The sequence below is a fragment of the Scyliorhinus torazame genome, chromosome 18 (genome assembly GCF_047496885.1).
Source record: "Scyliorhinus torazame isolate Kashiwa2021f chromosome 18, sScyTor2.1, whole genome shotgun sequence".
NCBI lineage: Eukaryota > Metazoa > Chordata > Chondrichthyes > Carcharhiniformes > Scyliorhinidae > Scyliorhinus > Scyliorhinus torazame.
The window spans coordinates 31,422,761-31,494,849 of NC_092724.1; the positions used below are offsets into that span (position 1 = coordinate 31,422,761).

The window sequence follows — 72,089 nt, forward strand, 5'->3', positions numbered from 1 at the left end:
AAGTGCCGCTTGCATGTAATGAAACCAAAGCCCCATCCACTTCGAAGAGCACGGAAGATCTTGTACCACTGTTCGAAGAAGAGTAAATTATCCCTGCTGCCCTGGCCAATATCCCTCAATCGCCATCACAAAACAGATTATCTGGTCATTGTCACTTTGCTGTGTGTGCGACCTTGCTGTGCGCAATTTGAGTGGCGCGTCCCCTATGTTATAATAGTGACAACACACAAAAGAAAAGTACTTTAACTGGCCATAAGGAAGCTTTGGGAGGACCTGTGGTAATGAAAGAGGGGCCGGATGACAATGCTAGCTTTTCTTTGTAACTCTTCTGAATAAAACTTTTCATTTGCACTCTTAACGAGAGACGGGCGAGTCAGATTGGAGACCAAGAGTTTAATTTGTCCCTGAGTTTGTTTCTTTTAGTATAATTAGTTGATCAACCTTAAAAGACCACCAGTTTGGAGAGGGAGGAAAATAAGGGTTTTTTGTGGGGGGGCACGTTTATGTCTGCATTAAAGAGTAGGTTTTAAATTGCAAACCGGGGCTTCCTGTCCCGCGCGTGCGTTTTTGAAGACCCAGGTGGTGCTGTCTCCACCAAGAGTGCTCGTCGCTTGTGTCAGGACCAGGGATGCATCAGCTGCAGTAGCGGCGGCGCTCTTTTCCCGGCGCGGAGGAGGAGGCAGGCCTCTGGTTGGTGAGAGTGAGGCGGTCGATTGTCTGTGCACGCGTGCGGAGTGTTTGCGGGGCGGGGCGGGAGGCGGCGGCAGCGCGTGCGCGAGGCAGGCGGTGAGAGGGGGGGAAGGAAAGGCCGGCGGCCCCGGGGTGGAAGCCAAGGATCCATCTTCCTCCCCCTCATCCACCACCATCTCCTCCCCGACCCTCTCTCCTCCCCACTCCCACCTTTTTTTTTGTTTAGGTCTTTGTCCACATCCAACCGGCAATCCTGGAGATGGAAAGGAAGCGTTTCGAGTGCTCGGCACTCCCCTCCGGCTGGAAGAGGGAAGAAGTGACTCGAAAGTCAGGCCTGTCGGCGGGGAAGAGCGACGTCTATTACTATAGGTGAGTGAGGGGAGGGGAAGGCCGCGGCCTAACGGTGGCGGGGAGAGGCAGCCCCAGCCTCTCCTCGGGGATGGGATTCCTCGGCCGTGGCTGTTTACTCCGCTTCCTCCCCCCAGCACTGGCCGTTTTTTTTGTGCACATTGTTCGGGCTTACTGTACCTCTTTCTGCCCTAGGCCAGAGTTACACCCCCAGCTCCGCCACTCAGCAGGCTTTAAACTTTACATCTCCGCGTTAGGTGCATATGTATATATATATATATATTCTTTTGTCTCGCGCTCGGTACCCGTTACAGTCAGCAATCGTGCCTCTGCAAACTTCACAACCTCACCCTGTTCTTGGGCTCGGTGTCTCACTCCAAATTGCACCTCCATTTACACACATACAGAACAATATGTACATTTAAAGAAAGAGAAACGTTTGACATGGACGATTCGGAAAGTTGCTTCCTCTGTTGGGGGAAAAGTACTTCGGTGGCAGCTGTATGTTTGCACCGTGGAGGGTTTTTTCTTTCTTTCTTTCCGTGCCCACTGGCACCGCAGGTCCCAGGGTGAAATCATCTCGAGTTGAAAACCGATTCATTCATGCATCGTCACTTTCTTCCTGTGTTGTACATTTCAGTAATGGCACCAGTCAGAGTAGCACCCAACCCACGTGGCTGCCAGACTCACTCTGTGCTCGGAGTCAAAACATAATGGCAGTCGTTTCTTATAGTAAAATAAATAAAACTTTTTCAAGAGGAGTTTTTAATTCTGTTTCTTCCAGATTTTTTTGTCTGATTTTGAATTTGCTGTTTTGATGGTAGGTGGAATCTGACAGTGCTGCTTTTAAGCATATGCAAACTGCCAAAGCTTTTTTAAAGAAAGTTGTGTATTTCCTGCTGGTCACGGTATTTTGCATACTTCCCTGTTTATGATGTAGAGAGATCTTTCTCGAGTAGGACCCTGCAGATCAGAGGCAACTGAATTCTTTGTGGTGGCCACTCTTGAAGTGAGTATAGACAGTGAATACTAGTAGGCTGATGATGAAGGGGTATCGCATCTTACATGATATCCAACTAAAGTTGCTGGATAGCAACCAGGAAAGGGAATCTCCGTCCAGTTTGCCTCCTCATGCCCCCACCAGAGTTCTGAAGTTAATAACACAGGAAAGTCCTTTCAACCATTTAATGCATTGACATGTATTTTGTATCGCCTCATGCAAGAGGTGGTGCCTAAGGAACTTGCTCAAAGTAGCTCCTTTGGGACTGGTTGAATAAATATTTGAGTTCTTCATTCATTTTTGGCAGGATGGGAACCAAATTGAAGGGTGAGGGGGTATGTGTTATGAGTTATGCAATTTAGCTGAGCCAGCAGTTTTTACCTAGTCTTCATTATTTGAAAAGTAAAAGGAATTGTGGGTTGTCACTTGTTGGTAGAAATAACCTAATTACACCAATTGTAGTAAACTAACTTTTTTTAACAACTGTTGCATCTATTCTGGACAATATTCATCACTTGCAACTTGTATCTCTGCTCACTGAAAGTGACATGGCTCTGCACATTTGTCCTCTGTTTAGGCTTACAATTGTCTCTGTATCTGCACAAGAAATGTAAGGATTTACGAGACTAGCCCAGTTGAAGATGTGCGTAAAGAATTTTCATTGTATCTGAGGGGGAAAGAAACTTGATGGAAATGAACATGAAAATAAAAATGCACTGTTGATGTAAAAATAGTGATAAGTCCCAAGACAAAGTTACTGTTTTAACTGCCACTCTATGCAAATTAAGACCATAAACTAAATTATGTAGAATATATTTCAATTTATATGCACATGAAATAGGAGTTGGAGTAGGGCCAGTAAACCCCTCAAGCCTGTTCCATCATTCCATCAGATCATGATAATCTTTTACTTCAGCAACACCTTTCAGCACTATCTCATTTTTCCTTAATTTCAATTAGCATTCAAAAATCTGTTGATGTCTGTCATGGATATATAGTGTGCATCCGCAGTTTGCTGAGGTGTAGTGTTCCATAGGTTCATAACCCTTTGACTGAAGGAGATTCTCCTTATCTCAGACTAACCTCTCGTTCTGGAATTGATCTTTAGTTCTCAATTGGGGGGGGGGGACGTCTTCCCAGCGTCCGCCATGTCAAGCCACTTAAGAATTTTATATGTTTCAATTAGATCCTCATTCGTTCTTCTAAACAGTAGAGAATATAGGCCTAGTCTACTCATTCTCTCCTCAGAGGACAATCCCCTCATCCCAGGAAGCAGTTCAGTGAACCTTCATTGCATTCCCTCTAAGGTAAACAATTCTAGTCCTACTCTCCTGGTTTGATATATTTTTAGTTATGTCAGATATACCAAAACTATACCACCATTATTTTTATAGTATCTAGCCTTGTTCTTTGCTATTATGAGTACACAACTTTGTACAGTGTTTTTTAAAAATCCAATTGTTATGAATATATATTATGAAGTTTTATCTACAGTAATCAGAACCCAATTGTGCACTTGAAATTACGGCTTAATCCAAAGCAAATTTCTTTGTTTAGCATCTTGCGTGTGCTGCTAGGGGTCGGACAGCCGTGTTACAGTCGGATTTATTTAGCCCCCAACTACAAAGGGGTACATAGATAGGTTATGTGAGTGGGCAAAAAAATGGCAGATTGAATATAATGGAAAATGAGAACTTGTACCCTTTAGCAGGAAGAATGGAAAGCAGTATACTACCAAAATGGACAGTAAGAGGTCTCCCTTTTAAGACTGGAGATGAGAGATTATAATTGCTGGTTCTTCGTCTGTGGAATTATTTTCTCCAGAGCAGTGGAGGCTGGGTCATTGAAATTATTCAGAGCTGAGTTAATAGATATTTGATTGACAGGAAAGTTATGGTTTGAGGGGGGCAGACCAGAAAGTGGGGTTGAGACCACAGATCAGCTATGATCATATTAAAAGATGAAGCAGACCTGAAGAATCAACTGGCCTACTCCTGATCCTAGGTCCAATGTTCCTATGAAACTCAATAATTCAGGATATTGTTATGCTGAATTGCAACGGTTTATGCCAATTTATTCCTAAATCCAGCAGCCATACAAAAATCTGTGTAGAAAATTGCAAACTGAATTTAAGACATAGAATTGAAAAGTAGGAAGTCTTTGATCTGAAAAGGGTTGATCAAAAGTCTTTGATCTGAAAAGAATTAAGAAATCTAATGGGAGACTCACCTGCATGGAAGTGATATAAAATGGTAGGATATTTAATTTGAGACTTCTGTTCGCCATCTGTAATGAGAACTTAACAACATGTATCTTCTGTTCTCACAGTAGAGGTGCACTTTATAAAATGAACTTGACTTCGTCTGCCAAACCAATTTTGTTTTCCACCATTCACAGAAATACGTAGCTTTCAGAAACTGGGGGAAATTGAAAATACATGATTGTGCTTTCCACAGATCTTGTGCGGCAAACACAAATTGAGCAGGAATCTCAGTGCAAATGTTGAGAGTGACTGCTGAGTCGGCATATATTACAATAGCTGTACAATTTGAAGGTTTATGAAATTATACATTTTTAATTGATGTGATCTTTGTCGGTTTATTCACGTTTGCCATTAAACCATTAGTTTGTGCAATGAATAAATTATAGGTCATGGGGATCAAATAAGCACTCCTAAAATAGTACATAGTTGTCGAGCAATAATATTGCTTTTACCACAGTGTGGTACTGTTGGTTCAACTAGCACCAGCAGATTTTCAGAGAACAGGATTTACATTATTTGTACAAACATCTATGCAACCTAGGATACTGAATTGAAAATATTTTAACCAGCGATCATTTACTCTGTTGCAGAAGTCAAGGAAATACCTGCTTGTGTAATCATTTGAATGATAACTGAGCAAAACAAGTTAGCTTCAATGAGGCAACAGAGATTTAAATAAGTTTGCCATGTGTAGCACAATATGCTGATTTGCCATTTATCTGCAATCCAAACCGTTCTTGAATTGGCAATTGTTTTTGTACTTTATGAAGTTGGTAATGAAGAGGCAGTAGCCAGGATTCTTCATGCTATTTCATTGTCATAACAACTGCAAAGTCATTTGAGAAGAATTGTCTTTTCCAGTACTTGCCAAACTTTTTCCACGCTGACCTGGCAATCCCATTGGGAGCCACGGCCCACCGTTTGGGAAGCCTGGTCTTTTCTCTTCAATGCCCCTGTTTTTGTAGCACGTGGAGTATATGGCTTTTCCTTGGGTGTATTTCCCAGACAGCACACCCTTATATCCTTGAAATAGCTAAATGGAGACTTCCGGTTGCGGCTATGCCTGGGTAGGTCACACAGTCGGCAGCTCCAGCCGAGAACGGACTTTTGGGCCCCTTTAAGGAGCTCCAGCGGCACTTGGACGATGATTCCCGGTGTGGGAAGGAAGCAGTGAGGTTCCCCCAGCACTGTATGGAGTGGACCAGGAGCGGAGCGGTCAAAAAAGTGGCACTAGAGAAGAGAGGAGAACGGGTGCGAAAAAGCAAGATGGCGGCGGGCGGGGACCAGGCAGTGTGGGCTCAGTGGTCTCGGGAGCAGCAGGAGTTTTTGAGAAGCTGCTTTGTGGAATTAAGTTGGAGATCCTGGCCCCTATGAAGGCGTCGATTGACAGACTGGTGGAGACCCAGAAGATGCAGGGGACGTCGATAAAGGAGGTGCAGCAGAAGGCCTCTGATAATGAGGATGAGATCCTGGGCCTGGCTGTCAAAGTGAAAGCGCACGAGGCGCTGCATAAAAAATGGCAGGAGAAGTTAGAGGACCTGGAGAATAGGCCGAGGAAGAACCTGCGGTTTCTGGGTCTCCCTGAGGGCGTGGACGGGTCGGATGCTGGGGCGTATATGGCTATGATGCTGAGTACGCTGATGGGTGCGAGAGCCTTCCTGAGGCCCCTGGAGCTGGATGAGGTGCACAGGGTCCTGCTGAGGGCGAATGAGCTGCCGAGGGCTCTGGTGGTGAGGTTCCACCGCTTCACCGACAGGGAGTGTGTCCTGCGATGGGTGAAGAATGAGCGGAGCAGTAGGTGGGAGAATGCCGAAATTCGCATCTATCAGGACTGGAGTGCAGAGCTGGCCAAGAAGCGGGCAGGGTTCAACCGGGCCAAGACAGTTCTCCGTGGAAAGGGGGTGAAGTTCGGACTGTTACAGCCGGCGCGGCTGTGGGTCACGTGCAGTACCATCACCATTATTTTGATACGCCGGATGAGGCGTGGACCTTTATCAAAAATGAGAAGTTGGACTCAAATTAATAGTTTGTAGCATGTTATGGGGGGGGGGGGGGGGGGTGCTGGGGAGTGGGCAATGTTTTTTCTTTATGTGGGCTTGTTTGGGGGGGGGAGGGGGGGTTGTGTGGCCCTGGGCCTTCAGGGATTGGGGTGAGGCTGCAGGTGGAAGGAGCTGCGCCACGGGGGGCAGAGGTGGCCCAGACAGGGAGCGTGGGCTTTTTCCCGTGAAAAGGGGGCGGGGCCCGAGGTGGGGCGGTACTGGCTTGGTGTCCACATTGTTGTAGAGGGGGGGGACTTTGGCCACCCCACTTTAGTGGGGGGAGGGCTGGAGACTTCGAGAGGGAATCCAATAGAGGGATCGGAGACAGAGGCGGGAGCGGCCGGGGTCAGCAGGAGTCCACTGACTTACGTGAGTGCAATTGGGGGGAGCAGGGGGGGGTTAAGCAGTTGCTTGGCCGGGGGAGGGGAGGGGGGGGGGGCGGAGAGAGAACTGGGTTGCTGCTGTGCTGACTGAGGGGGGAGTTGAAGGTAAGAGGGAGAGTCGGGTTGGGGAGCCTCTGCCTGGGGGGCTGGAGAGTGCAGGAGGCGCGGGCACGTGGCTTGCCTAAAAAAAGGAGATGGCTAGTCGGGGGGGAGGGGGGCTGATCACGTGGAACGTGAGAGGCTTGAATGGGCCGGTGAAGAGGGCCCGGGTGTTTGCGCACATAAAGGGGCTAAAGGCAGACATAGCCATGTTACAGGAGACGCACCTGAAGATCGTGGATCAGACCAGGCTGAGGAAGGGATTGGTGGGGCAGGTTTTTTACTCTGGGCTGGATGCGAAAAACAGGAGGGGTCGCAATCCTGGTGAGTAAGCAGGTGGCATTTGATGCGGTGGGTATTGTGGCGGATAAAGGGGGTCGATATGTGATGGTGAGTGGCAGGCTGCAGACGGCCCGGGTGGTGCTGGTGAATGTGTATGCCCCAAACTGGGACGATGTAGGGTTTGTGAAGCGGATGTCGAGTCCGATCCCGGATCTGGAGGCAGGTAATCTGATAATGGGGGGGGGGGGGCTTCAACACGCTACTGGACCTGTCACTAGATCGGTTGAGGGCGGCAGCGGCCAAGGTCCTGAGGGGGTTTATGGATCAGATGGGGGGGAGTGGATCCGTGGAGGTTTGCCAGGCCAAGGGCGAGGGAGTTCTTCTCCCATGTGCACAAGGCCTGCTTGCGAATAGACTTTTTTGCGGTAAGCGGGGCACTGATCCCGAGAGTGGAGGGGGCAGACTATTTGGCCATTGCGATTTCGGATCACGCCCCGCACTGGGTGGAGCTGGAGTTGGGGGGAGGAGCGGGGCCAGCGCCCGTTGTGGCGAATGGATGTGGGACTGCTGGCGGATGAGGACGTTTGTGGGCGGGTTCGGGGGTGCATCCAAAGATATGTGGAGGCCAATGATAATGGGGAGGTGTCGGTGAGTGTGGTCTGGGAGGCGCTGAAGGCAGTGGTCAGGGGGGAGCTAATTTCAATCGGGGCTCACAGGGAGAAGAGGGTGAGATTGGTGGGGGAGATACTGAGGGTGGATAGGAGATACGCGGAATCCCCCGAAGAGGGGCTGCCGATGGAGCGCTCCGGTTGAGTTCTACAGGAAGTTCTCGGAGCTGTTGGGCCCGTTGTTGCTGAGAACCTTTAATGAGGCAAAGGAAAAGGGAATCCTTCCCCCGACGATGTTGCAGGCTTTGATCTTGTTTATTCTCAAGCGGGATAAGGACCCGCTGCAGTCTGGCTCTTATAGGCCGATTTCGCTCCTCAATGTGGATGCCAAGCTGTTGGCAAAAATTTTGGCCACCAGGATTGAGGATTGTGTCCCAGGAGTGATACACGAGGACCAGGCGGGGTCTGTGAAGGATAGGCAGCTGAACACGAACGTGCGGAGGTTCCTGAATGTAATTATGATGCGCTTGGTGGTGGGGCAGAAGTGGTAGCGGCAATGGACGCGGAGACGGTCTTTGACCAGGTGGAGTGTAAGTACCTGTGGGAGGTGTTACCCAGATTTGGGATCTGGGAGGAGTTCATAGGGTGGGTTAAATTGCTGTACCAGGCCCCGGTGGCGAGTGTATCGATGAACCGGCTGCGGTCAGGGTATTTTAGGTTGTACCGTGGAACGTGCCCTTTGTCCCCCTGCTCTTTGCCCTGGCGATTGAGCCGCTGGCCATGGCGTTGAGGGAGTCCAGAAACTTGGGGGGGGGGGGGGGGGGGGAGGAGCACCGTGACTCACTATATGCAGATGACCTGCTGCTGTACATTGCGGATCCGGTGGAGGGGATGGGGGAGGTCATGCAGACCCTTGGGGAGTTTGGAGACTTCTCGGGATATAAGCTCAACGTGGGGAAGAGCAATCAGTTTGTGGTGCATGCGAGGGGCGAGGAAAAGAGGTTGGAGGAGCTACCACTCAAGATGGTGGAGAGGAGTTTTCGGTATTTGGGTATCCAGATGGCTAAGAGTTGGGGGGTCTGACATAAGCTCAATCTGGCACGGCTGGTGGTCCAGATGGAGGAGGACTTCAGGAGGTGGGACATGTTGCCACTCTCCCTGGCGGGTAGGGTGCAGTCCGTTAAGATGACGGTCCTCCCCAGGTTCCTGTTCGTCTTTCAGTGCCTGCCCATTCTCATCCCCAAGGCCTTCTTTAAGCGGGTAAACAGGAGCATTATGGGATTTGTGTAGGCAAATAAGACCCAGAGGGATAATGAGGCTGTTCTTGGAGCGCAGTCGGAGGAGGGGTGGGTTGGCACTGCTGAACCTGGGCAGCGAATGTGTCTATGATTCGGAAGTGGGTAATGGAGGGAGAGGGGGCGGCGTGGAAGAGGTTAGAGGCGGCGTCCTATATAGGTACTCGCCTGGGGGCACTGGTGACGGCACCATTGCCGCTTCTGCCGACGTGGAATACCACGAGCCCGGTGGTGGCGGTGACATTGAGGATTTGGGGGCAGTGGGGACGGCATAGGGGGGAGGTAGAGGCCTCTGTCTGGGCTCCGATACGGGACAACCATAGGTTCATTCCAGGAAGGAAAGCTGGCACCGGGCGGGAATTAAAAAGATGGGGGATTTATTCATCAATGGGACTTTTGCCAGTCTGAGGGCGCTGGAGGAGAAATTTGGGTTGCCACCGGGAAATGCCTTTAGGTATATGCAGGTTTGGGCGTTCGTGAGAAAGCAGGTAGGAGAATTCCCGCTGCTGCCTGCCCGAAGGATACAGGACAGGGTGGTTTCGGGCATGTGGGTCGGGGAGGGTAAGATATCGGAGATATACCAGGAGCTGCAGGAGGCGGAGGAAGCCTTGGTGGAGGACCTGAAGGGCAAGTGGGAGGAGGAGCTGGATGAGGGCCTGTGGGCTGACGCCCTGGGCAGTGTCAATTCCTCCTCATCTTGCGCTAGGCTCAGCCTGATCCAGTTTAAAGTGGTGCACAGGGCACATATGACAGGGGTGAGGATGAGTACGTTTTTTGCCGTGGAGGACAGGTGTGAGGTGTTCGGGGAGCCCAGCAAACCACGCCCATATGTTTTGGACATGCCCGGCGCTTACGGAATTTTGGAAGGGCTTCGCAAAGACTATGTCCAAGGTCTTGGATACTCGGGTAAAACCGAGCTGGAGGATAGCGATATTTGGGGTATCAGACGATCCGGGAGTGTAGGAGTCGAAAGAGGCCGGAGTTCTGGCCTTTGCCTCCTTGGTAACCCAGAGAAGGCTCTTCTTAATGTGGAGGGACGCAAAGCCCCCAAGCGTAGAGGCTTGGGTCAATGACATGGCAGGGTTTCTTAGGTTGGAGAAAATAAAGTTTGCCTTGCGAGAGTCCTTGCAGGGGTTCTCCGGGCGGTGGCAACTGTTCCTTGACTTTCTCGCGGAACGTTAGGTGGAGGTCAGCAGCAACCCGGGCGGGGGCTGATTTCTTCTTGTAAGGGGCGCATGCCCCATTTTGCTTTGAGATGGGTGTTAAATTGTTAATCGTTTAGAGGGTTAAGTTGTTTTTTGTTGGCATATTGCCCTGTTTTCTTTGTATTTTCCTTTTTGGAGTGTTTTGTAAAAATTACTGAAAAACCTTGAATAAAAACATTTATTTAAAAAAAAAAAAGAAATAGCTAAAAGTAATAATGATTCAACTACTTCTGTATGTTAGATTTTCAGAATTAAATCTGGAGGATTTTGAACATAAGTTTCATTTTCCTGAATCTGGCATTCAAAATCTTTTATAATGACTTGGATGAAAGGACCGTCTATATTGCAGCAAATTCGCTGATGATACAAAATATGTAAGAAAATAAATTATGCGGAGGAAACAGTCTGAGTTATGTGGAGAGGTTAAGTGAGTGGACAAAGGTCTGGCAAATGGAGTATAATTTGAGATCCACTTAAGCAGGAAGAATTGAAAAGTGGAATATTTAAATGGGGAGACTACAGAATTCTGTTGTACAGAGAAGGATAGGGGCACCTTTGTACATGAATCACAAAGTTAGCATGTCAATACAACAACTAAATTAGGAAGGCAAATTGAATGCTAGGGGGATTGAGTATAAAAATAGGGAAGTTATGCTACAGCTGTACAGGGCATTAGTGAGACCACACCTGGAGTTGTTTTGGGCGTCTTGAGGAGGAATATAATTGTGTTGGAAGCGGTTAAGAGAAGGTTCACGTGGCTCATTCCTGGGATGAAGAGATTATCTAATGAGGAAAGGTTGTGCCGGTTGGGTTTATATCCATTAGAGGAATGCAATGCATTCTTGAAACACACACGATTCTTAGGGGGCTTGACAGCATAGATGCAGGGTGGATGTTTCCTCTTGGGGAATCTAGAGCGAGGTTTAAAATAAGTTTATTTATATTTTAAAAAACAGTTTAAAAATAAGGGAACTCACATTTAAGGTGGTGAGAGTTTTTTCTCTGAAGGTTGTTAGTCTTGGAATTCTCTTTCCCAGTAAATAGAGGCTGGGCCATTGAATATATTCATGGCTGATTTACGGATTTTTGATTGACAAGGGAGTTGATGATTAAAGTTAAAGCCAGCATCAGATCAACCATTATCTTATTAATGGCAGAGCTGCCATTATGGAGAATTATAATGGGCTGAATGGATATATCAGTGTATCAAGATGAGTAGAATAGTTGAAAGGTTTGATGGTATTAGAGCAGGTTAATATGTCATTAGATGAGGTCTGAGTAAGATAGAATCATAGAATATACAGTGCAGAAGAGTAGAAGTTTAAAAATAAACTTAAATCAGGATTGGTATGCATATATGTGAACAGTAGTGAATCACTAGCTTTCGGAGCGCAGCCCCTTCATCGGGTGTGTAGAACATAGAACAATACAGCGCAGTACAGGCCCTTCGGCCCACGATGTTGCACCGAAACAAAAGCCATCTAACCTACACTATGCCATTGTCATCCATATGTTTATCCAATAAACTTTTAAATGCCCTCAATGTTGGCGAGTTCACTACTGTAGCAGGTAGGGCATTCCACGGCCTCACTACTCTTTGCGTAAAGAACCTACCTCTGACCTCTGTCCTATATCTATTACCCCTCAGTTTACGGCTATGTCCCCTCGTGCTAGCCATTTCCATCCGCGGGAGAAGGCTCTCACTGTCCACCCTATCCAACCCCCTGATCATTTTGTATGCCTCTGTTAAGTCTCCTCTTAACCACCTTCTCTCCAATGAAAACAACCTCAAGTCCATCAGCCTTTCCTCATAAGATTTTCCCTCCATACCAGGCAACATCCTGGTAAATCTCCTCTGCACCCGCTCCAAAGCCTCCACGTCCTTCCTATAATGCGGTGACCAGAACTGTACGCAATACTCCAAATGCGGCCGTACCAGAGTTCTGTACAGCTGCAACATGACCTCCCGACTCCGGAACTCAATCCCTCTACCAATAAAGGCCAACACTCCATAGGCCTTCTTCACAACCCTATCAACCTGGGTGGCAACTTTCAGGGATCTATGTACATGGACACCTAGATCCCTCTGCTCATCCACACTTTCAAGAACTTTACCATTAGCCAAATATTCTGCATTCCTGTTATTCCTTCCAAAGTGAATCACCTCACACTTCTCTACATTAAACTCCATTTGCCACCTCTCAGCCCAGCTCTGCAGCTTATCTATATCCCTCTGTAACCTGCTACATCCTTCCACACTATCGACAACACCACCAACTTTAGTATCGTCTGCAAATTTACTCACCCACCCTTCTGCGCCTTCCTCTAGGTCATTGATAAAAATGACAAACAGCAACGGCCCCAGAACAGATCCTTGTGGTACTCCACTTGTGACTGTACTCCATTCTGAACATTTCCCATCAACCACCACCCTCTGTCTTTCAGCTAGCCAATTTCTGATCCACATCTCTAAATCACCCTCAATCCGCAGCCTCCGTATTTTTTGCAATAGCCTACCGTGGGGAACCTTATCAAACGCTTTGCTGAAATCCATATACACCACATCAACTGCTCTACCCTCGTCTACCTGTTCAGTCACCTTCTCAAAGAACTCAATAAGGTTTGTGAGGCATGACCTACCCTTCACAAAGCCATGCTGACTATCCCTGATCATATTATTCCTATCTAGATGATTATAAATCTTGTCTCTTATAATCCCCTACAAGACTTTACCCACTACAGACGTGAGGCTCACCGGTCTATAGTTGCCGGGGTTGTCTCTGCTCCCCTTTTTGAACAAAGGGACCACATTTGCTGTCCTCCAGTCCTCTGGCACTATTCCTGTAGCCAATGATGACATAAAAATCAAAGCCAAAGGTCCAGCAATCTCTTCCCTGGCCTCCCAGAGAATCCTAGGATAAATCCCATCAGGTCCCGGGGACTTATCTATTTTCAGCCTGTCCAGAATTGCCAACACCTCTTCCCTACGTACCTCAATGCCATCTATTCTATTAGCCTGGGGCTCAGCATTCTCCTCCACAACATTATCTTTTTCCTGAGTGAATACTGACGAAAAATATTCATTTAGTATCTCGCCTATCTCTTCAGACTCCACACACAATTTCCCATCCCTATCCTTGACTGGTCCTACTCTTTCCCTAGTCATTCGCTTATTCCTGACGTACCTATAGAAAGCTTTTGGGTTTTCCTTGATCCTTCCTGCCAAATACTTCTCATGTCCCCTCCTTGCTCGTCTTAGCTCTCTCTTTAGATCCTTCCTCGCTACCTTGTAACTATCCATCGCCCCAACCGAAACTTCACACTTCATCTTCACATAGGCCTCCTTCTTCCTCTTAACAAGAGATTCCACTTCCTTGGTAAACCACGGTTCCCTCGCTCGACGCCTTCCTCCCTGTCTGACCGGTACATACTTATCAAGAACACGCAGTAGCTGATCCTTGAACAAGCCCCACTTATCCAGTGTGCCCAACACTTGCAGCCTACTTCTCCACCTTATCCCCCCCAAGTCACGTCTAATGGCATCATAATTGCCCTTCCCCCAGCTATAACTCTTGCCCTGCGGTGTATACTTATCCTTTTCCATCATTAATGTAAACGTCACCGAATTGTGGTCACTGTCCCCAAAGTGCTCTCCTACCTCCAAATCCAACACCTGGCCTGGTTCCACAACCACAACCCACCTCTCCACTCACCTGATGAAGGAGCTGCGCTCTGAAAGCTAGTGATTCAAAACAAACCTGTTTGGCTTTAACCTGGTGTTGTAAGACTTCTTACTGTGCCTACCCCAGTCTAACACCGGCATCTCCACATCATATATGTGAATGCAGTGTGTGTGGTAAGATTGGTGAACTATAGGCAAAGGTCGACAAAGGGAATTATATCATTGCTATTACAGACCTGTCTCAAAGAAGGTCAGGACTTGGTCTTAATTATTCCTGTATAAGGTATTTTCATAGAGTCATGGATGTTTACAGCATGGAAACAGGCCCTTGGGCCCAGCTTTCCCTGCCACCCAGTTTCTATCACTAAGCTAATCCCACTTGCCCACATTTGGCCCATGTAACGGTCTAACTGCTTTTTAAAAGACACAATCGTCCTGATTATTTTATAGACCTCTATAATTTCATCCCTAAATCTCTTACGCTCCAGGGGAAAAAATCCCAGTCTATCCAGCCTCTCGTTATAACTTGGGAGAGAGCGGAAAGGAAGAAAATGAGGTGGGGGAGAAAAGAAGAAAGAGAGAAAAGCAGTATTGATTAAAGATGACATTGCAGTACTGGAGGGAGAGGATGTTCCAGAGGGGTCAAGGACTGATTATTTTCTGGCGAGAGGTAAGAAATGAAAAAGGTAGAATAACATTGCTTGGTGTAGTATATAGATCACCAACTAGTGGAAGGAATGTAGAGAAACAAGTTTGCAAAGAACTTGCAGGGGTGCAAGAATTATAAAGAATTATGATGGTGGACTTCAATTATCCAAATATAGATAGGGATAGTGCAAAGCGACAAGAAGACCAGAGTTCTTAGAATGTATTCAAGATCATTTTGTGCAGCAGTATGTTTCCAGTCAATGAGTTGGCCCAAGTGGGAGAGCATTTGGGGAACAGGAAGGGCGGCATGTGGTGCAGTGGTTAGCACTGAGACTGCAGCGCTGAGGACCCGTGTTCGAATCCTGGCCCTGGGTCACTGTCCGTGTCGAGTTTGCACATTCTCCCATGTCTGCGTGGGTTTCACCCCCACAATCCAAAAGATGTGCAGGTTAGGTGGATTGGCCACACTAAGATTACCCCTTAATTGGAGAAAAAATAATTGGGTACTCTAAATTTAAAAAAAAAAAAAAAATGGTGAACAGGGACCTTGTTTCACAAGGTGTAGGTTGGCCCAGGAAAAGGACAAGGAGCAATGCAGAGCAGGAATAATCAATTGCGGAAAGCCAACTTCGGTGGGATGAGAGTGCAACTGCGTCAAGTGAGTTGGCAGCAAATGTTGGCAGAAAAGATGGTGACTGAACAATGGGCCACCTTCAAAGAAAATGTATTGCAGGCAACGCTAAGGTAAGTGATTTTTACTCATTTTTACTTTTATTACCTTTTCAAATTGTGTGTGGGGAGAGGGGGGGGGGGCAACTGAAGTGACATCACAGAAAAGCTGTGACCTGAGTGGCTAGTTGGGAATCTACACTAAATTAAAAAAATTAAGCATTTGTAACTAATTAAACATAATTACTTAATTATAATTTAAACGGGTATCTAAGCCAGAGATCGGCGAGTACTATATTTAGCTTTCACATTTATAGTAGAAATCTAGTGCTAGGAAACAGATAAACTTATAATTTTAATTTACTAATTAATTGGCGCAATGTCAGTTCGAGGGGTGCAGTGCTCTGACTGTGAGATGTGGCAGGTCCGGGCGGCTTCCAGCGTCCCGGATGGCTCCATTTGCAGAAAGTGCACCCAACTGGAGCTCCTCACAGACCGCATGGTTCGGTTGGAGCAGCAATTGGATGCACTTAGGAGCATGCAGGTGGCGGAAAGCATCATAGATCGCAGTTATATAAATGTGGTCACACCCAAGGTGCAGGCAGAGAAATGGGTGACCACCAGAAAGGGCAGGCAGTCAGTGCAGGATTACCCTGTGGTTGTCCCCCTCTCGAACAGGTATACCCCTTTGGATACTGTCGGGGGGGGATCGCCTATCAGGGGAAAACAACAGCAGCCAGAGCAGTGGCAACACGGCTGGCTCTGATGTTCAGAAGGGAGGGTCAAAGCGCAGAAGAGCAATAGTAATAGGGGACTCTAGTCAGGGGCACAGATAGGCGCTTCTGTGGACGTGAAAGAGACTCCAGGATGGTATGTTGCCTCCCTGGTGCCAGGGTCCAGGATGTCTCCGAACGGGTAGAGGGCATCCTGAAGGGGGAAGGCAAACAGGCAGAGGTCGTTGTACATATTGGTACCAACGACATAAGCAGGAAGGGGCATGAGGTCCTGCAGCAGGAGTTCAGGGAGCTAGGCAGAAAGTTAAAAGACAGGACTTCTAGGGTTGTAATCTCGGGATTACTCCCTGTGCCACGTGCCAGTGAGGCTAGAAATAGGAAGATAGAGCAGCTAAACACGTGGCTAAACAGCTGGTGTAGGAGGGAGGGTTTCCGTTATCTGGACCACTGGGAGCTCTTCCAGGGCAGGTGTGACCTACATAAGAAGGACGGGTTGCATCTAAACTGGAGAGGCATAAATATCCTGGCCGCGAGGTTTGCTAGTGTCACTCGGGAGGGTTTAAACTAGTATGGCAGGGGGGTGGGCACGGGGGCAATAGGTCAGAAGGTGAGAGCATTGAGGGAGAACTAGGGAATAGGGACAGTGTGGCTCTGAGGCAGAGCAGACAGGGAGAAGTTGCTGAACACAGCGGGTCTGGTGGCCTGAAGTGCATATGTTTTAATGCAAGAAGTATTACGGGTAAGGCAGATGAACTTAGAGCTTGGATTAGTACTTGGAACTATGATGTCGTTGCCATTACAGAAGACCTGGTTGAGGGAAGGGCAGGATTGGCAGCTAAACGTTCCAGGATTTAGATGTTTCAGGCGGGATAGAGGGGGATGTAAAAGGGGTGGCGGAGTTGCGCTACTGGTTAGGGAGAATATCACAGCTGTACTGCGGGAGGACACCTCAGAGGGCAGTGAGGCTATATGGGTAGAGATCAGGAATAAGAAGGGTGCAGTCACAATGTTGGGGGTTTACTACAGGCCTCCCAACAGCCAGCGGGAGATAGAGGAGCAGATAGGTAGACAGATTTTGGAAAAGAGTAAAAACAACAGGGTTGTTGTGATGGGAGACTTCAACTTCCCCAATATTGACTGGGACTCACTTAGTGCCAGGGACTTAGATGGGGCAGTGTTTGTAAGGAGCATCCAGGACAGGAGGGCTTCTTAAAACAATATGTAGACAGTCCAACTAGGGAAGGAGCGGTACTGGACCTGGTATTGGGGAATGAGCCTGGCCAGGTGGTAGAAGTTTCAGTAGGGGAGCATTTCGGGAACAGTGACCACAATTCAGTAAGTTTTAAAGTGCTGGTGGACAAGGATAAGAGTGGTCCTAGGATGAATGTGCTAAATTGGGGGAAGGCTAATTATAACAATATTAGGCGGGAACTGAAGAACCTAGATTGGGGGCGGATGTTTGAGGGCAAATCAACATCTGACCTGTGGGAGGCTTTCAAATGTCAGTTGAAAGGAATTCAGGACCGGCATGTTCCTGTGAGGAAGAAGGATAAATACGGCAATTTTCGGGAACCTTGGATAACGAGAAATATTGTAGGCCTCGTCAAAAAGAAAAAGGAGGCATTTGTCAGGGCTAAAAGGCTGGGAACAGACTAAGCCTGTGTGGAATATAAGGAAAGTAGGAAGGAAGTTAAGGAGGGCTAGAAGGGGTCACGAAAAGTCATTGGCAAATAGGGTTAAGGAAAATCCCAAGGCTTTTTACACGTACATAAAAAGCAAGAGGGTAGACAGGGAAAGGGTTGGCCCATTGAAGGATAGGCAAGGGAATCTATGTGTGGAGCCAGAGGAAATGGTGAGGTACTAAATGAATACTTTGCATCAGTATTCACCAAAGAGGAGGAATTGGTAGATGTTGCGTCTGGAGAAGGGTGTGTAGATAGCCTGGGTCACATTGAGATCCAAAAAGACGAGGCGTCTTAAAAAATATTAAGGTAGATAAGTCCCCAGGGCCTGATGGGATCTACCCCAGAATACTGAAGGAGGCTGGAGAGGAAATTGCTGAGGCCTTGACAGAAATCTTTGGATCCTCACTGTCTTCAGGTGATGTCCCGGAGGACTGGAGAATAGCCAATGTTGTTCCTCTGTTTAAGAAGGGTAGCAAGGATAATCCAGGGAACTACAGGCCGGAGGGCCTTACTTCAGTGGTAGGGAAATTACTGGAGAGAATTCTTCGAGACAGGATCTACTCCCATTTGGAAGCAAATGGACGTATTAGTGAGAGGCAGCATGGTTTTGTGAAGGGGAGGTCGTGTCTCACTAACTTGATAGAGTTTTTCGAGGAGGTCACAAAGATGATTGATACAGGTAGGGCAGTGGATGTTGTCTATATGGACTTCAGTAAGGCCTTTGACAAGGTCCCTCATGGTAGACTCGTACAAAAGGTGAAGTCACACGGGATCAGGGGTGAGCTGGCAAGGTGGATACAGAACTGGCTAGGTCATAGAAGGCAGAGAGTGGCAATGGAAGGATGCTTTTCTAATTGGAGGGCTGTGACCAGTGGTGTTCCGCAGGGATCAGTGCTGGGACCTTTGCTGTTTGTAGTATATATAAATGATTTGGAGGAAAATGTAACTGGTCTGATTAGTAAGTTTGCAGACGACACAAAGGTTGGTGGAATTGCGGATAGCGGTGAGGACTGTCAGAGGATGCAGCAGGATTTAGATTGTTTGGAGACGTGGGCGGAGAGATGGCAGATGGAGTTTAATCCGGACAAATGTGAGGTAGTGCATTTTGGAAGGTCTAATGCAGGTAGGGAATATACAGTGAATGGTAGAACCCTCAAGAGTATTGAAAGTCAGAGAGATCTAGGAGTACAGGTCCACAGGTCACTGAAAGGGGCAACATAGGTGGAGAAGGTAGTCAAGAAGGCATACGGCATGCTTGCCTTCATTGGCCGGGGCATTGAGTATAAGAATTGGCAAGTCATGTTGCAGCTGTATAGAACCTTAGTTAGGCCACACTTGGAGTATAGTGTTCAATTCTGGTCGCCACACTACCAGAAGGATGTGGAGGCTTTAGAGAGGGTGCAGAAGAGATTTACCAGAATGTTGCCTGGTATGGAGGGCATTAGCTATGAGGAGCGGTTGAATAAACTCGGTTTGTTCTCACTGGAACGAAGGAGGTTGAGGGGCGACCTGATAGAGGTCTACAAAATTATGAGGGGCATAGACAGAGTGGATAGTCAGAGACTTTTCCCCGGGGTAGAGGGGTCAATTACTAGGGGGCATAGGTTTAAGGTGAGAGGGGCAAGGTTTAGAGTAGATGTACGAGGCAAGTTTTTTACGCAGAGGGTAGTGGGTGCCTGGAACTCGCTACCGGAGGAGGTGGTGGAAGCAGGGACGATAGTGACATTTAAGGGGCATCTTGACAAATACATGAATAGGATGGGAATAGAGGGATACGGACCCAGGAAGTGTAGAAGATTGTAGTTTAGTCGGGCAGCATGGTCGGCACGGGCTTGGAGGGCCGAAGGGCCTGTTCCTGTGCTGTACATTTCTTTGTTCTTTGTATATTCCCTCGAAGGGGAAAAGTAGGACAAATTAATCTAGAGCACCCTGGATGCTGAGAGAGATAGAGGTAAAGATGAAAAGGAAGAAGTGCGTGTACAGCAGATGCCGGGTAGAAAATGCAATGGAGACGAAGGAGAAAATGCTGGAAAATCTCAGCAGGTCTGGCAGCATCTGTAGGGAGAGAAAAGAGCTAACTATTCGAGTCCAATGATTCTTTGTCAAAGCTAACAGTCAGAGAATATGGGGAATATTTATACTGTGGAGTGAGAATGAAAGATGAGTCATAGCCACAGAAACCCAGGGAAATGGGGTGCTAATAGCCACAGAAACAAAGGGGAAAGAGTTCTAATGGCAGTCCCCAGAGAGAACAAAAGATGTGAAAGGCCAAACAGCAGAGAAACTAACATCAGAGGTTAAACTGACAGATGGAGATGTGGGGGGAGGGGAAGGGGGAAGCGAAGGGGTAAGGAAAGGTGGATAAGTTTGAGGGGGGTAGGGGTTACATATATATGAAGAAAGTCAAAGAAAGAAATGGTAAGAGACAGTTGAAATGAAATGGGATGAAAACAAATGGGTCTAGGTGGGGTAGAGCTAATCATCTGAAGTTGTTGAATTCAATGTTGAGACCGGAAGGCTGTAGCGTGCCTAACCAGAAGATGAGATGTTGTTCCTCCAGTTTGCGTTGAGCTTCACTGGAACATTGCAGCAGACCAAGGACAGACATGTGGGCATGGGAACAGGGTCTTTTGTTAAAATGGCAAGCAACGGGAAGGTCAGGGACCTGAATGCACACAGACCGAAGGTGCTCAGCAAAGCGATCACAGAGTCTGCGTTTGGTCTCTCTGATATAGAGGAGACCACTTTGGGAGCAGCGAATGCAATAGACCAGATTGGAAGAGGTGCAAGTGAAACGCTGCTAAACCTGACACTTCTGCGATTGCATGGGAAGGTGCCATGGGTGATGGGAGAGGTACTGGGTATGGTGGAGGAGTGGACTAGATTATCTCAGAGGGAACAGTCTCTGCGGAATGCTGAAAGAGGGAGTGAAGGGAAGATGTGTTAGGTGGTGGCATCATGCTGAAGTTGGCGAAAATGGCGGAGTATTATGCTTTGCATACGGAGGTTGGTGGGATGAAATGCGAGGACGAGGGGGACTCTATCAAGCAAGGAAAGAGCATGAAATAACATAAAACTGGAGGTCTGCTATAAGCATATAAATAATAAAAGGGTGATAAAAGAAAGATTAGAATTGATATCCGGGATGGTAGGCGCAGTGACGAGCAATGCTGCCTCATGGTGCTGAGGACCTGGACCACTCCATGTTGAGTATGCACATTCTCCCCGTTTTTGCGTGGGTCTCCTCCTCTTTTTCTCTCTCTCTCTTTCTCCCCACACCACCACACACAAGACACAGATGTGCAGGCAAGGTGGATTGGTCACGCTAAATTGCCCTTTAATTGGATAAAACAATTGGGTACATATTATAAAAGAAGAGTTCATCAGGGATTTGCATGCGGAAATAGCAGAGGTATTAAATAAATACTTTGCATCTTTACAAAGGAAGAACAGACAGAGGTGAGAGGTGTTGGTAACTGGTGCACTCAAGGAATTTATTGTTGAGAAGTTAGAAAGGCTATCTTAACATGCCAGGACCGGATGAGATGCATCCGAGGGTATTGACAGAAGGGAGTAGAAATTGCAGAGGCAATGGTGTTCGTTTTCCAGTCTTCCTTGGCACAGGGGGAGTACAAATGATGTGTGGATGGATTTTTCCCCCAGAGGGTGGTTGGAGTCTGGAACAAACTTCCTGAGAAGATTGTGGAGGCAGTTTGATCGATGTATTCAAAAGGAAATTAGATTGCTATCTGAAAAGAGAATGCGCAAGGTTACAGGGATAAGGAGCGGGGCGGGACTAGGTCAAATGCTCCTTCAGGGAGTCAAAGCAGAGTCAGTGGACCAAATGACCTCCTGCACTGTAAAGATTTGAGTCTGTTTCTTACTATTTCTTACGATCATATGAAAAAATTCACTTGATACTACCCAAAGGATAGCTCTGTGCTGTTAAATTGGATACAGCCTAAGATCATCTTGCCCATTAATTTAAATACTTCTGTGATATGGCCTGTATTTACTATAATATTGTTGTAACTGACTTAATCCAATATGGAAATGGCCCATTTCTCTAATTTTTTTTGTTTTTTGAAAATCTTTTTATTGGCTTTTCTCATATTTATAAACAGTTGTTACTTATATACATTACATTTTTTTTGTCTGCGCTAATTTGCTTTATTTTACAGAGATATTTGCTTTGTCCTTCATTTGACTAACTGTACGTACATTTTGCTGCCCTCTGGATCGGTCTTATGATATCCCCGCCCCCTATTGGTTTCAGCACCCATTCTCCTCCTCTGGCCTCTAACAGGTTTTCCATTTTCTAATGAGAGCAAACAATTTGTACACTGTAAGGTCCTTCAACCACAATGAAATGAATGACCAGTGGACCTGTTTTGGTGGTAATGTTGGTTGAAGAATGAATGTCGACTGGCACTGGAGAGGTTCTCCTCCAATAGTAAATCCTGCCTAAACAGGCAGATGGTGCTCCGTTTTAACAACAAATCTACTTCAAAGGATAACACAATTAACAATTCACCATTTCCTCAATATTGCATGGTAATAGGTTGAAATTCCATGCAATGGATTGAAAATTAAACCCTCTGATTTTGCGATTAAATGCTCCCACTGAACTAAATGACCGTTATTAGATAATGAAGGGTGAGGTGATCTGCCCTAAGGAATTTATTGTTGAGAAGGAGAAGTTAGGCTATCTTAACATGCCAGGACCGGTTGAGATGACCGTATTCCAAATACGTATTGGTGCATTTGAACAACGTGGTACAAAGGTTTCATTACAGTAAATGGAAAAAAATGATATTTAATAATCATCTTTCCTTGTCCAATATTGTTCAGATTATCCTATTTCTTTTTGTAAATATAAATCCTTTTTTTGTCAATTAAGGGGCAATTTAGTGTGGCCAATCCACCTACCCTGCACATCTTTTGGTTGTGGGGGTGAGACCCACGCAGACACAGAATGTGCATACTCCACACGGACAGTGATCCGGGGCCGGGATCGAACTCGGGGCTGAGGCAGCAGTGCTCACCATTGTGCTATTTTGCCTCCCTCCAATTATCCTAGTTCTGTGAGGAAGTAAATGGTCTCCTACTTGTATTTCAAATGAATTTTCTTTGACTTTTAAGTGATTCCTGTCTTCTCTCATTTTGTAAACTCTGCTATACCCTATTAACATTTTCTGAGCCAACTTAAATGTTCAGCTCACAAAATCTATATTTTGCCCCATTTTTCTCTCCTATAATGCAGAATTGGCACATTTTTCCTGTCAGTGGTTGTATGGCAGTGATCAAGTATGCAATTTGGTGTGATTAGTCTCTGATGACAAAAGGTCATTGTACTTTTGATTATTTACTTCTGCTTTGTAGTAATTGGGGGAGGGGGAGAAGTATGTCATTGGTTTCTTTTCCCAGTTAAAGGGCAATTTTTGCATGACCAATCCACGTAGCCTGCACATCTTTTGGGTTGTGGGGGTGAGACCCATGCAGACATGGGGAGAATATACAAACTCCAAACAGTCAGTGACCCAGGGCTGGGAGCGAACCTCGGTCCTCGGTGCTGTGAGGCAGCTGTGCTAACCACTGTGCCACAGTGCCGCCCTAAGTATGTCGTAATTATAAACACAAATCAAAATCCATATGTTTGAATTGGTGTTGGTACATGTATATGTGTCCTGTATTACATCCTGGAATCATTCTTGGACCAGATTTTGTAGTTATAAAGCAGGAATAAAAAGCTCTTGTTCAGTTTGTATATGTTTTAGTGATATATCAGTTTCTGTTGTTTTATTGTCTTCCTCATGGCTCAAGCTAATTTATGAAAAATCTCTCACAAAATATTTAAGTTTCCTGTATAAGAACGCTAAAATAGCATTTTGCAATAATGATTAAACTAAGATTGTTTTGCGCCTGTACACTTTCATTTAGCATACCCCTAAAAGGGATAGGGTTTGGGGGGGGGGAATGGGTAGAGGGATTGTAAGAAACCACAAGCTCTCAGAAGGAGTTATTGTTCATCCTAGGGCACGTCCATAGTAATAACAAAATATAACTTTTATGAATATTTTGTGAGCCACTTATTGACTTAATTTGCATTTATAGTACCTTCAACATAGTAAAATGTTATGTGCTTTGATTTTTTACAATTTATATATTTAGAGGTGTTTATCAACTGTCTGAAAGAATTATTTTCCCAGAATCTGTTCATTATCTCTGGGGAGATTGCTTCAAAAATGTTTTCTCGTGCTCGCTCGCTCTCTCGCTCGCTCTCTCTCAACTCCCTTCTCGTCTTATTCCGCTGCTGTTAAAACTTCAGGACTTTGTATCAATGATTGCAACTTCTAAAAGATCTTTGTGTGAATTGAAAACTAAAAGTTGTTGCAAATTAAAAACAAGAATAGCAGCGCAGAATCAGTTATGATTAATTTATTCCATTAGACAATTTCTTGCCCATTTTGTCATCAGTAAGTACTACTCAGCATTGAAAGTCTCGCCGAGACAATGGTAGTGTATGGTTGAAAATTCAAAGCCATGCCCCTCTGATATGCATATGTTGGTCTCATCTTGAGATTTGAAATTTATGGTGAGTAGGAAGCCCAAATGCTCCATCCTGGAACTATGATCTGTACAGATCTTAAATATTAAATACACTTAGGCTGATTGGTTGAAAGTAATATTTCCAGAAAAAGCAACGTTCAATTATACATATTTATCATTTAAATTACTACGAGACCAATCCCTTGCTGTCTAAAGTGCTATCATTCTGAAGTTCTGCAATGATCTCAGTGAAGGTGATGGGGTGGGAAGAATTCAAAATGCTTAATTATGTTCCATTTCCATCCCCTCTTTTAAATTGTGTTTCTCCCCTCTTGTTTAGGTTGCCTGTCCATCATCACGCACCATTCCCTGGCCAAGAAGAGAGGCAGGTGATCTGCTACCAGGCCTCTGCCAATGTAGCTCTTGAGCTGTCCACTAGGAGGTGCGTGAGAGTCCTTTTTCTTCCCCATGGGGAAGCGTGTGACACCTTCTCCTTCTCTAGCGTGATTGAGATCAGGAGATTGGTATGTGGGGATCATGGGTCCAAACGACTAACACTGTAGAAGTTCTAGAGTTTCTGGGACTATGTAAATGTTGTTACAAATTTAATTTCCTTGATTTTTCAGCTTTATTATTTTCCCTTGAAGTCTCCCTGCACAGGCACCTTTCCTGGCTGAGAAAATGTTGTGGTACTCTACTTCCAGACCTCTGCCAATGCTACTGTTAAACCAGCAGCTTGGAGGTTTTTGAGAATAGTCTGAAACAATTGCACTTTCTTCTCCTCTCCCCTTCCTTTGGTGAAGCTCCTGTCCTTCTTTTGCATGGCTGTGCTCTGCATCTTGTGTGGAAAACTGAGTATCCAAAATGTGTTACTATGCCATGCCAAAAGGTTAATTATTAGTGATGTCCACTAGTGTAGATTCTACATGGTTTCTTGGATTGTCATGACTAACCCCCTAATTTTAAACTGAAAAGTAAATAAAAATATGATCATAATGCCATTCGATGAGCAAGTGGTTTTCATACTAGATTGCTGTTTAGTTGACTGTTATCTGTGACCGTGTAGAATGATGGTTTCAATAGCATGTCCAAAGTTCTTGTAGCGTATGTGCCATGTTAATTGGTAGATTTTAGTTGCTGTGAAAGTATAAGTTTTTTGAAAACAATTTTGCGATGTTTTATAAAATGCAATAAGAGCCATTTCTTTTTGTTTGCATCACTTTAGCCCAAGTGGAAAGAAGTTCAGAAGCAAGCCACAGCTTGCGCGGTACCTGGGGAACTCTATGGATCTGAGCAGTTTTGATTTTCGAACAGGGAAAATGCTGATCAGCAAACTGAACAAGAACAGACAAAGGCTACGCTTCGACTCTGCCAACCAGGTCAAGGTATTTGAGATTTCAACATTTTCACCAGTTTATTGCATTGCACAATGATTTGAAGAATCATCCGTGTGCCCTTATCTTAATTCCCGATAGAAATTTCTATCAACTCAATTGGCTTTTATATATCTAAGATTGAAAGCAAAACCGACTCCACCGTTTGTCTGTCCATGCTCCAGTCATATTATGCATGCTCAGCAGAGTAGATGAAATTGCTCTACAAATCTGAGTGTTTTCACTTATTTGAGTTTGGAATGCCAATGAAAGCCTTGGAGACCTGCTTGCAGGCCTCTACTGAAGCTGAAAGTATAACCAGCTGCTTGAAGGTGTGTGACAATAGGCTAATGCATGGAATATGTTTGCTTCATCATTTATAGTGAAGCTCCTGACCATCCCTTGATATGGTTAAGATTGGCAACGTATCTTTTAAAAAAATCTGATATCTTCAATCGTGTGTAATCTGTTTCACTGGTGGAAATGTTTGGGGAGACTAGAAGTATCAGCACGCAATGGCTTTTGCATAAGATAATGATTTCAGGTTCATATCATTGCTCGTTCTGCCCTTGGGTGAATTTAATTTCCCAGAGCCAAAATGGCCCATTTATTGCAGCATCTGGACAACAAGGATAATCTCGTGCTGTTTTTTTTTTCTGCTGCCAGTTGCCTATTTGGATACTTTTTTTTAAAATCTAGAGTACCCAATTCATTTTTCCAATTAAGGGACAATTTAGCGTGGCCAATCACCTACCCTGCACATCTTTGGGTTGTGGGGGCGAAACCCACGCAAACATGGGGAGAATGTGCAAACTCCCCACGGACAGTGACCCAGAGCCGGGATCGAACCTCGGACCTTGGCGCCGTTGATATTGCTGCAGGCCACCACTCAAAAGTACACGCTGCTCACTAGGATTAAGGCAGGGAGGCATCAAAGTTGACTAAGGAGCATTCTGTCTTCACCTAGAGGCCACCATCTTAGGAAAGGATGGTCACTCTTTCTTCCATTTTGCTCCCCTTTCTCAAGCAGTGACTGTTTCTCCAAGAGGAAGAAGGAGGCTTATGTAAAGATGAGACATGAAGGTTCAGTTAGGGCGCTCAAGAGTTACAAGTTAGCTAGGAAGGACCTAAAGAGAGAGCTAAGAAGAGCCAGGAGGAGACATGAGAAGTCTTTGGCAGGTAGGATCAAGGATAACCCTAAAGCTTTCTATAGATATGTCAGGAAGAAACAAATGACTAGGGTAAGAGTAGGGCCAGTCAAGGACATTAGTGGGAAGTTGTGCATGGAGTCCGAGAAGATAGGAGAGGTGCTAAATGAATATTTTTTGTCAGTATTCACACAAGAACAAGACAATGTTGTCGAGGAGAATACTGAGATTCAGGCTACTAGACTAGAAGGGCTTGAGGTTCATAAGAAGGAGGTGTTAGCAATTCTGGAAAGTGTGAAAATAAATAAGTCCCCTGGGCCGGATGGGATTTATCCTAGGATTCTCTGGGAAGCTAGGGAGGAGATTGCTGAGCCTTTGGCTTTGATCTTTAAGTCATCTTTGTCTACAGGAATAGTGCCAGAAGACTGGAGGATAGCAAATGTTGTCCACTTGTTCAAGAAGGGGAGTAGAGACAACCCAGGTAACTATAGACCAGTGAGCCTCACTTCTGTTGTGGAGGTTTGTGAAGGGTAGGTCACACCTCACAAACCTTATTGAGTTCTTTGAGCAGGTGACCAAACAGGTGGATGAGGGTAAAGCAGTTGATGTAGTGTATATGGATTTCAGTAAAGTGTCCGATAATGTTCCCCACGGTAGGCTACTGCAGATAATACGGAGGCATGGGATTCAGGGTGATTTAGCAGTTTGGATCAGAAATTGGCTAGCTGGAAGAAGACAAAGGGTAGTGGTTGATGGGAAATGTTCAGACTGGAGTCCAGTTACTCATGGTGTACCACAAGGATCTGTTTTGGGGCGACTGCTGCAGCGCTGGGCTGAGAGGTGGCAAATGCAGAAAAGTGTGAGGTGATTCATTTTGGAAGGAATAACAGGAAGACAGAGTACTGGGCTATTGGTAAGATTCGTGGCAGTGTGGATGAGCAGAGAGATCTCGGTGTCCATGTACATAGATCCCTGAAAGTTGCCACCCAGGTTGAGAGGGTTGTTAAGAAGGCGTACGTGTGTTAGCTTTTATTGGTAGAGGGATTGAGTTTCGGAGCCATGAGGTCATGTTGCAGCTGTACAAAACTCTGGTGCGGCCGCATTTGGAGTATTGCATGCAATTCTGGTCGCCGCATTATAGGAAGGATGTGGAAGCATTGGAAAGGGTGCAGAGGAGATTTACCAGAATGTTGCCTGGTATGGAGGGAAGATCTTATGAGGAAAGGCTAAAGGGACTTGAGACTGTTTTCATTAGAGAGAAGAAGGTTGAGAGGTGACTTAATTGAGGCATACAAGATGATCAGAGGATTGGATAGGGTGGACAGTGAGAGCCTTTTTCCTCGGATGGTGATGTCTAGCACGAGGGGACATAGCTTTAAATTGAGGGGAGATAGATATAAGACAGATGTCAGAGGTAGGTTCAGAGAGTAGTAAGGGCGTGGAATGCCCTGCCTGCAACAGTAGTGGACTCGCCAACACTAAGAGCATTCAAATGGTCATTGGATAGACATATGGACGATAAGGGAATAGTGTAGATGGGCTTTAGAGTGGTTTCACAGGTCGGGGCAGCGTCGAGGGCCGAAGGGCCTGTTCTGCGTTGTAATGTTCTAAAACTGTCAGGGAGTACTTGAAGGTGGAGGTTGTCATTTCTGAGCATGATTCTGACTGTCCAGTAAGACTTCACAACGGAGCGGACTTGGGGAGGAAATGGGTGGCTGAATTGTAAAGATAAACAAATGAAGAGGAGGAATGTCATATCAGTTGAGAAAATTTGCACCCGATTGAAACCACTAGGGCATTTGCACATTTTAGGACCTTTCTGTACACTATTGAATTCTAGAGCACTCAACAAGAAATCATTATCTCTGTGGGAAAGGTAAAGCTGTTGAAATTCCCCATATGTGATGAATTGGTTGGTAACTTAATATTGAAAACGCAATACAATATATGTAATATACCATAATCATTTTATAGAAGTATAGTGTGTATATTATAATATCCAAATCTTGTGTATTGAGTGTTAAATTTGGCCACAGTTATAATGTAAAATTAGTCTCTGGATTCTGATTAATTTGTTCAATATCATGTATTCTAAAAAAAATTAATTGGTCCTAGTTGCAGCTCAGGTTCATTATCCATACTCATGAATTGAATGATTTTTACAGGGCAAACCAGATCTGAACACTTCACTACCTGTTAGACAGACTGCTTCAATTTTCAAACAACCAGTTACGAAAGTGACCAACCATCCCAACAACAAAGTAAAAATGGATCCACAGAAAGCTGTAGAACAGCCCCGACAGGTGACTGATTATTAATGTATTTGTAGATCCGTGCAAAATTTATAGACTATTGCAGCAGCCTTTTGTTTTTCTCCATATAAGTATATAATTAATGTCATCAATATTTTTCCCCTATTTGCGCCCCCGCCCCCCCCCCCAACCCAAAGGCACTGATGCTTGCAAAACTCCTTTTTTAATGCATCAGCAACTTTCTGGCAGCTTGCCAATATGAGGATTCTGTATATCTAGAGCTTAATTGTCCAAGCCAGGATATTGCTTCAGAGCTTAATTCTGTCTCAGCCAACCTCTGCATGCATATGCTTTTCACAGGCATATTGGATAGTAATGACTAATATGGTTTAGTATTGTTACATACTATATATTGCTGACTAAGCAAGCCATTGGGGTGTTCGTGTTTTTAAAGGCTTTCCATTTTTATTTGTCTGCAATTTCCTTTTTAAAATTATTTTTAACATTTTTTAATTTAAAAAATGCAAAATGGAAAAAATAAACAAATTTACATACATGAACCAGAAAAAAGAAATAACCCTCAAAATCTGACCCCACCCCACAACTAACAGTGACCAATTCCTTGAAAGAAACAATAGAAGGCTGCCATTTCCGATAGAACCCCTCGATAGCTCCCCTCACGGTGTACTTGAGTTTAACATTCCAAGTGACTGGCCTGATCGAGAAACCCCATGTCATCATCAGCAGTCTACCCCCACCTCCCCTCCCCCCAACTTATAAACCTGCAGACTTGTCTGCAATTTCTATTTAAAATTCCGCTCAAATAAAATGACCTTTGAGTTCCTACTGTTTTTAATTAAAATGCTTCTTTAAAAGAGTTATCTTACATTACAAAACTATTGTTTCCCCCCCCTCAGTTTGCGCTTTAAAATATTTTTCCTTAACATTTTTCAGTTATTCTGGGAGAGGAAGCTGACTGGATTGAATGCCTTTGATATTGCAGAAGAAATCATCAAGACTATGGATCTACCTAAAGGCCTACAAGGTGAACACACAGATTTTTGAAATATTATCTACTTTTTATTTGGTATTAGGGAGGACATTTTGGCAGGTTTTAATTCACAGTTTGACTTAAATTATTTTCAGATGGTTGTGCTCTTATCACTTTTGATTTTGTTTGCTAAAATTGAATAGTATCTTGAGTTTAGAAATTCGTGCAATTGTATATTTGTTTTACTGCATAAATTGTGCTGAGCTAGATTTCAGCCTTTCAGCAGCTTCTCACAGCAAGTCTTTCTCTTCCCACTGTCTCCTGTGCTTAAAATCGTGCTGTACTGTCCAAAATCCATTGTAATTATGCCCAATTAGAACTGCTTGTTGCACAGATAACCCCCGCAGACCTATTCACTCCTACCTGATGACAGCACAAATCTGATCTCCTGTGCGACCTGACCGCTAGTGAGAGGACAGGAAAAGAGTACAGCCTGACAGTTTTCAGATCCCTGATCTTCCTCCCTCTGCGCCCCCTCACCACCCCCCACCCCCAGTCCAGTCCAGTCATTAAAGCAGTTGGACAAATCTTCCTCCTCCCTCTTTCCCCCCCCCCCAATCTCCTCTGACCAGTCATTAAAGCAGTTGGACAAATGAATAAAGTGAGTCGTAACAAAGAAACAGCATGAACCTAGAGCTGGGAATTTTTGGCATACTCTTCAGTGAGCAGAGATGAAAGCAGATTTAAAGGTGTGATTAGACCAGATCATGATGACTTTAAACTTCACTATCTTGGGTACCGTTGTCCCTTTCTAAAACACTGTCCCCCTTGTCGCTGTCCGTGTGGAGTTTGCACATTCTCTCCTTGTCTGCGTGGGTCTCACCCCCAAAAACCCAAAGATGTGCAGGGTAGGTAGATTGGCCACACTAATTTCCCCTTAATTGGAAAAAAATAATTGGGTACTTTAAATTTATTTTTTAAAAAGTCACCCATTTCCTCAAAACACTAGTGTTGCATCTCCAAATCCCCTTTTCAGCCAAAGTCCTTAAATATATCACAGATACTGGAAATCTGAATTAATTAGAAAATGCTGGAAATATCAGTTCTGGCGATGGATCACGAATCTGAAACAATCCCTTTGTTTCTCTTTCTGCCAGGCTTGCTCAGTATTTTCAGCATTTGTTGTTTTTATTCCTTCAATGCATTGTTAGACAGACTTGTGAAAGGTGCCATATAATTACAACCACCATGTTTCTCAAAGTACTTTACCGTGAATGAAGCACTTTTGGAAGTACTGACATTGTAGGGAACATATGTGGTGGCCAATTTGCACCCGGCAAACTCCCACAGACAGCAATGTGGTACTACCCAGCTGGCATTTCTGTGATGATGATTAAGGGATAAATATTGACAAGGGATAACTCTCCTGTTCTACTTTGTAATAGTACCATAGCATATTTTATGGCCTTCTGAGGGGTGCATAAGGGCCTTGGTGTACCATTTCAATCAAAACACTGCATTTGCATCAGTGCAGCACACTTAGTGCTGCACCGGGCACGTCGGCCTTGATTTTCGAGCTCAGGTTTTGGAGTAAGACTTGAACCCCAATTTTCTGACTCTGTCTTGAGTGTTGCCAACTGCCGCACACCCATACATCCGTATCAATCTTTCCCACCACTACTTTTAAATCTTTCCAATTGGGTTTCCGCCAGTGTCACAGCTTCGCAAAAGCTCTAAGAAGTCTAAAGTGGCAATCAATGCCTGTGACAATAGTATCTTTTTTTGTCTTCCTCAGTCTTTCTGCTGCTTTTAACTCTTGTTATCCATCGACAACACTTCTCCAGCTCACTCAGTCTTCACTGATGTCTATCGATTAGTACCTCCAGCAATGAGTTATTTTCCTGCTCTTAAAATCGGCAACTTGACCTCCGCCCATCCACCCACCAGGGATATATTCATGGCTTCTTCATTTTCATGCTGTTCTTTGCTGACACTATTTTCAGATATTGGGTCAGTTCCATATACATGCCGATGACAGTCGCCACTTTTGACCCTCCACTGCCTCTGTTGAGATTGCTTGTCTGTCATTGGGCACAATTCTCCGGCCGCGTTGTGCTCAAGCGAGAGCACAACATTGCTGGAGAATCTCGGGAGAGGCCTTTAGCGAGCCTTCCAACAGGCTCCCTGCCTTGAGATTCACCGTAGGCCTGCGAGACGTCGGAGTCAGAACCCCCAAATGGGCGGGACCAAATTACATTTGTGGAAATCCAAGTAGGTCGTAAATTTATGACCTACCTGCCCAGGACCTACTGGCCTCCCTTGATTCTCAAGCCTCCCCAGGGAGGTTGTAGGTGGGCGCTGGTCAGTGCTGGCCCACACAAACATGGACCATGAAACACACCCAGGGGGTCTCCCAGGCCATCGGAGACCCCGGGGTGGTCAGGATAAATGCAGGGTTTGCTCCCTGGGATGTGGGCACCTTGGCACTGCCCAGCTGACACCTTGGCACTGCCAAGCCAGCAGATGCACTGCCTGGGTGCCAGGATGACAGTGAAAGGGTGCCCAAGTGCCAGGGTGTCACCACCAGGGGACAAGGAGGGCTATTCCCATGTAGCAAGGATGGAGGGGCTTTGAAGGGTGGGGGAGTGCAGGGCACGTAAGTAGGGGCCTCTGGGACGTTGGGGGCGGGAAGGGGGAGGCTGATGGGTGGGGGGTCCTAGAAGGGAGGGGGTGCTGTAAAGGGGTTTAGGGGCACCTGAAGAGGGGCGACCCCTCGAGACCCCATAGCGGGTGTCCCCACCTGGGGGGTGTGGGGCACTGTCCAGGTGTGTGGGAACTGTGGCCGGACCTACAAGCACACTTGGAGATCGGGGCACCCTTTCAAAATGGGCGGCCTGCTTCACCTCCCCAGTGCTTAAAAATTTTTTTTTTAAAAATTCGAAGTATGGGTTAAACAGGTGAGAAACTCCCCAGAGCCCATAAAAGTGGTTTATTGTATAGCGGTGGGGAACTCCCCGAAAAACCTGCGACAAATTAACTTAGAAACTTTTGGGGAGAATCACGCCCATTGTCTTTTCTGAGCCATGATTATCCCCCAGTTTAATATTGACAAGTTATTGTCTTCAGCTCCCATCAAAAAAACTTCTCTCACGCTATCTTTTTCTGGCTTAACCATGCTGTTGCAACCTCTGACAATAGAACCCTGGGCTGAGTTTCTGACCCTGTAATCTTCATTATGAACGCTACTTAATTATTAGTCTGCAACATAGCCTGACCTGGCTGACCTCCCTTTTTGTACCCTCTGTAACTTCAAAATCTCTGCTGTCAGTTTCCCATCTTGCACAACGTCCTGCTACCCATCACCCTATCTACTTTGGCTGTTGGTCCCTGCAATGCCTTGGGTGTCGATTGTTTTATCCTTCTGTTCAAATCCCTTCATGGGTTCATCCTGCCCTATCTCTAACCTTCTCCAGCTGTAACTCCTCCTCACTGCTTCAACTCTGAGTTTTTGTCCATCCTCCAATCTCTTTGCTCCTCCTTTGCAACCTTGCCTGTTGCTGTCGAGACCCCACGCTCTGAATTTTGCTTCCTAAATCTGTCCTCCACCTTTTTTAAGGTCTTCTTTAAAATTCTTAAATCAACAATCTTTTTAATCACTTGTTTGGTTTAGAATTTTCTTTTCACTATGCGTTTATGAAATGCCTTGCTACGTTAAAGGCACGCGATCAATATAAGTTTTTAATCTGATGATGTCACTCCATATTCTCTGAAAGAGCCAGGGTCGGCATAATTGGCTGAATGGCCTCCTGTGTAAATCATTCTTTGCTTCCATTTTGCTTTGTAGGTTGTTATTCTGCAATGACTTGACATGTTGAATCTGTCACCACTCCCATTTTCTTGATATCACCCATAGCCACTTTGACACCATTGGCTAAAAGTGATCCTCTGCTATTATTTCCCTTCTACTTGCGCTTATCTATGTTGAATTCCATCCACCATGCCTCCTTCATTATAACCTTGATGTGGAGATGCCGGCGTTGGACTGGGGTGAGCACAGTAAGAAGTTTTACAACACCAGGTTAAAGTCCAACAGGTTTGTTTCGATGTCACTAACTTTCGGAGCGCTGCTCCTTCCTCAGGTTATAAGGATCAGCGCTCCGAAAGCTAGTGACATCGAAACAAACCTGTTGGACTTTGACCTGGTGTTGTAAAACTTCTTACTGTCCTTCATTATACTCACAGCCTGCTTGTTTACAATCAATCTTTCATGAATTCTGGTCACTGATTCGGTTTAGGACTGGAAAGGACTCCAGTACTGATCCATGGGGAATTGCCCTCTGTACATATCACCCATGCCTACAATTGTTTCCCTAACAAATATCCAAGACTTTCTCTTTAGAATTCCTCATCCATTCCTGTATTTTAGCCATTGCCTTAAGCTTGTGTAACCTATGTGAAATCTTAACTAATCCTTTATCAGTTTTTCAAGATTTAATTAAGATGTAGTGGTGATGTAGTGTTATTGTCACCACAAGTAATTCAGAGACCCAGGATAATGTTCCAGATCCACAGCAATGTCAAATGTCCTTTGAAATGCCACTACAAAATGACTAGATGAGTGGAACTGGATGGACAACTCGGCATCAGACTAGCATCCGAAACAACAATAGTCCTCTAACATCTGGGGGCTCATGCCAGAATTGGCGAGTTGTCTCACAGACTTGCCAAGCAAGAGCCTGATATAGTTTATTTTTCTATTCATTCATGGAATATGGCTGGGTCTGCATTCATTGCCCTTAAATGAGTGGTTTGCTATACCATTTTAGAGATTGCTGTGGTCAGGAGTCACATGTAGGCCAGACCAGATGAGAATGTCCTGGTGAACCGGGTTGGGTTTTTGAGAGAATTGACTATGGTTATCATTGGATTTATAATTAGGGGCTGGTTTAGCATAGGGCTAAATTGCTGGCTTTGAAAGCAGACCGAGGCAGGCCAGCAGCACGGTTCAATTCCCGTACCAGCCTCCCCAAACAGGCGCCGGAATGTGGCGACTAGGGACTTTTCACAGTAACTTCATTTGAAGCCTACTTGTGACAATAAGTGATTTTCATTTCATTTTCATAATTCCAGATTTTTATTCAATTTAAATTTCACCACTGGTCATGGTGGGATTCAAACCCAGAGCAGTAATCTGGGTTTCTGGATTACTGGTCCAGTGACAGTACCACTATGCCACCAACTCTGAGAGTCATACTCACGGAATAATATCTTAGTGTCCCAGACATCGGCGTCACACCTTCTGCATTCTTCACTGTGCCACCATGCCGCCCTGGGACCAACTATCTTTAACGGCTTCATCAATGAGCAATCTTCCATCATAAGGTCAGAAGTGGGGATATTGGGGAAGCACTGTGGCCCAGTGGGTTAGCCCTGCAGCCTCACGGCGCCGAGGTCCCAGATTCAATCCCAGCTCTGGGTCACTGTCTGTGTGGAGTTTGCACTTTCTCCCCGTGTTTGCGTGGGTTTCACCCCCACAACCCAAAGATGTGCAGGACAGGTGGATTGGCCATGCTAAATTGCCCCTTCATTTTAGAAAATGAATTGGGTACTCTAAATGTTTTTTAAAAAAGAAGTGGAGATGTTCACTGTTCAGTATTCACCGAAGAGAGGTCTTTCGCTGCTTGAATGCACAACTCTCACTCAGTTGTGCATTAAAACCAAATGGAATAGTTAGCAGTTCACATGTCTTTCCGAGTTCGATGAAGGAGGAAGCTTTTCTCACTCTGGATTTAAGTTCAGATGACTAGGGTCAACTCCGGATTGACTAGAGTTTCTTCAAAGTGAAGACATTTCAGCAGATCATGTAGATGGGTCCCTCCAATTTCTTGCAGGTGAACTCCGAGCTGTTTGAAACAGGTTGGAGGAAGCTTTTAAAAGACTACGTTTCACAGGTCTCAAAGGCAAGGTCAGCCTTTTCTTTGCAGCTGCAATGTTGTTACTGATGGTCTGCAGACTGCACAGTCTCTGTTTTTGGATAAAATGGCTTCAAAAATCAGAGGGCAGTTTCAATCACATGTCTGGCCCTTGATACATGATGGAAGGCAAATTATGGTCTTTCATAGTGAAGGAGCTTCAGGCGCATGGTCAAAAGCTTTGATATACAACAGAAGATAAATAGTGGTTAGAAGCACTTCAGTCTCAATACTTGTTCTTGTTGCCCCCCCCCCCCCCTTTGTTACGTGGCAGAGCTGCAATCAGAGTCTGGAAGTTTAGTCCCTGTGTTTTGGAGTAAGTTTTGACAATAGCAGGTGTGAAATTCCACAGAAGACTGCTCTTTAGGCATGTCCATTCAAGAGATGCCCCAATCCATAATAATCCAATTTGGAAATTTCCAGAAAGCCTCCTGGGCTGTTGAAGCTGCAAAAGTCAGGTCACCCCTTCGACAGTCATCTTACAGCTGATCAGGATCTATTAGGAATTGTTTTTTAAACTGTAATATTTTCATGTCTTTACTGGCATTTCAGAAGCTATTTGCAAGTTAACTTTTGTCATCGAAAGAGCCTGGCATTTTTGCTTCTAAGACACTTTTATATAGACTGGCATATCCGTTACTTGGGCAAGTGATTTAGGGCTTAAAAATCTGCTTCATGAGAAAACAGGTTATTAATTGAAATTGTTTGCATATATTCTTTTACAGGTGTGGGGCCAAGTTGCACAGATGAAACTTTGTTGTCTGCTATTGCAAGTGCTTTGCACACGAGTTCCAATCCTATTACTGGACAGCTCTCTGCAGCAGTAGATAAGAATCCTGGTGTATGGCTGAATACCTCTCAACCCCTCTGCAGAGCTTTCATGGTCACCGATGAGGATATTAGGTAGGAGCACTAATTGTCCTGTCCTTTTGTGTTATTGAGTTATTTTATTAAATCATAAATATCGTGAACTGGATTGATTTTGGTTTTGTACATTTACTGCAAGTTGGGAAGTTTTTTTTCTTCTTGGGGATGTTTTGTTCCGGCAGTAAGCAGAGACTAGATTACCCAGTGAAGGCAAGATTAATATTTCAGCTGGAGTCCAATACATTCCAATCTGAGGGCATTATGGCTTCCTGCTTATTGAAAGATGATTGTCAGAGCAGGTCATCAAACATTTAGTGATAGATGCATTGGTTAGTTTTCACAGGGCATCCAGTATAAAAGCAGCAAATGGGAAATATTTTTGCATTGGTGGTCCAAATTGGTTAGTCCTAATTCATGATGTTCCTTCACATACAGCAGTATCTTCAGAATGTGACATTGGTTCAAAATCACATTGTGCTTGGATTTGTGCTGTTATCTCAATTTTTCACACTTTTCTGTTTAAATCATTGAAGGATAACCTGCTTATGCATGTATTGACACATATCGTTTGCAAGCCAAACCCCAATGCCATTAAATGCAAACTTGTTATTTAATCATGTTTGCGATACACTGACTTGTACTACTTTAAAGCTGTTTGTTTTCGTGTTTCTAGAACCCTAGACATAAAATGAATCATTCAGTCCATTTTGTACAGTATTTACTTTGTTGGGAACACTGAACATTTCTCTACTCATTCCAACTGATTAATTGGTCTCGCTTGCTCATCAACCAAACTTTCCAGTTTTAATTACACAACGCATCAATGCTTTTGGAAGTTCAGTTCTGATAGTTGTGCAATTCTTAATAAGGATCTTTGCTATGTCTTTTTCCTCTCTAAGAAATGGTGCAACTTTGATATGCTGTTACGATAAAGATTACCTTGTAGGATGATCTTTCTTTGAATTTTGCATATTCTTCGTGTCACGCTAGTACCTACTCCGCAGGTGCTGTAATATGTATTTTGTATGCAGGAATTTGCGATGAATAGTGTTGATTTCAGTTTAGCTTCATGTCAAAATGAACTGGTATTATGGTACAATTCCTGTGTCCTTGTGCAACAGAAGACCAAATAGTCACCAACCAGCCACATCAATGCCATTTTTTTTGAGGCAGAGCATAAACAGTTTTCCCCAAGTAATGTTTGGTAGTCTCTTCTTTTGCAGGAGAATTTTAAAACCCATTAGTTCTTGAACCCTGACAAACAAAAACGTGGTTTACTTGGGTGGAGCATTTTGTTTACTGCCTTGCAGTGACTAGAAAATGAGCAGACAATTCCTCTCAAACACCACTGTTATTGTCAAGCTATTCTAGATTCTATGACTGGAGGGCCAAATTTGGATCAGAAATAAACAAGCTTAGTCAGTTGAAATTACCTAATTCTGTATGAGCCATAGAACTTTGTAACACAGAAAATGGCTCATTTGACACTTTTGGCAGATTTTAACTCGGAGGGACAGGTCAGGGTGGGGTGTTAACGCTCCAAAAAGTGGTGTCTAGCTGGGAACCCAACATAATCCGGCCCACATCTGGGTTTAGCCACAGTGCATTTGGAGGCAAGTGAGAATCCCCTGTGGAGCTGTTGGACAAGTCATTTTAATGCATATTGTCAATTAATTGCAAATTTAACCCCAGGCTCTGTCTTTTAACAACCAGCAAATAGGTTTCTTGAGCTGCAAAATTTGCTAGGGTTAATAAGGTGAGAACACAGCTTGGAACTATTGTTCAATGATAGCCTGTTTACTATGGGCTGCCTCTGTGGAAGGCTCGGGCTCACAGCATTTGTTCAGAGAGCAAGATTTATTTGCTTAGTGGGTGATTTCCAATTTTCTGACTAATATTGGCCTTGCTTTGATCTGGCTTTCCCTGCTGTCAGCCTCACTGCAACTTTTTTGTAGGGCGACAGAGGTGTGGATGTGAGATGTCAATAAGATTAGGGCGAGGGTGGCAATGGTGCCCTGATTAACACTGGGACTGCAGCGCTGAGGACCCGGGTTCGAATCCCAGCCCTGGGTCACTGTCCGTGTGCAGTTTACACATTCTCCCCATGTCTGCTTGGGTTTTGCCCCCACAACGCAAAAGATTTGCAGGTTAGGTGGATTGGCCATGCTAAATTGCCCCTTAATTGGAAAAAAAGGTAATTTGGTACTCTAAATTTTAAAAATAAAATAAGATTAGGGTAATTGTTCAGATGGAGATGTACTTCACTTCCGTCCCTCACATCCAGCTGAACCTTCTGGGAAGAATCATTAGCTAGGGAGGCAGGCAACTTGGCAATTTTGACCCCATATGGGGTCTTTAGTGTCTTCCTTTTGACAAAATGTGAGCCGCCATCATCACACCTGCGCAGTGGTCAGGAAACTCGGAAAAGCAGGATGCTAATGTGATGGCTGACCTAAAGAACCATAACAAAGTCTGCTGATTTCTTTAAAAATGGGTTCCCGACACACTTCTTACCCCTCCTGCTGCACATGGTACCATTTCGGTAGAATTCCACCCTTTGTCTCTTTCCAGATTCTGTTTGTGCAATCCAAAACTAATCTCACTGCCCTGTTTGCTCTACTCTTTCTCTGCTTCCAATATTTACCATCACTGAATTCCCCCACCATCAACATCCTAGGGATTACCATTGACCAGAAAGCTGAACAGACTGAATTGGACCAGACTGGCTACAAGAACAGGTCAAAGGCTTGGAATTAAGCGGCAAGTAACTCACCAACTGACTCCCAAAGCCTGTCCACCATTCACAAAGCACAGGTCAGGAATGTCTTGGAACTTGCCTGGATGAGTGCAGCTCCAACAAAAACAAAAAAGCTCAGCACCATCTAGGATAAAACAGTTTGATCGGCATCCCATCCTATCCCCCTCTCCCACACAGTCACACCCCCTCCCACCCAGTGTGGCAGCAGTGTGCGCCTTAGACAATGTGGACTGCAGCAACTCACCTCCTTTGACAGCACCTTCAAAGCCATGACCTTTACCACCTAGAAGGACAAGAGTAGCAGATGCTTAGGAATGCCACCTGTTAATTTTCCTCAAGCCACACACAATCCAGACTACAGTCTCCGCAATCTTCCTCATGAGATGAAAGGCAGACTGCATGAGCGAGCATTACACTGTCATGGGTACCATCTTTTGGATAAGACACCAAATGAGGCTCTGTCTACACTTATGAAGAGGAACACAGGAGCTATCCCTGGTGTCTGGCCAATGTTTCTACCTCAATCAATATCACCAAAGGCAGGTTATCACATAGTTCTAATATTGCAGTTTGTGGGAGCTTTTCTGCACAAACTGGCTGCTACATCTCTTAAATTGACTATACCAATATATTTCAAAGTACTACATTGGCTTCAAAGCACTTTGAGATGGTTTGAGGTTGTGAAAGGTACTTTATAAATGCAAGTGTGTAGTTTGAATGTTAGTTTATTGGTGTCACTGTTTAATCAGTCTGCTAAGCAGTAAACACGCAGTTTGCTTTTTCTTTGTTATGGGTCAGGGTTTAGAGAATCCCAAAGTGTATCATGGAGTTCACTTGACCCACAACTTTTAATAGATTGTGGTATGGGGAGCACACGGCTCACTCTACAGGTATGGTACAGCAGAAATGGACCAGTATTTTTTTTTTAGAGCAAAACAATGTTTATTCTATGAACTCAAGTTAACCTTTCTAAAACAAACCGTGAACATCTTAGCAACCAGTAAATCAAATACACCCCTCAAAGAATGCCACACTAAGTAACCTGTATGCTGTCCTTTTACACCCAAAAGACTTAACAAACCTTTAAACAGAAGCACATCAGGGTTTACATTCAATACTGAAAACATTTATAATTCTGAATTCACCAAATGATTAAGAGATAGTCCTTCATGGCAGAGAGCTCAACAATATAGCTGCTTTGGCTGACTTCAGCTGCAACACACTGAAAAACGAAACCAAAAAGACAGATACACCCAAGCTTTTCTCAAAGTGAAACTAAAAAGCAGAACCAGAGCTCAGCTCCACCCACACTCTGACAGTAACATGAGCAGCCAAACATTTCTTAAAGCGACATTCTCATGACACCTTTTTGTTGAAGAGTGGTCCCACATCGAGAACACAACCGTTGGAGTAGATTTTCATCTTCATCTGGCAGCACTCTGGAGATGGAAATCACATACCGTGCGTTCCATCTTTTTCTGACACTACCCGCGTCATGTCTGATTAGCATCTTTCATTTGCCTATATCAAACCTTGTTTTTTTTTTTTAAATATATAAATTTAAAGTGCCCAATTCATTTTTTTTCCAATTAAGGGGGCAATTTAGCATGGCCAATCCACCTACCCTGCACATCTTTGGGTTGTGGGGGTGAGACCCACGCAGACACAGAATGTGCAAACTCCTCACGGACAGTGACCCAGGGCCGGGATTGAACCTGGGTCCTCGGAGCCGTGAGGCAGCGGTGCTAACCACTGCACCCCCATATCCAGCATTGTTACAAATACTCTGAATCTAATCCTAAATTATATTTAATATCTCTAATTATACCTTATAAGTGATCAGTTAACTTTTGACGTAATTAAATTCACACTGCTGGTGTCCAAGTAATATTTGGGAATATGTACCTGCAGTACAATTAGCTACTTTTGTTGCTGTTGACAACTAAACCCTTCTGCCTCTAATTTACTTAGTAACAATATTTCATTGAACTAAAATCAAATGGAAAGGTGAAGAAAATTAATTGATTTCTTACACCTTCCCCTCCTGGGGAATTACACTAGTGTGGGCTTACTTTTGCACTGTAGCAGATTCAGAATTCATTTCAAGATCCATTTATCTCAGGCGGGCGTCACCTCACAGAGGACTTGCTGCTGAGAAATTGCAAAAGATACTGAGCAAGACCATTGAAAATCAATGTCTGCTTAAGTCAGTTCTTTAAGAGTAGATTTTTTTATTGACTGGGTGATAAAAACAAAGCAGCTTCAGGGGAACCAACTGTTTTATATTAATATTTGATTTAGCTCCAAGCAAAAAATAGTATGGAACCATAGAAATAAGCTATTTTATTAGCATTGACTTCAATAGTTTACAAAGCTACTGGTATATCGCCTTGTCCCCATTCCAAATTAAGACATTGTCTTGACATGCTGTTCAAGCTTCTTGTCCATTGGCCCATGGTCATCTGCAATTGATGGATGTTGTTGCGCCACGCGCACCTTTTTTCCTTCTGCCTGTTTTCTCATTGCTGTCAATCATTTATGATTTCAGTGAGGGACAATTGATTGGCAGAGTAAAAATGAGAAATGATTGAGGAGGTGTGGAAATGAGGCAAAAGTGGAAGAGAATTAGTTAAAAGGGTGGCCAATGTATCTATAATTGCTTCCCTCTGCCGTTAAAATTCTTGCATGGGGCGGCACGATGGCGCAGTGGTTAGAACTGCTGCCTCATGGCACCGAGGACCCGGGGCATGTGGTGTTTGCACATTCTCCCTCTGTCTGTATGCGTCTCACCCCCACAACCCAAAGATGTGCAGGGTAGGTGGACTGGCCACACTAAATTGCCCCTTAATTGGAAGAAATTTTAAAAACTTCTTGCATGATCTGCATTCTATGTCCATGATCCAGAAATAGACACTGGTACAACATTTGAGATCTGCCCGTTTAGTAAGATATTTGATCAGCCTTAAAGAAATAGCTGAACGTACCACTATTTAAAGTGTTCACATGTATGTATTGCAGGAAGCAAGAAGAACTTGTACAACAGGTGCGGAAGAAGTTGGAGGAGGCGCTGATGGCTGATATGCTAGCACATGCTGAAGAATCTGGCAAGGGGTCAGATATAGCACAAGACAAAGAAGAGGATGTATAGCCAAGGTATCTTGCGTATGAAGAGAATCTTAGTGGTTGTCCAATTACTAGGAACTTTATATGTTGCATTGAGTTTCCACCAACAAAATACATCACAATATGTGAGTTTCATTCAGCAACCTCCATTCTTTACTGGAGTTGAGCCAAGTTGGTTGATGTTTGTTCGGAAAGAGACCCTGGTGTCAGCTACACAAGTGACACATTTGGTATCAGTCCATAATAAAATTCACTAGTGCTGACCTGACCTGATACAGGTTTCTTTACTCCGGAATAAATTTCCTGTTGGTGATTCTAACATTTACAATCTCTTACTTTTGGGTAGGTAACTTCAGTTATTGTTTTGTTCCTGAATGAATAAGATTGATTAGCCTTTTTTTAATCAGTTGCTTATGCCTCACCAACACTTTATTTTCTTGCTCAACATCTTTTTAAAAATAAATTTAGAGTACCAAATTCTTTTTTTCCCAATTAAGGGGCAATTTAGCGTGGCCAATTCACCTACCCTGCACATCACTTTGGATTGTGGGGTTAAACCCACGCAGGCATGGGAGAATGGGCAAACTCCATACGGACAGTGACCTGGGCCTGGGATCGGCGCCGTGAGACAGCAGTGCTAACGCGCCGCCCCTTTTTTACTCAATATCTTTTTTCAGTTACATCTGTTTCTGTGCCAAATGAACAACTGCCTAGTGCCAAATAGCACCATGTTGATTTCAAGCCAAATGAAAAGCTTGAATTGCTGCATGTCACACATTTTCTTGGCTGTTTACTGGGTCTGGTTCCCTATAATATCTAGAATCAATCAGGATAATTTGTCAAAAAGCTCAAGCAAAATTGACCATAATTTGACCTGTTCAATACCAGATCAGAAAAGATTGATGTCCTCCCCTTTGGTATAGTACTATCAAACAACTAAATACAATCTGTCTGGTACTGTGGTACAAGGGAGAAAGGTAAACATCAACTCCCACTAAACCTGAAGTGGATTTGGACCAGAAGCGTTCAGAATGCTCCAGTCAGAAATATGAGGAGTTTAGGAGCACTTGCTTGAAGAACAAAGCCTTGACCTATGTTACAAGTGACTACACTTCAAAAACACTTCATTGAAAAGCACTATATGTATGAATTTAAGTCTTTTAACTATTCTACAGTTGAATGTCATAATTCCCAAAGTCCCTACACTTGGACAGAGCATACCCTTGCATCAAATCCCAAATGACAAACCGTGTAGCTTTGTGATTAAGCGTGCCCAGATTCCTTTGCACTGCCACTCAGTGATTGTGTGCCACAAAGTCCAGTGATCTAGGTTCACTCACCATGCTTTCAGGTGAAAGGGAACATCGTTCACGCTCCTTGACAAGAACCAGTCTCCCCATTCCACCTCCATTCATTGAGGACCTACATCAGACTATCGAAGTAGAGCAACAGGTTGTAAGTTGACACAGAGCCATTGTCTATGGCCAAGTAACTATCTGCCAGTTTGCTTTCCTATATTTTCTTTTGCATTCCCCCGAGACTGCAGCAATATCTTCAACAGAGAGATTAATGGCACATTCAACTACTACTAAAAGCATCTTCCGGTTTATACATATGCCCTGCCCAGAAGCTTAGAGAGGGATTCCAGCAGCCATCTTTTTCTTATTTTGACTAATTTCAAACCCATGTACCACAATAAATGAAAGATTTAGAGCAGTACATTGCTTCGCCTTCCTGGTGATTACCTGGCCTAGTCAAACTTCAAAATGTCAATTTCCATGTGGCATTTGGACTTATCAATACAGGTATCATATTTCATTTTTTTTTCTAAGTTGTAACTCAATTTGGGTAGATTTTCTTCTCGCCTTCATATAGATGGGCATGTCTTTAAACTATTAAACTAGGCTTCAGGTAATTCAGCAATTGTCGCCAGCCTTGGTATGCTGCAGATATTGTTCACATGTAAAATTATACATTTATTTCTTCCTAATTGATATAAATGCTTGGGCTAGGAAATGATTTGCTAGTAATCTAAATGTTCGTTTTCATCTTTTGGCCTGGGATTGAATCTAGCTCGTTTCTTTACAGCTAAATGTTCCAAGTTAGCACAAGTTTACTTGGACAACATTTTAATCCAGTAATGCAGTGTGTGGCAGTTTCAATCTCCAATTAAATGACATCAAACCATCCTGTATCACAATGTTTATAGTGGATCGAGTTACCAGGAGGGAGAAAAAAATTATTTGCGGAGGTTTTAAATTAAGGCTGTTTTGTTCAGAAATATTTTTTTTCTGTTTGCTACTATGAAAGAGTTCTTAACATAATCTTGAGGTGCTGGGTTATTAGGAGGCCAGTGGCGAGCTCAGTCCTACATCTGACCTGAATGTGTTTTCTGACTCTGGCTATCACATCATTGCTTATGTGCCTTTGGGGAACCCATTTCTTGGACTTCTTGAATCGGCAGTTGGAAAGGCCTGCTGTCAACTGCTTACTCTACATTTTTAGCTTTAGTTAAGTTGGCTGGACAGCTGGTTCGTGATGCAGAGCGAGGCCAGCAATGCGGATTAAATTCCCGTACCAACTGAGGTTATTCATGAAGGCCCCGCCGTCTCAACCTTGTCCCTTGCCTGAGGTGTGGTGACCCGTGGGTTAAATCACCACCAGTCAGCTCTCCTCCTCAAATGGGAAACTAACATATGGTCATCTGGGACGATGGCGACTTTACTTTTACTTTGCATTTTTAGCATAAATTCGCACTCACTCAAGAAATGCATTAAAAATGTAATTGTCTTTTGACATCTGGAGCCTGAGTTAGAATCTAGACTAGTCCGGTGATATTCAGTTTGGCAGGGTCACTCCTGTACCAAGTTACAAAGATGTGTCAATTCACACCTGGCATAAATTAAAGGAAGGATTTGAATGAATTTGCAGAGAAGTTTGAAGTTTGTCTATAGCAATATGTATTGCTCATATTTTCTGCAATATGAATTTCTATTTATTTTCTTGGCAGGAAATTATTAGAATCCAATATTTTTCAGGGATGTGTGGACATAAAGATGAGTGAAAATATTCGTAAGGATGAGAATCACTGAATAATTGTATCATTTGGAATTTCTACATCCGAACTGGTTTATAATATGTTTGAAGAACTACTTTTCCAGTTTAAAAATAAAAGTACTTTTTGTCAGATGAAAACGGTCATTGTGATGGGCATGTAGACCATTGCCAGTAATCATTTTTAAACTTGAAGTTTGTTTTTATATGCTCACGTTTTTTAAAGCTCTGTAAAATACTGTAAAATTTGATATGTGCAAGTTGTGTATTGGTAGGTATATTCTTTGTTTGCGGTTTAATCGTGAAATATGCATACATACATCTTTGGTGATGAGAGCACTAACGAATAAATCCAATATTTCTAGTTTTGTATGTTGCGTTTCTAGAACATTGCATTCTTAATCCTGTAATGAGGCAATCTGCATTCATGCATGTTCTGTGGAGAATTGTTTTGAAAGTGTTTTGTAACGCATGTTTCCAATTCTTCCCACTTTCAGTAAGTGTACATTATGTGTAGTGGAACCAAACTGTAAAAGCTGAAGAAGCTTGTCAATAAAATCTATTTGCTAAATGTTTTCTATTTTAATTAGTATTTTGGAGGTGAACTGAGGTACTACTAGAGCTGATGTAATTTACAGTACTTCTCCCACCACAGTTTTGGATTCAGCTGCAACCCCACAATAACAAATTTCCATAAAAGAATTGGCATGCTTTGGGACTTATGTTTGAAGAGAAATTAGTAAACTTACCTCACATAAGAGTATTTTGGGGTTATGGAATGGCATGGGAGGTGATAAATAGGCAGTTGTTGCATATGTTGAATTTGTATAGTCGGGTACTAATGAGAACCATGTCCCATCTTTAAAACTCTGGTTTAAAAAGCCACTGAGACAAAGGGTATTTTGTTATTCATGCATTGAAGATATATTGAAGCCAGTCTAGCCAATCTTTGGAAGTTTGTTTTGAGTTCTGCAGTTAACTTAAATCAAGGTCAGATTTGATACCTGTAAACCACCTGACTCAATGAAAATAGCGTAACAATTTGTATTTTATATTTCACAATATGTTAGTGTGGGTCTTGGGAAAGATATGATACTCAGTTCAGATCATAAATTGCACCCCCAATTTATGCTATATTAAGAAAGACGTGCATGTATATAATGCCTTTCACAACCTCCAGTTGTCCCAAAGCACTTTACAACCAATGAAATATTTTTTGAGTGTAGTCATATTTTAATAATGTAGGAAATATGGCAGCCAGTGTGCACAGCAATGTCTACAAACAGCAAAGTGATAATGATCAAATAATTTATTGGTTGACGGATAAATGTTATCTGGAACACTGGGGAGATAAGCTTCCCTGTTGCTCTTCAGAATAATGTCATGAGATTTATTTCATCCACCTGAAAGATACAAGAAGCCTTGGCTTAACATCCTATCTGAAAGATGCACCTCTGACAAAACAGCGCTTCCTAAGTACACAGCCTTGAAGAGTCAGCTTACATTTTGCACTTGGTCTCGAGTGGGACTTGAACCCACAACCTGAGCCACAGCTGACAATCCAGGCAGACATTTCCTGATGAATGTAAAATGTTTGGACCATTTAAAAGTGTCACCACCACTATAACTGATGCATGTCCAAAGCTTGAAATGGCAGCTGCAACTAGTTGATTAGATAACTGGCTTAAACTGGTTTTCAGAGGCTAGATTCGGACAATACAAAAGCAGGCCATTTTGCAGTGCTGGCTTTGTTTGCACTGGAGTGCTTAAGTTTGAGTTTTGTGACTGGGGGAAAATTAAGGGTTAATTTCTGTCTGAAGTATAGTCTTTAATGTAGTAATTAACTAGAAGTTGCTGTTTGGGTTGGAAGAAGGTGGATTTTTGGCCAGCTTTAAAACCAGGTACATTCAGGCTCTACAGCAGCAACTAATTAATTAAATACAAAAACAGAAAATACTGGACAGTCTCAGCAGGTCTGACAGCATCTGTGGAGAGAAGTGAGCTAACGTTTAGAGTCTGGGTGACTGTCAAAGTTAATTAGGTAACTGGCTCAAACTGGTTTCAAGTTGGAGTTTTATGACTGAGGGAGTTCGGTGAGGAAGGAGCAAGTGCATGTGACTCCAGGATGGTGTGCTGCCTTCATGGTGCAAGGGTCCAGAATCTTAGAATTTACAGTGCAGACGGAGGCCAAATGGCCCATTGAGTCTACACCAGCCACTGAAAGAGAGCCCTACCTGAGTCCACACCCTATCCCAGTAACCCCATCCAATATTTGGACACTACGGGGCAATTTAGCGTGACCAAGCCACCTAACCCTCACATCTTTGAACTGTGGGAGGAAACCCATGCAGACACTGGGAGAACGTGCAGACTCCTCACAGACAGTGACCCAAGCCGGGAGTCGAACCTGGGACCCTGGTGCTGTGAAGCAACAGTGCTAACTACTGTGCTACCATGCGGTGACGTCACTGAACAGCTGCAGGGCATCCTTAAAGGGAGGGTGTTGTGGCAGAGATCATGGTACATATTGGTACCAATGACATGGGTAAAAGAGGGATGAGGTCTTGCATCAAGAATTCAGGGAGCTAAGCAGGTGACTAAAATGCATGGCCTCTGATTGTAAATGCTGGATTACTCCCAGTGCCATAGGAGAATAATGCAGATGAATACATGGCTTAAGGGTTGGTGCAGGAGGGAGGGTTTTAGATTCCTGGATCATGGACCGTTTCTGAGGAAGATGGAACCTGTACAAGCAGGACGGTCTACATCTGGACTAGAGCAGGACTAATATCCATGCAGTCAGGTTTGCTAGTGTTGTTGGGAGGAGTTGAAATTAATTTGGCAGGGAGAGGGGACTGAATGTTAGCAGAACAGGGACAAAGCACAATACAGTACAGCAATCGAGTCAGAGGGAGACCTGAGATTTTCCAGCATTTTCTCTTTCAAGTGAGAGGGAATACAGCTGTATTAAGTTTCAAGGGAGTAAGGCCAGGCTGGATGACTTCTACTTTAATGCCAGGTGTATTACAGGTAAAACAGATGACTTAAGGGTGAGGATTGACACGTGGAATTGTGATATAGTCACCATCAAGGAGATATGGTTGAGGGAGGGGCAGGATTGGCAGCTCAACATTCCAGGATCTAGAATCTTCAGGAGAGGTTGCTGCCCCCACCGAGTTGCTGCTATTGACCAATGTCTACCGTTCTGCCAGGAAGTCTAAGAACGGTTGCCACCGCCTAAAGAACCCTTGTACCGACCCTCTCGAGGCAGATTTCACCCTCCAACTTCATAAACCCCGCCATATCGTTGACCCAGGATTCCAAGCTTGGGGGCCTCGCATCCTTCCACTGAAGAAGAATCCTTCGCCGGGCTACCAGGGACGCAAAGGCCAGAATACCGGCCTCATTCGCCTCCTGCACTCCCGGCTCCTCTGCGACCCCAAATATTGCGAGCCCCCAGCCTGGTTTTACCCTGGATCCTACCACCCTTGACACCCTCCTCGCTACGCCCCTCCAAAATTCCTCCAGTGCTGGGCACGCCCAGAACATATGGGTGTGATTTGCTGGGCTCCCTGAGCACCTAACACACCTGTCCTCGCCCCTGAAGAACCGGCTCAACCTTGTCCCGGTCATCAGGGCATAATTAAGGTGCCCTGTGCAGCACCTTAAACTGTATGAGGCTGAGCCTCGCGCACGATGAGGAAGAGTTCACCCTCCCTCGGTCATCCCCCAAGGCCTTTTTCAAAGCACTGGACAAACTCATCATGGCGTTGGTATGGGGGGGGGGGGGGAAGAATGCTACGATCACAAAGAAGGTCCTACAAAAAACAAAATTCAGGATGGGGGGCTAGCCCTCCCAAAACCTACAATTCTACCACTGGGTGGCGGCGGCTGAGCGAATAGGGGGATGAATCAAGGAGCCAGAAACTGAGTGGGTGCGCGTGGAAGAGGCCTCCTGCATGGGGACCTCCCTCCGGGCCCTCGCCACGGCAGCACTCCCATCCCCACCCAAAAAACACTCCAGCAGCCCGGTGGTGATAGCCACCCTCCAATCCTGGAACCAACTACGGCAGCAATTTGGCCTGACCAAAATGTCGGACAAAGCTCCCATCTGCAACAACCATAGGTTCACACCAGCACTTCAAAAGGTGGGGGCAGGACGGTGGGACACTGACAGTCAGGGACCTATACACGGACGGCAGGATTGCAACACTGGACGAACTGACAGAAATATTCCAGCGAGCCAGGGGAATGAGCTAAGGAATCTACAACTCAAAAACGTCCTACGAAAGGAGACAAGGACATACCCACAACTGCCACGACAGACATTACTGGAAGAGTTACTGGACGCAAGCAAACTAGATAAGGGAAACTGTAGCGACATGTATGACCAACTGGTAGAGAGGACTGACACCGTACTGGACGCAACAAGAAAGAAATGGGAGGAGAACCTGGGGATTGAAATAGGGTGGGAACTCTGGAGCAAAGCACTGCACAGGGTCAACACTACCGCCACGTGCGAAAGGCTCAGCCTGACGCAGCTAAAAGTGGTATATAGAGCCCACTTGACAAGAATCCGTATGTGTAGGTTCTTCCCGGAGGTGGAGGAAAGATGTGAACGGTGCCAGGAGGCCCGGCGAACCACGGCCACATGTTCTGGTCTTGCCCCAGACTTGCGGGGTACTGGACAGCCTTCTTCGAGGCAATGTCCAAAGTGGTGGGGATGAGGATGGAGCCATGCCCGAAAGTGGCGGTCTTCGGGGTATCAGACCAGCCAGATCTATTCCTGGGGAGGAGGGCGGACGTCCTTGCCTTTGCCTCCCTGATCGCCCACCGTAGAATCCTGTTTAGCTGCCGGTCAGCAGCACCACCCAAAGCTGCAGACTGGCTGTCCGACCTCTCGGAATCTCTCCAAATGGAGAAAATCAAATTCGCCATCCGAGGGTCAGACGACGTCTTCCACAGAACGTGGGAGCTATTGACCCAATTGTTCCAGGACCTGTTTGTGGCCAACGAACAAGCAGAAGACTAGCCAGGTAGCCAAGAATCAGGGGAAAGTAGCCAAAGCATGAGAGGGAGAGATAGACCGGGAGAGGAGGGGGGGATCAGACAGCTGAACCTAAGAGGAAAGACAGGCGAACCACAGGAGGGGGGTGGGGAAGCGGGAAGGGACAGGAAACAAGAGAGGAGAACCAGGGAGGTGGGATGGAGGCAGGGAAATGACAGCCGGAAGGAGGGCACGGGATATGATAACAAACTTGGCATCTCCAGAAAACAAGGAGAATTCAGGCGAAAGACAGGAGGAACGGCTGAAGCGGAGGTGAACGCGAGACAACGGCAGCGAGATCCGACCGGGAGAAGCAAGTGACAGCACCAACACCAAACCCATTTGAGTATTGCCCACTGTAATTGTTTCTCCGGCACCCAAATGTATATTTACCTCCCCAGTCTCCATTTCCCCCCCCCCCCCCCACTCCCTCCCACAGTCGCCTACTTATGTGTTGTAAATAATTTTGCCAGTTGTAGAGTTGCTGCTGAGCTGGTGCACAATACCCTACCAGTTATTCTATTGTATTTTTTATTATTACTTTTTTTTTTGGTATGTTTGGGTGTGCCCTTCTCTTCTATTTATGTATATATATATATATATATATATTTCTTATTCTGTTTACATAACGGTAAATATACTTTGTTCAAAAACCCAATAAAACATTTATTAAAAAAGGAGGCAATGCATTAGATGAGGAGTCAGTTACTGCAGGAAGGAAGGAGGGGGGATTGAATGAATTTTTGTGGGGGGAGCTTAGGAATAAAAAAGGGATAGCGTCATTGCCAGTGTTTATTATAGACTCCGAGATAGTCAGCAGGAAGTTGAGCAAATACGTGCACAATTTATAGAGGTGTGTAAAAATAATAGGGTGAATATATTAGCTAATTTCAGCATTCCCAACAATAATTGGGAGAGTCATAGTGTCAAGAGCTTAGATGGAGGGGATTTCTTAAAATGTATACAGGAGTCAATATGTAGCGGGTCCAACAAGGGATGGCGCAGTGCTTGATCTAATTCTGGGAAATGAAGCCAGGTGGTTGTGGTGGTGGGGGAAGCATTGTAGTAATTGCGACCACAACATGGTACAATTTAAGTTTGTTATGAACAAAGAAATAGACATGTTGCAAAAAAAGGTTTGGTTTGAGGAGAGTGGATGTTAGTCAAATAAGGCTGGATCTGGCAATGGTGGACTGGGAAGAGCTGCTTGTGGGGAAATCTACAGAAGAGCAGTGGGGGGTGTTAAAAAAAGGAAATGGGGAAGGTACAGGCCCAACATGTTCCCTCTGGGATGATAGGAATGAGTAACAAGCCCAGAGAACCATGGATGACCAGAGATATTCAGGATACGATGAAAAGGAAAAGAGAGGCTGTTAGCAAGTACAAGGGAAGCAAATCAGCGGAGACATCAGTGGAGTACACAAAGAGCAGGGTGGAGCTTAAGAAAGCAATTAGGAGAGCAAAGGGGGGGGGGGGAATATGAGAAAACTCTGCTGATAAAAGTAGGGAAAATCCCATGTTCTAGATGTATAATCAATGGGAAGAGGATAACCAGGGAAAGAGTAGAGACCAAGGGGGAAATTTGTGAGTGGAGCCAGAGGACATTGGTAGGGTGTTGAATGAATACTTCACATCCGTCCTCATCCAGGAGAATTAGGTATAGAACTCAAGAAGAGAGTCTGTGAGGATCTTGAGCAAATTGACATAGGAGTCACAAGGTTTTGGAGGTGTTGGCAGGCTTAAAAATGGACAAATCTCCAGGTCTGGATGAATTATGTCCCAGGCTGCTATGGGAGGCGAGGGAGAAGATTGCAGGGGCTCAGATCCAAATTTTCAATTCCTCTCTGACCACATGGGAGGTGCAGAGGACTGAGAACAGCCAATGTAGTTACACTATTTAAGAAGGGTTGTAGAGATAAGCCAGAGGACTACAAACCAGTGAATCTCATGCCAGTGGTGGTGAAACTATTGGAGTAAGGTCTGAGGCAAGGTTTGATCGGGGATAGTCAGCATAGCTTTGTCAGAGGGAGGTCATGTCTAATAAATTTGAATGAATTTTTTGAGGTGGTGACCAGGTGTGCAGATGAGGGTAGTGCAGTTGACGTAGTTTATATGGATTTGAGCAAAGCCTTTGACAAGGTTCCACATGGGAGACTTGCAAAGAAGGCAAATCGACCTCGGAGACAGGGTAATTTGATAAGGTGGATTCAAAATTGGCTTAGATGTAGGAGACAGAGGGTGATGACAGAAAATTGTTTTAGTGACTGGAAGCCGGTGTCCAGTGGTGTACCACAGGGACCTGTGCTGAGTTCCCTATTATTCATCATTTATATCAACAACATAGTCTATGTGGGGGCTCGGATCAGTAAGTTTGTGGATGACACAAAGATTGGACGGTTGGTTCACTGTGAGGTTGAGTGTCTTGGGTTACAGGAAGATATAGATAAAATAGGCAGATAAGTGGCAAAGAATTTAACCCTGAAGAGCATGAGGAGATGCACTTTGGAAGGAGTAATTTGACAAGGAAGTGTTCAATCAATTGCATAACACTGAGAAGTTCTAAGGAACAAAGGGACCTTAGCGTGTTTGTCCATCGATCTATGAAGGCAGAGGGCAGGTTAATATGGTGGTGAAAAAGGCATATGGGACACTTGCCTTTATCAATCGAGGCATAGATTACAAAAGCAGGGGGGTCATGTTGGAGGTGTATAGAACTTTGGTGAGGCCACAGCTGGAGCACTGTGTGCAGTTCTGGTCACCACATTACAGGAAGGATGTGATTGCACTGGAGGGGGTGCAGAGAAAATTCACCAGGATGTTGCCTGGGATGGAACATTTAAGTTATGCAGAAAGGTTGGATGAGACTGAGGGGGCGACCTGACCGAGGTGTACAAGATTATGAGGGGCATGAACAGGGTGAATAGGGAGCAGCTGTTCCCATTAGTGAAGGGTCAGTCATGAGGGGACATATGTAGGGCAAGGGGGCAAAAGGGGGGGCGAGGAAGAGGGAGGAGACAGGGAGCAATAGAGGAACCAGAGAGTTGGGGGGGAGGCAGGGGAATGAAAGCCGGAAGGAGGACATGGTAAACAATAACAAACTTGGCATCTACAGGAACTGAGAGCAAGGAAAATACGGGCGACAGATGGGACGAACGGCTGAAGCGGAGGTGAACGCGAGACGACAACGCAACGAAATCCGTCCGGGAGGAGCAAGTGACAATACCAACACCAGATCCATTCGCGTATTGCCCTCTGTAATTGTTTCTCCCGGCACCCAAATGTATATGTACCTCTCCAGTTTCTCTTCCGCCCCCCCCCCATGACAAACAGATGCCTACTTATGTGTTAAAAATAACATTGCCATTGTACAGAGTTGCTATTGTTGAGCTAGTGAATAATACCCTTTTTTTTTGTGTGTGCTCTTCTCTTCTCTCTCTCTATATATAGAGACGAGAAGAGCACACAAAAAAAAAATAGGGTATTTTTTTTAATATGAATGTTTTTTATTGGATTTTTGAACAAATATATTTACGTAAATATACTTTGTTCAAAAACCCAATAAAAAACATTTATATAAAAAAAAAATGAGGGTACATATGTTGAAGGTGAGGGGGCAGGAGTTTTAGGGGGGATGTGAGGCAAAATGTTTTTACCAGAGGGTGGTGACGGCCTGGAATGCACTGCCTGAAGGCGGGTTGCCTCACATCCTTTAAAAAGTACCTGGATGTCACAACATCCAAGCTATGGGCCTAGTGCTGGCAAATGGGATTACGTACGTAGGAGGGTGTTTTTCATGTGTCAGTGCAGACTCAATGTGCCGAAGAGCCTCTTCTGCAGTGCATTTCTGTGACCCTTAAACTGTAATACTCATTTGTCAGCCTATCACTTGTGCACATTAAACCAGTAAAATTTAGACCACAGAATCTTGTGTTGCATGTTTTCATATTGTATTTTCCCTCTTTACGGTAGAATCTTGCACTGCTAACACAGCTCCACAACTACTGATGATGAGCTAATTATTAAGCTGGCAGGACTGGCTGAGTGAATATAGAAAGACACAGGAAGATAACATAAAATTAGTGCGAATAACTAAGCTTAAGTTGGTGGCACGAGCACAGAGACCCAGAGGGTCATTTCCATTTTGTGACTCCTTTTCAGTCTCCCTACCCTACATCGGTGGCATAGTGGTTAGCACTGCTGCCTCACAGCACCAGGGAGCCGGGTTCAAATCTGGCCTCTAGTGACTGTGTGTGGAGTTTGCACTTTCTCCCCCTGTCTGCGTGGGTTTCCTCCAGAGCAGTGTGGGTCCTACAGGCCAATTTCACTGTTAAATGTGGATGCCAAGTTATTGGCCAAGATCTTGGCCTTAAGAATTGAAGACTGTGTGCCTGGCGTGATAGGAGAAGGCCAAACCGGGGAAGAGGCTCAGGTGCTACCGTTTAGAGTGGTGGAGGGGAACTTTCAATATCTGAGTATTCAGGTGGCACGGGGGTGAGAGCAGCTGCACAAGCTTAATTTGGCTCGGTTGGTGGAACAAATGAAGGGAGATTTTAGGAGGTGGGATGTGCTCTCCCTGTCGCTGGCATGACGGGTGCAATCGGTAAAGATGACGGTTCTCCCGAAGTCCTTGTTTGTGTTCCAGAATCTCCCGATCTTCATTCCTAAGGCTTTTTTTTTCAGGAGGGTGAATGTGCTTATTTCGGGGTTTGTGTGGGTGGGGAGACCCCCGCGGGTGAAGAAGGTGCTGCTGGAGCAGGGTCGGGGGGGGGGGGGGGGGGGGGGGGGGTGGGGGGTGGGGGGGGGGGGGGTGCGGGTTAGCTCTTCCAAATTTGTTAAATGATTACTGGGCGGTGAACAAAGAACAAAGAAATGTACAGCACAGGAACAGGCCCTTCGGCCCTCCAATCCCGTGCCGACCATGCTGCCCGACTAAACTACAATCTTCTACACTTCCTGGGTCCGTATCCCTCTATTCCCATCTTATTCATGTATTTGTCAAGATGCCCCTTAAATGTCACTATCGTCCCTGCTTCCACCACCTCCGCCGTAGCGAGTTCCAGGCACCCACTACCCTCTGCGTAAAAAACTTGCCTCGTACATCTACTCTAAACCTTGCCCCTCTCACCTTAAACCTATGCCCCCTAGTAATTGACCCCTCTACCCTGGGGAAAAGCCTCTGACTATCCACTCTGTCTATGCCCCTCATAATTTTGTAGACCTCTATCAGGTCGCCCCTCAACCTCCTTCGTTCCAGTGAGAACAAACCGAGTTTATTCAACCGCTCCTCATAGCTTATGCCCTCCATACCAGGCAACATTCTGGTAAATCTCTTCTGCACCCTCCTTCTGGTAGTGTGGCGACCAGAATTGAACACTATACTCCAAGTGTGGCCTAACTAAGGTTCTATACAGCTGCAACATGACATGCCAATTCTTATACTCAATGCCCCGACCAATGAAGGCAAGCATGCCGTATGCCTTCTTGACTACCTTCTCCACCTGTGTTGCCCCTTTCAATGACCTGTGGACCTGTACTCCTAGATCTCTTTGACTTTCAATACTCTTGAGGGTTCTACCATTCACTGTATATTCCCTACCTGCATTAGACCTTCCAAAATGCATTACCTCACATTTGTCCGGATTAAATATGAATATAGCCATGGTTAGGAAGTGGTTAGAGGGGTCGGTATGGGAGCGGATGGAAGCAGTCTCTTGTAAAGGCACAGGTTTGGGGGCATTGCTGACAGTGCCTTTACTGCTCTCGTTGCCCAAGTACTCCAGATGCCCAGTGGTGGTGGCGTCCTGAGCGTGTGGGGACAGTGGCAGCAGCACATGAGGCTCGAGGGGGCCTCCGTTTGGGCACCGATCTGTGGGAATCATCGATGAGTTGCCCACCGGGAATGGGTTCCGGTATTAGTGGGTGAGAGATTTTGTCCGGAAGCAGGTACTATCCTTTCCTCACCTGGCCGCCCCAGGGGCTCAGGCCAAGGTGGTCAAGAACAGGGGTAGGGGTGTGTAAAGTGTCAGAAATTTACAAGGAGTTAATGGATTGGGAGGGAGCCCTGATAAGGGTAGTGAAGTGTAAGTTGGAGGAAGAGTTGGGTTGGGAGTTGGAGGCTGCGCTCTGGGAAGAGGCTTTGAGGAGGGTCAATGGATCGTCGTTTTGCGCTAGGCTTAGCCTTATTCAGTTTAAGGTGGTCCACAGGCGCATATGACTGTGGCCAGGATGAGTAGGTTTTTTGAAGGGATGGAAAATAGGTGTGGGTGTGGTGCGAGGGGGCCCGCGAATCATGTCCACATGGTGGGGGGGAGAGCAGGCTTGTCCAACATTATCGCATGGGGTGGGGTACATTTCAAAACTTTTCTCACACAAATGCCAGAAAGATAAAGTTTGGCACATTAAACATGAATTTAAAAATGAAAAACAACTCACTGAGCAAAAAAAACAATGAGTAATCAATAAAGATCAGTGTTAGATTGTGAGTGGGCGAGTGTGTGTGTCTGGCTCACTCCCAGTCCGAGTGTTCACTCATCCACTGGGAGTGGATGAGTGTGCATGTTGGTGTGTGGTGAAAATAAGAACCCTGAGCCTGGGCCAGATTTGCATGTATACTCTGTCCCCACAAACACACTCCTATTCCCCTCACACACTCCCTCTCTCTCCATCTCTTCCCCCTCACAATCTCTTTCCCACTTGGCCTTACTCCTGCTCACTTTTCCCCCCTCCCACACACTTGCCCCCCCCCAATCTCTTTTGCTCACCACACACTTTCTTTTCGCTTCCCACACACAATCCCCATCCTCCCACACCAGGTCACCCCCTCCTCCAGCCCCCTCTCCCATCCTCCAAGCCCCTCTCCCCTACCTCCAGCCCCCTCCTCCAGCCCCGTATCCCCCTATACCCAGCCCCTCTCCTCCTCCTCCCGCCCTCACTTCCCCTCCTCCGCTCACTCTCCCCCTCCTCCTCTCGCTCTCCCCCCCTCCGCTCACTCTCCCCTCTCATCCGCTCGCTCTCCCACCTAGCCCACTCTTCTCTCGCCCTCTTTTCCCCCCCTCCCGCCCTCACTTCCCCTCCTCACGCCCTCACTTCCCCTCCTCCTCTCTCCTTCCCCATCTCCTGTCTATCTTCCCCTCCTCCTGTCTCTCTTCCCTCCTCCCGCCCTCACTTCCCCTCCTCCCATCTCTCTTCCCCCCTCCTGCCCTCTCTCCCCCTCCTCCTGTCTCTCTTCCCCTCCTCCCATCTCCCCCTCCTCCTCCTCCTACCCTCTCTTCTCCACCTTCAAGTCTCTCCCTCTCCTCACGCTCTCTCCTCCTCCTGACGAATGTGATATAAAATAGTTACTTTAGAGATATTAGTTAATGTAATGTAGAAATAAGCCACTTTGATTCTGGCAAGTAGAGACAAAGGATTTTAGACCGCATGGAAAAAAGCAGGAAGAGGTGTGTCTATGAGAGTGATGCTGAATTGATAGGGGCCGGAGAAAGGGATTGGAAGTGAGCCAATCAGAATAGATCAAACAAGTCAGGAAGGACATAGGATGACCTATGGGTGTCGAGTATGTGAAACTTGATGCCATTTGAATGTATCAGTACTGATCTCTTTGTCTGGGACATTCACTTAGTCCCGGGGCTGCAGAGAGCAACATGTTATCTGTATCACTGTGGACTAGGTAGCTTGCAAGCTGATTAAAATAACTATTGTTATACTTGCAAATACATCTCGACTTTTATTGAGGCCAGACTGATGGATAAAGAAATTTGGGATTCAACATTTGGTGCCGAAAACCGGGATTTCTCAGGGCGATCCTGGTCCAACTGCGAAATCAGAGTTAGACTGATTATGAACAGGAGGATGGGGAACGAGGGCCCTCAATGTAGAACTGGAAAATGACCGCGCATTGATTGTTCCCTTCTTCTTGTCGTCTGATTAGTCTGGTCACTCGCGGTTGGCACAGAAAGACCGCCTCGACGAAATCACAGGTCAGTCTGGGGATTAGCAATTTAATTGATGGGATTTCATATTGTTGATTCGGCTTGGGTTAGGGTTTTGGGTTGATGTGACATCTCAAATGATGATTCAATTCCAAGTATAAGGGTTCAGAGGCTGATGGGACTTCAGTAATGAAGGTTCAGTCTATTATATGGGTTCAGGGGCTGATGGGACTTCAGTACTGAAGGTTCAGTCCAGTATAACTGTTTTTAAATCTGAAGATGGTTCAACTCTATGTGTGAGTGTTTTAAATATATAGTTGATTAAGCTAAAATTGTCTCCTTGGACTGTATTGGCGAAAAACGCAGTTCCGAGGACTAGTTGAGATTGTGAGGAATGCTGCATATTGGTTGAAGCAGAAGTCTCTCAAAGGGTTAACAGCAGCAGGCAACATCAAAAGACAGACAGTGCTTCTCACTCAGGCTTTGAGATAACAGCAGCAGCCTGTAGTGTAATCGGATACCTTTCCTTTGAGTCAGTGAACACCAGCAAAGTTACGTTTTGAATTAATTAAAGGAAACCAGTGGATTTCTCCACCTCTTTGATAAAAGTTATTATTTTCGAAAGCAATTGATTGAAATTGCCAGAATCTTAAGTTTTACTTACTTGAAATAATGTTTATCTCATTTTATCAGGAGATTAATAGAAACTTAAAGGAGGTCACGGACAGCATTTTTTTAAAAAGTGTAAATCTGGAGATGATAGTTGATTTTGCCAACACTTATGTGAATGTAAAAGAAAAAAAAACTTGTTAAAAGAAAAATTGTTAAGATAAAGAAATAATTAAGTTGTAAATGTTATACAAGTTTGTGTTAAGCAAATTGTAAATTTGGTTCTGAGTTGAGATCAGAGCTAAGCTTGCAAGTTGCAGTAATTCAATTTGAATTTTCAAACATTTTTAAGTTTAAAAAAAAAGCGCAAGTAGAGACAGGAAAGACGCGGGTCAAACAAGAGATGAGCTACGTAGTTCAATGGCTGGCCTTGAATTGACAGAAAAAGAAAAATTCAATAATTTGCAAAAGTAAGCATATCACCTAAGTCTCTCCAAACTAAGCAGAAACCACAAGGTTCGGGAACAAAGGAAGCTGAAACAGATTCTTTTGAAGAGAAAGAACTCCCCCTAGTGACAGGGAGAGATGTTGAAGTCCTGGAACAACCAGGGGAAATAGCTAGAGTGCCCCCTGGTGACATTCGGAGACAGTTACCGATTAGGAAGATGCGAAACCCCGACGCAGTGACTGCGGGAGCGAACCCCACGATAGACGTTTACTTCCCATGGACACCCAGTGAGATGATGGCTATTATGGCTACAATCCCAGATAGAAAAAAATCTCCTGCTGCCTTCGTGGATTCCTTGAGAACTACCATCTCAATTTATCAAGCTGATTCAAGGGACCTCTGGGCCCTAGCCCAGCAGATTTTAACCCCAGCAGAGTACCGCAATTATCTTAACCACCTGAATTATGCTAGTCATGCTGCACTTCAGCAGGCCTATGCGTTAGACGACGATAGAAGGACACAGATCCTGAATGCGTTGAATAGCACATTTCAAAGGCCCATAAATCTTTCTGTTATCTTAGACCTAAAACCTAAGAAGACTGAAGAGCCAGAGGAATTTCTGGAGCATTTTAATGAAATCTACTGTGGGCAGTCAGGCGACTTGCCACATCAAAATGGTCAGAATTCCCCTCAATATTGTGCTATGTTAATGCATTGCCTACCACCTTCTGTGGTTACTGCTGTGAAATGTAATAACATGAATTGGACAGAGAACGACCCTTCCCAGATGGCAAGGGAGGTCAGATTTTATTGGAAGGAGGGTGTAGGCCAGGAAGGAGGCTCAGTTACAGAGGTTAAGACTGAGTATGTAATGAAAAAGGATGATCTGCGACCCCAACAAGCGGCAGAAATGGTAGTTTCCCAGCAGGAGCCCCAATATTGTGACTTTGGGTAGGTGGATCAGCGAGGGGGAGGATATCAAACCCACCCAAAGGGACCCTCAGCTCCTTTTTATGGCCCACCGAACGAATCAACAGCTCTACAACCGCATCCCCCTCTGAGGGGCCATTGGTCTACTGGAAGAAGAGGACGGGGCAGATATAGAGGGAGCAATGCATGTTTTAATTGCGACCGTGCAGATCACTGGCAACAGGAATGCCCTTTTAAAAGACAGGCAGCAGAAGGAGAGGGTACCCACCAAGGGGAGGACAGACGAGATACACTGACTTCTCCCAGGAAAACCCTTTCCCAACACAGGATTGACTAGCTAATTTAGCCATAAGGACTCTCCAATCGGACAGGGAACCTATTATCTCTCTGCAGATAGGAGATCAACATCACTCATTTGTAATCGACACCGGGGCAGCCATGTCTTCTGTGCAATCAGCACTTAAATTACCATTATCCGACCACACGCAGCAATTGTCAGGGTTCCAAGGACAGGTGTGTGAGTATCCTATTTCTGAACCTGTGACAGTCACTTACGAGAATAAGTCTGCAGAGCATCAGTTTGTAGTGACTACTGGATTGGACTGTAACTTGTTGGCCCGAGATTTACTGTGTATCTTCCAGCTACAGCTAGAATGCGGAGATGAGGGGGTAACGGTTACATCATGGAGGATGAGACAACAGTGCTATATTTCTATCACCCCCCAGTGGTGGACGTTAGACGTTGAACAGTCACTGCATCACGTTACCCTGGCCTATTACAGAACTGGACGAAACAGGGAGTTGGAGGACAAATACCGGTCATTACTTGAGACCGAATGGCCAGTCAAGGTTACAGCCACAGTCACGGGAAAAGAAGGTACAGCCAATTTTGTTACAATATCACCACATTTATGGCCACAGTCAGCTTCGGTAAGCCCTCATATTACACGTCAGGTCCATGACCAGTACCATGCCAGGGATATGGGGCGAATGGTCAGGAGGGCAGTGGATCATTCGGATCCAACAGAGTACGCACTTTAAGTCATGCCGGACGGCACTACCATAAAAAAATTTTGAGGTCCCTGAAACAATTAACACTCGACTGCAGCATCACAGGGGACATGATGTGTTGGAATATGTCAATCCACAGGTCTGGGCGGAATACCCATCACAAGTGGGAAAGACAAATGTTACACCTATTAAGGTGATGATTAAGGATCATGTAAAGCTACCTTCCATTCGACAATACCCCCTGAAATCTCAAGCTGCTCCATCTATAGATAAATTAATTCAAGAGCTGTTGAAACAGGGTATTTTGGTCCCTTGCCAATCAGAATGTAACACCCCCATACTTGCTGTGCCTAAACCAGCCAAACCAGACCAGTACCGATTAGTACAGGATTTACGTTCAATCAATGCCATCGCATAGCCGTTACATGCTCTCACCCTCCAACAGGATATTATGGTGTATAGCTCCCACTCGGTAATCGCACTATTGGGGCAACTGCAGACTCAGCATCATACCGCAGCTCGTCAGAATAGGTATGAGATATACCTTTTGAACAATCCACGTCTGACATTTAACCACTGTACCACTATCAATCCAGCCTGTTTTCTTAGTGGTCCCCCTGTCCATGAAGACGCACCTGGCCACGACTGTTTAGCCTTGATTCAGGAAACTACCACAATAAGGGGCGATTTGAGTGACATTTCGTCAGAACAACCTGACATGATTATGTGTGGTCAAATATCCCACCGGGGTTTAGTTAATGACCTACTGCAGGCCCTCCTTATGCCCGCGCAGATTTCCGTTATTAAATGCGCTGCCCACACGAATGGTACAACCCCAGTTGACGTTGGTAATGAACAAGCAGATTGTGCAGCGCGAACAGCCGCGCAAATTCAGCAAGTGAGACTAAACGATCTACTATAAATATGTCTGCTTCTGACAAGTCAATGCCAACCATCCAAGACGTCATAAGGTTACAGGAGGACGCTCCTGAGAGTGATAAACAAATGTGGAGACGGTTAGGTTGTACATATGATTCTGTTTCCTCTTTATGGACCACGCCTGCACATCAGACTTGTATGTCTGATGTGCTGGCTTTATGGGTCATTGAATGTGTACACTTTGCAACTCATTGTGGGGCTCGAGGGACTAGTGATTTGTTGCTGGACACTTGGTGGCACCCTAAAATGCAGGGGTTGGCCCAAAGTATCAGTAATCGGTGTTTGATTTGTCAGCAATATAACACCGGAAAAGGTATCCCTTGTGGGATGGGGCAAACCCCGTTGCCCAGTGGTCCCTTTGAGACGCTCCAAATGGATTACATTGAGTTGGAAAGGTGTCAATGTTATAAATATGTTTTGGTCATTGTGGATGTGTTCAGCAGATGGGTCGAGGTGTATCCGACTATCGATAATAAAGCTGCTACTGTGGTTAAAGTCTTGATGAGGGAAATCATTCCCCGGTACGGTATACCAGCTCAGTTAAGTTCTGATAATGGGCCTCATTTTATTGGACAAATTAACAAGGAGTTTTGCTCCCAGTTGGGCATACGCCAGCAGTTACACTGTGCTTACAGACCACAGGCGGCCGGGTTGGTTGAGAGACACAATCAGACCCTCAAAACTAAATTGGCTAAATTAAGAGCAGACACGGGACTGACACGGCTTAAGTTGCTCCCCGTTGCCCTCTTCCAGCTGCGGGTTACACCTGCGGGACCGGCCCGGCTCTCTCCCGCCAAGATTCTTTATGGCAGGCCTCTTAGAACTCCCTGGAGCCTGCAGGTTCCCAGACTGGTTCAGTTTCATCAGATGACTGAAGAGATGACCACCTATGTTCTAGCCCTCACGCAAGTGCTCAAGGAACTCCATGGCCAGGTCCGCGCGGCTCACCAGCCATCCCCCCCAGTACCTAGCTCACCTTCAGTCCAGCCCGGTAGTTATGTCATGGTCAAAAATTGCACTAGGAAGGGGTCGGAGCCGTGATGGGACGGGCCCTTCCAAGTTCTCCTTACCACCCCCACAGCAGTTAAAGTGGAGGGGCGAAGTGCTTGGGTCCACCTACATCACTGTAAATTGAGTCCATCTCCACTACTGTAAAAGGTCAGATACTAACCTGCCTCCCTTCTCCAGTGCTATTTTACAGGTGTGGAGCATGATGGGGTGGCTACGCACCGTCTGTGTGATATTTGGCCTCACTTCACTTGGCGTGTTATTGGCGATGGACATGGAAAAGGGGAATATTATGTATCTGTGTAGCCCCAACCAATCTACAAGGTTACATCACCTCTGCAAAGGTGATGTTCTTCGCTGCCCCCATATACGAGGACATGGTATCGACTCATGGAAGGTCATCAAAGTTAAGGAGAATGCAGGAGTCATGAAGCAGTTGCACCAGTCCCGGCGATGGGAAGGGAACATTATATGGACATTGCCTTGTTTTTGGAATACATGTAAATTTGTTAAGATGTGTTAAGAGTGGTACAATAAAGGTAAAATCAGGCTGTCAGAAGAGCGTAGGAAGAGGCTATGAGAAAGTGAAAGGGACTAGAGAGGATAGGGCGTATGAGAAGGGAAGTACAGCTAGAACGTAGGTTACCAGGAGATACACTGAAGTTAGTTAAAGGCCAAACTGAGGAAAACCCGGGTAGTAAACCTTGGGAGCCCTCGGGGCAATAACCAAGGAGTTGTCTCAGCTACGGTTGTTTGCAATGCAGAACCGGTATGCTCTTGACTATCCTCTGGCCCGTGAGGGTGGGGTATGCGCCATAGCGCAGGGCAAGTGTATCATGGGAGTTTAGGACTTGACCGCTAACATCACTAAATTTATGGATCGCATACAGGATCACTTAGACGGGATGCAGGATCCTGGCTCTTGGGGTAACTGGGGATTTGGAGGTTGGAAGGACTGGTTGATAAATATGGTCATGTATTTAGTGGTGGCTATCGGCTGCATCTTTGTGGGCCCAGCCATCCTTAAATGTGTGATGGGTAGAATGCGGGGTGCACTGGAACAGATCAACGCCCCTAAAATCTTAGCTGTCAAAATTCATGAGGGTGCAGCAGATGAAGGGGGGCTACGCCAGGAATTGGAAATGCAGTGACAGATCTTTTGAGATGAGGAACTGTAGCTATGGATTGGATAGTTCGGTTATCATGGAATGATAAAAGGAGGGAATGACGAATGTGATATAAAATAGTTACTTTAGAGATATTAGTTAATGTAATGTAGAAATAAGCCACTTTGATTCTGGCAAGTAGAGACAAAGGATTTTAGACCGCATGGAAAAAAGCAGGAAGAGGTGTGTCTATGAGAGTGATGCTGAATTGATAGGGGCCGGAGAAAGGGATTGGAAGTGAGCCAATCAGAATAGATCAAACAAGTCAGGAAGGACATAGGATGACCTATGGGTGTCGAGTATGTGAAACTTGATGCCATTTGAATGTATCAGTACTGATCTCTTTGTCTGGGACATTCACTTAGTCCCAGGGCTGCAGAGAGCAACATGTTATCTGTATCACTGTGGACTAGGTAGCTTGCAAGCTGAATAAAATAACTATTGTTATACTTGCAAATCCATCTCGACTTTTATTGAGGCCAGACTGACGGATAAAGAAATTTGGGATTCAACACTCCTACCTTCTACCTCCCCCTCCTCCCAACTTTTCTCTCTCCTCCCTCATTCTATCTTTCTCCTCCCACCTCTCTCTCCCTCCTCTTCCAACCTTGTCTCTCTCCCCCCCTTCCACCTTCTCCCCTGCCTCCCACCTTGTCTCTCTTCCCCCTTCCACCTTCTCCCCCTCCTCCCACCTTCTCTACCTCCTCCTCTCTCACCCCCCCTCACCCCCCCCATACAAGATTACAGTTTGTTACTGAGTCTGATGTGTTATGTACTCTGGAATAACACAGGCTGCAACTGGATGCAGCTTTAACCAAAAGATACTCCATACCTTGAAGCTAGGTCAATCTGATTTATTGAACCAGGAGCACATTAGCACAGTTCTCTATGCGTTTGACTCTCTGCTAACCTAAGTGTGGTTACTCTGTCTGACTGAACCAGACTAGCTCTTAGCCACACTGATGAACATCCACAGAGTGAGTCAGGGTGTATGTACTGTATCACACACACACCCTGACTCACTCTGTGGATGTTCATCAGTGGAAAGAGGCGGAGTGTGAGTGCCTCGTGCCTTTTATAATGAAATACCACCCCTGAGTGTCCTGCCTGCTCATTGGTCATGTCCTGTTCTCTGTGTTCTTTAGTTGCCTGTCTGTGCCTGTCTGTATATCATTATCTGCATGTCTGCATATCATGACATCTCCCCCTTTTTAAAAATGTTTTGTTGGCACATGGGAACGTACTTACATGTGGTGGCATATGTGAACGTATTTTCATGTGAGGACAGCTGTCTAATCTGAGAAAACAGAACATAGCAAACAAAACAAATGTTCATAAATCCAGTCTCCGGGGCTTGCCTCTGATCCTTGTTGACCGCCGGAGAGGTGGTAGTGGGGACGCCGGGCCTTGACAGGCAGGATGGAAGCCTGACTGGTGGCCTCGTAATTCGAGGTATCAGGAGGTGGCAAAACAATGGACGGAAACGGAGAAGAATGTGCTTGCCGGCCGGCAACTTTGCGCAGTGCCCGTCTGTTTCGTCGCACAACAGAACCATCAGCCATCCGTACAACATACGAGAGGGGCGCAGCCTGTCGAACAACGACAGCTGGAGCAAACCAGCCACCATCCGGTATCTTGATCCTGACAGTGTCTGCCGGGGATAACACAGGCAAATCGGTGCCATGAGCATCATAGCCCTGCTTTTGCTGGTTTCGGAGCTGCTGCACCTTCTGCAGCACCGGGAGGTGATCCAGGTTGGGCAAGTGTATGGCTGGAAGTGTCGTCCGCAGGTCCCTGTTCATCAGGAGTTGAGCTGGCGACATGCCAGTGGACAGTGGGGTCGCCCTGTATGCAAGCAGCGCGAGGTAGATGTCAGAAGCCGAATCCGCGACCTTGCAGATGAGCTGTTTCACAATGCGCACCTCTTTTTCAACCTTCCCATTGGACTGCGGATAGTGTGGGCTGGAAAAACTTGGCAAACATCGACCACTCGTGGCTGTTGAAGCACGGGCCATTGTCACTCATGACAGTGAGTGGGATACCATGCCTGGAGAACGTCTCTTTACAGGCCTTGATGACGGTCCGAGATGTGAGGTCTGAGAGCTTCATGACTTCAGGGTAATTGGAGAAATAGTCAATAATCAACACGTAGTCACGACCATGCGCACGAAAGAGGTCGATGCCAACCTTGGACCACGGGGTGGTCTCGATTTCATGCTGGTGGAGCATCTCCTTGCTCTGCGCTGGCTGGAAGCGTTGAGAGGTTGCACAGTTGAGGACCATGTTCGAGATGTCCTGGCTAATACCGGGCCAGTAGACAGCCTGCCTGGCTCTGTGTCTGCACTTCTCAACGCCCAGGTGTCCCTCATGGTTTTGGCGGAGCACCAAGCTCTGGAGACTGAGTGGAATGACAATCCGGTTCAGCTTGAGGAGGATACCATCAATCATCGTCAGGTCGTCCTTTACATTGTAAAATTGAAGGCACTGCCCTTTCTGCCAGCCATTAGCGAGGTGGTACATGACACGCTGCAAGAGGGGGTCTTTGGCTGTCTCCTTGCAGATACCTTCTCATCAGACGCCGGGAGGGTGCTAGCACACAGCTGCACCTGTGATTCAATCTGCCGGATGATTTCCAGCGGTTCACTAGGCAATGGGATGGAGCGGGACAATGCATCAGCGATGATGAGCTCCTTGCCAGGCGTGTGCACTAAGTCAAAGTCGTACCTTCTGAGTTTGAGGAGGATGTGCTGCAACCGAGGCGTCATGTCGTTCAGGTCCTTGTGGATAATGTGGACCAGACGCCTATGATCCGTCTCGACAGTGAATGTTGGCAGGCCGTAGACATAGTCGTGAAACTTGAGAATGCCATTGTGAAGACCTAGGCATTCCTTCTCTATTTGCGCATACCTTGTTTCGGTGGGCGTCATGGTCCTCGATGCGTAAGCTACCGGTGCCCAGGATGAAGAGTCATCGCGTTGAAGCAGCACCGCACCAATGCCATCCTGGCTCGCATCTGTCGAGATCTTCGTCTCCCTGTCTGGGTCGAAAAATGCCAAGACAGATGCAGTGTTGAGCTTGGCTTCCAGCTCCAACCACTCTGCCTGATGTGCTGCCTTCTACTCAAAGGCAGTGGACTTTTTCCACCAGGTTTCGTAGGGCCATGGTGTGTGAGGCCAGGTTTGGGATGAACTTGCTCAGAAAATTGACTATGCCAGGGAGCGCAACACCGCCTTCTTGTCTTCAGGGACCTTTGTGGCTTCGATGGCCATGACCTTGTCTGTGTCCGGGCGCACGCCTTGCTGAGAGATCTGGTCACCTAGGAACTTGAGTGTCGACATGCCAAAGCAACATTTGAACCTGTTCAGCTTCAGGACATTGGCATGGACACGGCGGAATACCTGCTGGAGACGGGAAATATGCTCTTCAGGGGTCGTGGACCATATGATGATGTCATCCATGTGCACACAAACCCCTTCAATGCCCTCCATCATCTGCTCCATGATGCGATGGAAGATCTCCGATGCCGAGACAATGCCAAACGGCATGCGATTATAGCAGTATCTGCCAAACGGTGTGTTGAAGGTGCAGAGCCTTCTGCTGGACTCATCCAGCTGGATTTGCCAAAATCCATGTGACGCATCTAACTTGGTGAAAAAACGTGCGTGTGCCATCTCACTGGTGAGTTCCTCCCGCTTCGGGATGGGGTAGTGTTCACGCATTATATTCTTATTGAGATCCTTGGGATCAATGCAGATGTGCAGGTCTCCCGAAGGCTTTCTAACACATACCATCGAGCTGACCCAGTTAGTCGGTTCGGTTAGCTTGGAAATGATGCCCTGTTGCTGAAGATCCTTGAGCTGTGCCTTCAGGCTCTCCCTCAGCGGAGCCGGGACCCAGCATGGTGCGTGGACCACTGGCTTGGCATCAGGTTGTAGCAGAATCTTGTAGCGATATAGCAGCGTGCCCATCCCGTCGAACACATCCGGATACTGAGCGAGGATGTCGTCAATGCCGGCCTGAAGATCCACATTGGAGGATGTTGTTGTGTAAACCCGCTGCACGAGGTTCAGCTGCTTGCAGGCCTGCGCGCCAAGTAGGGATGCCCTGTCTGGCTTGACAATTTCAAAACATAACCGTGCATGGGTGCTCCAGTTGGAGACGAGTAGATGGCAGGATCCCAGTGCCGTGGTGGCATTTCCGTTGTAGTCCAGGAGCCTGCAGGCTGCTGGAAGGACCTTGGGGGGCTTCTTGATGTGTTTGAAATCTGCCTGTGAGAGGAGGTTGGCAGAAGCACCTGTGTCCAGCTTAAACTGGATGGAGCAGTGCTTGACCTGCATCACCGCATGCCATTCGTCTGCAGAATCCACAACGAGGATGGATTGAATTTGTGATGAGTTGGATGTGGCATATTCACATTTGGTAATGATGCCCACACAGTAGGCAGAGTCCAGGCATTCTTCCTCTGGATCCATTCTGCTGCCAGGATCAGAATCCTGTAATCGTTGTTGCCCACTCTGAATGCGCCGTCATCGGAATTGGGAGCGCTGGCCCCTGACTGGTGGTGCAGACCTGCACAAGGCTGCATAGTGTCCAGGCTTCCCGCAGTTTAAACATCGGCTGCCTCTTGCAGGGCAGTGTTTCTTTAAGTGGCTGTTGCCGCAGTTCAAGCACGTCATGACCTTGGCGCGTTGTCGCACATGCGCAGTGCGGGTGTCAGCCGCTTCGTGGGGGATGGCCTGCACCCTCTCTGCCTCGTGGGAGGCAAGTTTCTCATTTTCAGCCAATTCGTACTGGGCATAGCGATTTTTGGCATTCTCATGCACTGTGCACGTTTCAATCGCAGCTGGCAGGGTCATATGCTTGATTTTCAGTAGCTGCTCTCTCAGAGGATCAGAGTGAACTCCAAAAACGATTTGGTCTCTGATCATGGAGTCAGCAATATCACCAAAGTTGCAGGACAGCGCTAGCAGGCGGAGGTTAGTTAAGGAGTTGAAAGATTCATCTTTACCTTGTGGACGCTGTATGAATATGTAACGCTCGAAGATTTCATTGGTGTCCACTTCACAGTGACTGTCAAACTTGTCCAGGATGGTCTGAAACTTTGTCCTGTCCTGGCCTTCGGTGAAGTGAAAAGAGTTGAAGAGTTTGATGGCTTGATCACCCGCTGTTAAGAGGTGAAGCGTGATCTTCCTTGCATCAGACGCACCCATGAGGTCTGAAGCTTCGATGTACAGCAGAAACTTATGCTTGAATGTCCGCCAGTTGGCACTGAGATTGCCGGAGGTCCTGAGCTGGTGAGGAGCCTGAATCTTCTCCATGGTGCCGGGATACATTTGCTGGTCGTCACGGAACGGACAGAGGTAAACCACCTAGATTAAGCAGTCTCCTGGTAGCATGATGTGTTATGTACTCTGGGATAACACAGGCTGCAACTGGATGCAGCTTTAACCAAAAGATACTCCAGACCTTGAAGTTAGTTCAATCTGATTTATTGAACCAGTAGCACAGATAGCACAGTTCTCTATGAGTTCGACTCTCTCGTAACCTAAGTGTGGTTACTCTGTCTGACTGAACCAGACTAGCTTTTAGCCACGTGCTGGAGGTGTGATACTGTACTGACTCCCTGACTCACTCTGTAGATGTTCATCAGTGCAAAGAGGCGGAGTGTGAGTGCCTCGTGCCTTTTATAATGAGATACCACCTCTGAGTGTCCTGCCTGCTCATTGGTCATGTCCTGTTCTCTGTGTTCATTAGCTGCCTGTCTGTGCCTGTCTGTATATCATTATCTGCATGTCTGCATACCATGACAGAGTCTAAGCCATGAGCTTTCTCCTCCTAGTCATGTGACTCTCTCCTCCATCATCATATGATTTTTTCTGCTGTTTGTCTATGGGGAGGTGGTGCTGCAGTGGTATTGCCGCTGGGCTACAAACTCGGAGACACAGGATAATCCTCTGGGGACCCGGGTTTGAATGCCACCACAGCAGATGGTGAAATTTAAACTCAATAGAACATCGGGAATTAAAAGTCTAAAAACCCGGGCAGCACGGTGGTGCAGTGGTTAGCACTGTAGTCTCACGGCGCCAAGGTCCCAGGTTCGATCCCGGCTCTGAGTCACTGGCTGTGTGGAGTTTGCATATTCTCCCCGTGTTTGCGTGGGTTTCGCCCCCACAAGACAAAGATGTGCAGGGTAGGTAGATTGGCCATGTTAAATTGACCCTTAATTGGAAAAAATGAATTGGGTACTCTAAATTTAAAAAAAATGTCTAAAAACCCATCTGGTTCACTAATGTCCTTTGGGGAAAGAAACCTGCCGTCCTCACCTGGTCTGGCCTACTTGTGACTCTAGACCAATGGCAATGTGGTTGACTCTTGGGTGTCACAGTGTTAGCACTGCTGTCTCACAATGCCAGGGACCCAGGTTCAATTCCGGTTTTCGGTTACTGTGTGGAGTTCGCACGTTCTCCCCCGCGTCTGTGTGGGTTTCCTCCGGCTACTCTGGTTTCCTCTCATAGCCCAAAGATGTGCAGGTTAGGTGGATTGGCCATGATGAATTGTCCCTTAGTGTCCAGGGATGTGCAGATTAGGTTAGGAGATTATGGGTATAGTGCAGAGTTCACTGGTGTAGATTCAATGGCCGAATTACCTTCTGCACAGTAGGGAAAATATGATTCTAGCCCCACATATTAACCCGTTTAGACCTGAACATCCTAATACTATTAAGTGTTTTGGATTTATTATCCTATTACTACAGTTTCTTTACGAGCCTTATTTATTTTGATATGCTTTCAAGATGTTCCTTTCACAGAATCAACAATAGTAGGCTCAATAGCAATTATTTTCAATGACAATAATTCTGACTGTAGTTACCCATTCTTAGACCAAGTTAGGACAGTTCAATTGATTTTGGTTTTTCTGGGTGAGGAGTGAGGGCAGAATATTGGCCAAACTTCCCACAACTAATCACTAAACTAAGTAATTTGGCACGTTAATGGCACAGCATAACATCCTACAAATTTGGATACTTACTACATGTGGTCCACTTATCATAAAAACTACAGCAAAGAAGGAATCTAATATCAGTTTGAACACTAGCTGTTCAACTGCAGCTTTATACAATGATCTAATTTCCCTACACTTGCTCATACTCTTAATTTGCATTGTTTTCTAATATTTAAATTCTCAAAAGAATAATTGGAAACCATTGTTACAGGCCTACAGTTTAGCAGAGAAATACATGCACAGCGAAAATACCAATTTCTTAGTGGAGATCACTACTGATG

General features: G+C 45.5%; 1 protein-coding gene across 4 annotated transcripts; it reads left to right on the forward strand.

The window, feature by feature from the left end:
* The first annotated feature begins 764 nt into the window (after window positions 1-764).
* mbd3a (methyl-CpG binding domain protein 3a) lies at window positions 765-46,288 on the forward strand. 4 transcript variants are annotated; one of them, XM_072482505.1, is made up of 8 exons: window positions 765-1,059; window positions 24,520-24,621; window positions 25,405-25,564; window positions 28,866-29,003; window positions 29,907-29,997; window positions 36,641-36,818; window positions 42,559-42,693; window positions 45,674-46,288. In XM_072482505.1, exons 1-7 carry the CDS (start codon window positions 950-952, stop codon window positions 42,686-42,688), a joined length of 909 nt encoding a protein of 302 aa, XP_072338606.1. In that variant the 5' UTR covers window positions 765-949; the 3' UTR covers window positions 42,689-42,693; window positions 45,674-46,288. The 4 variants fall into 4 exon arrangements, with proteins under 4 accessions (XP_072338606.1, XP_072338608.1, XP_072338607.1 ...); XM_072482506.1 differs by having other exon boundaries at window positions 766-1,059; window positions 25,405-25,558; XM_072482507.1 differs by lacking the exon at window positions 24,520-24,621.
* Window positions 46,289-72,089: the final 25,801 nt, after the last annotated feature.

Coding starts and splice junctions, on each gene's coding strand:
- mbd3a (XM_072482505.1), top strand. CDS start 950: ATGGAAAGGAAGCGTTTCGAGTGCTCGGCACTCCCCTCCGGCTGGAAG. Junction 24,622..25,404: donor CTTGAGCTGTCCACTAGGAG/GTGCGTGAGAGT, acceptor GCATCACTTTAG/CCCAAGTGGAAAGAAGTTCA. Junction 29,004..29,906: donor CTGTAGAACAGCCCCGACAG/GTGACTGATTAT, acceptor AACATTTTTCAG/TTATTCTGGGAGAGGAAGCT.